Here is a 72,089-nt window from a genome sequence, read left to right on the forward strand (position 1 = left end):
ACAAGGTTGTGGAAAAAATGCAGAAAGAATTGTCAGAAATATGGGAAATTAATGAAAAGGGGGGAACTCCAACATCAATTGTTTGGGATACAATGAAAGCTGTGACTAGAGGGATGTGTATTAGAGAAATGTGTAATTTAAAAAGGCAACAAGATGTAATACAGAAAAAGTTAGAGGAAGAAATAAAGAAGCTGGAGAAAGAGTATTTACAAAGTAGAAATAAACAAAAATTAATAGAATTACAGGCAAAGAAAAATGAATTAGAAAATAAGGATATAGAGGAATCAGAAGAATCTAATTTATATGAAAAGAGAGTTTTTTGAGAACAGTAATAAAAATTCTAAGGTGCTGGCCTGACTCACACAAAAGGAAAAGGCAAAGAATTCAATAGGGATAGTAAAAGATAAATTAGGGAAAATATGTAGTGCAATGAAAGGGAAAATAAAAGTTTTTCAGGAATTTTATCAAGAGCTATATAAAGAAAAGGATACGTTGAAGAGGAGGATGGGAAGCTATATTGATAGGTATATAAAGAAGGGACTGATAAGGGAAGATAAGGAGTTAATGGAAAGAAGTATATCTCAAAGGGAAATTGAGGAAGCTATTGAGAAATTGAAAGGGGGTAAATCTCCTGGGATAGATGGGTTGGGATCGGAGTATTATAAAATATTTTAAAGAATTTTAGTACCAAAATTATTAAAATTATATAATGGAATAATAGAAGGAGAAAATATTCCAAAAGCAGATAAGGATTTAACAAATCCTGATTCTTATAGACCTATCTCATTAATAAATCAAGATGCAAAAATTTTCTCAGCTATTTTAGCAAGATGAATGAATACGTTTATAGCTAAATATATTGGAGAAGATCAATGTGGTTTTATAGCAGGTAGGCAAATGCATAATTTAGTTGGAAGAGCTATAAATATAATGCAGGAGGTAAAAAAGTCAAAGATAAAAGCGGGAATAATAGCTCTTGACATATTTAAGGCGTTTGATTGTGTGAGCTGGCAAGCACTAAAGATGACAATTAAAAGAATGGGTTTTGGAGATAAATTTAGAGGTATAATAAAACAATTATACTCTCAAAACACAGCTTCAGTTGTTATAAATGATGGACTTACTGATAAGATACAACTGGCCAGAGGAACTAGGAAAGGTTGCCCACTCTCGCCGGTCCTATTTGTACTGGTAATGGAATTATTGGCAAATGCAATAAGAGATGAAGGGGAAATAGAGGGAGTAGGAGGTAATAATAATAATAATAAAGTTAAATATGTTTGCAGATGATACATTGTTAACTGTTAAGGATCCACTTCAGAAAATGGAAAGAATTAAGCAACATCTGAAAGATTTTGAAGAAGTTACGGGATTAAGTATAAATTGGTTAAAATCAGAACTAATGATATTTAACTATACTAAAAAGGAAGAGAAAGATTGGGAAGGTAAGGAGAAGGAAATGAGAGTTAAAGATCAGATTAAATATTTGGGAATTAAAATTACAAAAAATTTAGAGAATTTAGAAAAAGAAAACTTAAATAAGCTGAAAAAGGAAATATAAAAGGTTGAATTTATCATGGTTTGGAAGAATAGCATTAGTAAAAATAAAAATATTACCAAAGATTAATTTTATTTTCAGAATGTTACCAATAAGTATATCAGAAACGGAGATAAAAAGTTGGCAAAATATTATAAATAATTATAGTAATGGGGATAGGAAAGCGAGAATAAACAAAAATAGATGGTACTTAGCACAAAAGAAAGGAGGATTGGGACTCCCAAATATAAAATTATATTATGTAGCCAATAGGTTAAGACACGTAGTAGAAGGCATGATAGGAGTAGGAGATTTGAGTTGGATGGAGGATAAAACAAGAATGGAAAAAGATTGGAATTTGGAAAATATATTTTTTAAAGAAGGCAAAAAATGGGGGGAAGAAATAGGAAACCCTCTTTTAAGGTTTCACTGGGAAATATGGCAAATGTATAAAAAGGAGTTACTCTCGAGTATATCTCCATTAACACCTGTGATAATGTTAAGGAATTTCCCAGGAAATTTAAAGGATAGCTTGAGTAAAATTTTAATAGAGGAAAATAGAATGAGATTAAAAAATTGGTTAAGCGAGATGAACACTCGTGAAAAATTAGAAGAGGTGTCAAAGGGGAAGAACTTAACCTGGTTAAATTATTGGCAATTGGAACAATGGATGAAAAAATGGTTAAGAGATAATGGTGAATGTAGAGAATTGACAAAATTTGAGGAGCTGATTGTAAAAAAAGAAACGGAAAAGGGAGAAAATAAAGGGATAAAAGGTTTAACGAGTGGAATATATAGAATATTGGTTGGGAAGGGGGAGATGGAGAATATGGGAAAGATGGTTTGGGAAACAGATTTGATGGTACAGATAGGGCAACAGAGTTGGGAGGGAATATGGAGACAAAGAGTGTTGAGAAACATGTCGGTGAGAATTAAAGAAAATTATTATAAAATTATATGGAGGTGGTATCTAACCCCAGTGAGATTAAATAAAATAAATAAACTGTATTCAGCAAATTGTTGGAGAGGTTGTGGGGAAAAAGGAACATATTTACATATGTGGTGGGAATGCGAATATGTACAAAAATTGTGGAAAATGGTGTTTAATGAGATAAAAGAAATTGTTGGAATGGAGACTGAAGAGACACCTAGTGTGGCATTACTATCAGTATATGGAGATTTAAAGTGTAATAAGGAAATTAAAGAATTGATAACAAACCTGCCCTCAAGCCTTCTCCTATTTTATTTCATCGCTCTCAGCTCTGGGGCATACCACAGAGCCGTATGAGCTCTACTCAGGAGAGGGCACTCAGGAGCAATCGTGTCAACCGCCCAGGTCATTTCTGCATTACACAGATCAACCAGAGTTTTGACAGGAGAGCCAGCCCTATCAGCTGGAAAACTCCCCAGAGCCTTTTGGAAACCATCTGGATCCATTAGTCTCCAGGGGCGGACCATCTTAATAGGTCCCCCACCCTTGCAGAGGGGAAAAGCTGCTGTAAGTCTAAACCTCAGCAGACAGTGATCTGACCATGACAAAGGGACTGATGTAAGGTCCCCCACTTTCAGATCACCATCTCCATGTCCAGTTGTGAAAACCAGGTCTAGAGTATGCCTTGCTACATGCATTAGGCCGATGACATGTTGGAACAGTCCCATGGTTGTCATAGAGACCTTGAAATCCTGAGCTGCCACGGATAAGGTGCCCTCGGCATGAATGTTGACATCCCCCAGAACCAACATTCTGGGGGATCTCAGCAGTGCAGCCAAGACCACCTCCGTCAGCTCACCTAGGGAGTCTGTTGAGCAGCAGAGTGGGCGGTACACCAAAAGAATCCCTAATCTGTCCCACTGACCAGAACAGTAGTCACATGGACAGGGAGCCTGCAGAGGGAGATGGAATTTCTGCAGACCACAGCAACCCCCTCTCCCCAGTCTTCAGGTCTACCCTGATGCTGAACCAAGTACCCTGGTGGGCATAGCTGGGAGAGACTGACTCCTCCCTGCTCACCCACCCAGGTCTTTGGTTATACATGCCAGATCGGCTGCCTCATCCACAATTATGTCATGGATGAGGGAGGTCATAGTATGCACTGATCTGGCATTTAAAAGCAGCATCTGGAGGTCTGAGGGCTGGCTGATAGGGCAACCAACAAACCTGCAGGTGCAAGGAGGACCGGAACATGGCACAGCCATTAACTGTCTGGGCCGCGTTCCCCTTACCTGGCAAGTCCTCACAACACCATATATCTCCTTACCTGTCACTACACTAATTGGGTCCCCCTCAGATCCCCCCTCCCAGCTCTGCATCCTCCCTCCCAGGCACATAGTTTCAGAACCCCAGAAAAAAAAAGCAAAAAAGGCAAAGACAGGTAGGTGCTCGCAGGGTCCAGTAGATGTTGAGCAGAGTCCCTCCTGGCAGCGCCATTGGGCCTCTGCAGCTAAGAAGCCTCTTGCAGGGCCACACCTCTGGGAGCACAGGTGGAGGCAGTCCTGCCTGCAAACAGGCTGACCAGCAGGCAGGCAGAGACGGGTAGGTGCTCACCGGGTGCAGCAGATGTTGTGCAGAGTGGTTTATTAATTTGAATAAATATTGTTAGTTCATTCTCTCTCTGGGCTCATCTACACCAAGCATATAAAAGGCAGGAGCCACACTACTGCTTTATAGCAATATTGAAGTGCACTGACAACTGTTGGGGCCCATGACACATCTTCACCAAGCAGGATATAACACTATGAAAGTGGTATGAAAGCAGTATATTGTATGTGTCATGGCCCCCAACAGTTGTCAGTGCACTTCAATACCTCTATACAGCAGTAGTGTGGCTCCTGCCTTTCAGATACCACTTTCATAGTGGAATATCCTGCTTACTGTAGATGAGCCCCCCGCCTGTGTGTGTGTGTGTGTGTGTGTGTGTGTGTGTGTGTGTAGCAACCACACAGCCATATAAATCAGAGTCTCAGGTTTTACTGAGTTAGGATTTGAGCTAGAAGTCCCCACTCAGAATATAAAAGAGGGAGCATAACCCCCTGACTGAACTGTGGTTCTAACACTTCAGTCGGCTGGAGGTGCTTCCCTCCTCCCTCCTGGCAGCTGTACCCTCATCACCTCCACCCACCTCCATGCATCAGCTTCTCTGCTGGTGCTGCCCTAGCTGCCGTTGACCAGAGGAGCTGCAGCTGCGCAGCCCCATGGTGGGAGGCCTCGGCTCTCTTCCCCCTTCCCCCACCCTTGGGGCTCCCTGGGGTTTTCATACTGACTCTTTTAATTTTAACAAACAAGAAATATGCTTGGAGGAGAAATTTCAAAGGAACAAAGTTTCCCCCCAAGCCAGGGGCTGTGCCATACCATGCATCAGATGGCAAAATGGATGAGTTCCTCTTTATTTGAGATTCAATCAAAGACTTGTTCTTTGTTGACATCCTCCCTCCTGACAGGGCCTTTAATTGTATTTTGAGTGAGTTACTCTATATGTAAATACCAGCTCCTGCTGAAATTGTTTATAGCCACACTGTCTGTATGCAAATTGCCTTCTAAAACCACAGTAATCTTGTTCCAGAAAAAAATATATTTTATTTAATGCCAGCCATCTATCCAAAAGAGAAAGAGGCTAGTGGGCCAATCAGAGGACCTGATGAGGGGCTCTCCATGGCCACCCACCCCAGCAGCCATTGTCAGCAAAGGAGACTGGGGGCGTGTGACGATTTGTACCTTGCACATATTCTCAAGTCAGCATCCCACTGTGCAGCATGTAGCCAGCAGCCAGCAACTCACATGAGGCACTGCTGCTGTCAGTGTTAATCAGCCAGGACAGCCTAGAGGCCTTTTGCCCCCCACCCCCACCCCCATTAAGCCGCATTTTATGGCTTGTCTCTTTAAATTGTTTCTGACCTATAATTTTTTTTGGGGGGGGGCAGTTAAATATCACTAATGTTAACCACTCCCACATGACCTGTGCAGCACACCACTGCTAAAAACCTGATTATGAAATAAGTTGATCTAGAAGAGATTGGCACAGATTTCAAAACAAAAATGGCATGTCTCTTAAGAAAGATAACAGGCAAAAGCAGAATACAAGAAATCCTATGCTGGATCAGACTGAGGGTCCATCAATCCAGCACTCTGTTCACACAGTGGCCAACTAGCTGTCGACAAGAGACCAACAAAGCAGGACATGGTGAAACAACACCCTCCCACCCATGTTCCCCAGCAATTGGTGCACACTGGCTTACTGCCTTGAATACTTGAGGTAGCACATAACCATCAGGGCTAGTAGCCACTGATAGCTTTAGACTTCATGAATTTATCCAACCTCCTTTTAAAGCTTTCCGAATTGGTGGCTATCACTACATGTTTTAGTACTGAGTTCCATAATTTAACTATGCACTGTGTGAAGAAGTACTTCCTTTTATCTATCCTGAATCTCCCACCAATCAGATTCATGGGATATGACCCTGTTGGGTTCTAATATTTCGAGAGAGGGAGAAAAGTGTCTTCCTATCCACATTCTCCACACCATGCATAATTTTGTACACCTCTATCAGTTCTCTCCTTAGGTGTGCTTTTGGTCAATAAAGCACTTTTGGATAACCAAGCATAGCTGTGAACATGATGCATACATGAAGAAGAGGAAGCAGAGGGGCCTGGGGCTCCCCATTTCACAGTTCTCCACAATACAAAATACAAAAAAGTGTCCAGACTACGACATTCACATTTCACCCTGTGGTGAGCAGTGAGTTGGGGAGGGGCCAGTTTGTTTACCTCACTCACCATGCAGGAACAGAGCAGGAACAGAGCTGCATGAGTAGCCCCACCCCCTGATGTCACATCATAGAGTTGCTTTGCCCTGCATGATGGGGTTTCCAAATTGCTGGGAGGTTGCCTATTTTTCTGGCACACACAGGCACCAAAATCAATGAGACTCTGCATCGTAGCAAATCTCATGGCAAAAACTTAATTACTACTAGGGCTGTGCACGGAACCCCCAATCCACTCCGGATCCTGATCCTCAACTTCTGGATCGGGTTCACTCCACCCTGCGTTGATTCGCCTATGGTCCGCTTCGCTGTGGAGCTCTGGATCTGGATCGGAGCTCCGTTTCCCCCCTATAAATTTGCATTGAAATCCGAATGCCTATAACTTTTTTCTGTTAATGTTAGAAACCTCAAAATTGGCACCATGAGAGTTTATCCATGTATCCACATTCATGCCAAGCTTCAAGGAAATCCAAGCATACAGTGATTTTTAGGGAATATTTGAAAATCCCCCACCCCATTTTCAGAAATGAGATTTACTCTGATTTTTTTACAGATACAAACTTGAAAGTGGGCACCCTCATAGATACCACCTAGATCCACATTGATGCCAAGTTTCAAGCCAATCCAAGCATGCTCTGATTTTTAGCAATTTTTTTTAACGTTTTAAGCATCACCCCCTAATCCCAATTCATACCCCTTTCATTATCTCTGTCACTGTAAATGTTAGAAACCTCAAAATTGCCACCATGAGAGCTTATCCATGTATCCACCTTCATGCCCAGTTTGAAGGAAATCCGAGGCTCCAGTGATTTTTGGGAAATATTTGAAAATCCCCCACTCCATTTTCAGAAATCCAAATATCTCAGGGATTTTTAAAGCTGCAGACAGCTAAATGGGCTTGCCTTATTCATGGCCATTTCAAAGGAAATCCTAACATGCCATGAATTGGGGAGTATTTAAAGATAAACCTAAATATGAATCTTCTTCCACACCTCAAAAATTTATTTGGAACTTCAAGAAGTCTAAACAGGGTGAGTGCAGGAAGGACTAATACCTTGAGTCATAGCAAGACACGCACAAACCGTCCCTGTGAGGTGGGCAGAGAGGAGGAGAGGCAGCAGGTGACTATGCTCCTGTAGCACTGGGAGCAAGCATGCCAGAGGCTGGTGGGGTTGACCCACAAAGCCCATCGTCTAGTACCTCTCCTAGGCACCAGGAGGGCAGAGAGGCGGGCATTGGCAGGCAGGCAGAGAGGTGGGCACAGGCAGGCATTGGCAGGCAGGCACAAAGGAGCTGGTACCTTGCACAGGTAAACCATAGATCTCTGGGGAAGTAATTCCCAGCAGATCCAGCTACCCCACAAGGACGGCTCCCAGGCAGAGAGGCGGGCACAGGCAGGCATTGGCAGGCTGGCAGACATTTCTGTGGTCACAAATAAGTGAGCCAAAGATTGTTTCCATTCCAGGCCAGTATTGCAAACCTGCCCTGTTAGGTGGGAACAGCACAGACAGATGTCTTTTGCAACCCATAACTAATAGGGGGCTAGGAGGAGAAGAGTAAACCTTTGTCTTCCTTGCTTCAGAGTTGATTGACTGCACTGTCATCACAGCCATTATACAATTATAATAATAGTAACAAGAATTCTAGCAGTACTACTACTAATATTAATAATAACAATCACAACAACAATATGAAGTTGAACCACATTAAAGCCTGCCTGACTTCACTGAATTGGGAAAATCAGAACAAGAAAGGAGGGGTGGAAAAGCAGCAGTTCTGCTGCTTGCAAGAAATACTCAGTGAATGTAGTGAGAGGAGCTAGTGAAGCCGGACCTGGTTTGGGCTCCATAGTCCCATGATGATGATGCTTTTGTTATTGAAGCAGTTATTTTGAGTGTGGAAGATGATGCATCCATCTACCACGCTGTGGCTTGGAGCATTAACGTTGCTGGATGATCCACCTGTATAGCATTCCAGTAAGCAAAGTGGATGTGTCGGATGACCTGGAGAAATCAATCCTCAACCAGCACCGTCCAAAGGACAACTAGTGGACTGCTGGAGTCTAAGTCCCATTCCAGTTGGAGAACAGCCCAGGCCTACAGCGATGGTGAAGTCAATGACTGCCATGAGTTGATGTGTGAAGTAGCTTCTGAATGCCAGGAGCCTACATAGGAGCAGCCCAAGGATCAAGTGAGAGCTAGCTAAAAGCTTACAAACAAAATCTGGGCTTGGTTGGGGTTCCATAGTGACCTGATGCTGCTTTACTTATTGAAGCAATTTTCTTTGACTGTGGAAGAGGAATGGTGAAGTGAAGGAGTGCCATGAGTTGATGTGTGAGGTAGCTTCTCAAAGCCAGGAACCCAGACAGGAGCACCCAACAGACTTAACTGTGAGAAACTACACTCAGCGAAGTGAACGTGCCATGTGCCTTCTCTCAAGTGAGGTGGAAGAACAACCAAAGAGCAACCAGAGAACTGGTTGCTGAACAAGTGGGCAAACCCAAAGTAATGCTGAAGTGAAGGAGTGCCACGAGTTGAAGTGTCACGAGCACCCAACTGAACTGACTATGAAACTATGCTCAGTGAAGCAACAGCAACAAGGCTTATGTAGGACAGTGGGGGCGTGCCATGTGTCTTCTTCTGTCAAGAGAGGTTACAGAACTTCCAAAGGACAACCAGTGGACTGCTGGAATCTAAGTCTCATTCTCCAGTTGGAGAACAGCCCCAGCCTAAAGCGCTGGTGAAGTGAAGGAATGCTACGAGTTGCAGTATGAGGTAGCTTCTCAAAGCCAGGAGCCCAGACAGGAGCACCCAACAGAGCTGACTGTGAGAAACATTATGTTTGTGTTGGGATGTGAAGGACAACCAGCAGGGAGACACTTCTGGGAAGTCAGTCTACAACTTCTGTTGTAGACTGCAAGCTGAATATGAGCCAACAGTGCGATATGGCTGCAAGAAAGGCAAATGCTATTTTGGGCTGCATTAGTAGAAGTATAGCTTCCAAATCACGGGAGGTACTGGTTCCTCTCTATTCGGCCCTGGTTAGGCCTTATCTAGAGTATTGCGTCCAGTTCTGGGCTCCACAATTCAAGAAGGACGCAGACAAGCTGGAGCGTGTCCAGAGGAGGGCAACCAGGATGATCAGGGGTCTGGAAACAAAGCCCTATGAAGAGAGACTGAAAGAACTGGGCATGTTTAGCCTGGAGAAGAGAAGATTGAGGGGAGACATAGCACTCTTCAAATACTTAAAAGGTTGTCACACAGAGGAGGGCCAGGATCTCTTCTCGATCCTCCCAGAGTGCAGGACACGGAATAACGGGCTCAAGTTAAAGGAAGCCAGATTCCAGCTGGACATCAGGAAAAACTTCCTGACTGTTAGAGCAGTACGACAATGGAATTAGTTACCTAGGGAGGTTGTGGGCTCTCCCACACTAGAGGCCTTCAAGAGGCAGCTGGACAACCATCTGTCAGGGATGCTTTAGGGTGCATTCCTGCATTGAGCAGGGGGTTGGACTTAATGGCCTTGTAGGCCCCTTCCAACTCTGCTATTCTATGATTCTATGATTCATTGTGGCAAGTGAGACAAGGACTAGCCCGTTTGATTTTCACAGTGGGAGAGGCAGCCTGGCTACTGGTGGTGGTGCCAGGCATTTTCTTGCCCCCTCTTCCCCCTTGCACCTCACCCAACCACAGTAGTAGTGTGGTGCTTTAGGGGAAGATTCAGCCTGCCTATGATGACTCTTGCGGTAGGAGTAATGCAGAGCCAGCCTGACTAGGCTGAATTGGATAAATATTATAACAGCCTGCTTGTATGTAAGAGGAAGAAGGGAGGGATGCAAGGCATCGCCTTACTGAAAGAGGAATCGAATGATTCAGAGTTGATTTTGTGAACTGAAATGCAGCCACTAAATAAAATGTTAAGGATAATCATCATCATCATCATCATAATCACAACAACAACAACAACAACAATAGTAATTACTTTTAAAAAGAAAAAGCCTGCCTGCCTGAACTATTGTCTGCCTGCCAACCGAAGGAGGGGTGGAATTAAAGGGAGGGGAGCCTGCCTGTCACTCCCCCGAGGGCTTGAGGGTGGGGTGTCCCAGCAGGGGCAGAAAGACCAGCTGCTCCACCAAGTCCAGGTCCAAGCAAGAGCAGTGAAGGGTCACTATGTCACCCACCATAGAGAACACCCTCTCACTTGGAACACTGGTGGGTGGGCAGCTGAGTTGATCACTGGCCACCCGCGCCAGGTCTGGCCAAATGTGGCGGTGGGATGACCAGTAGGCCAGCGGGTCCATGGAGCAGTCCTGTACGGGCTCTGCCAGGTAAAACTGCATGGTGGTTGCAGTGTCATCCTGACGGGTGGCTGGGGCGGATCTCCACCCAACCACGGCATGCAGAGCCTGTGCCCAATACCCCTGGCCTGTGCTCCTGCAGGGAGGGATGCAGGTGAGGCTGCTAGTGCTGCTGCTGCTGCTGCTGTGAGGAGTGGTGGCCTGTTCCTCTGCCTCACTCTGCCCCACCCTCTTGGCCCGTGCCACCCGCAATTGGCCCACGAGCACTTCCACCCAGCGTGGCCTGGAATTTGGCCCACAAAGCCCATCCTTCAGATGAGGGTCGCACATGGTGGCCAACATGTAGACCCTGTCTTGCTGGATGGGCTCCAGCTTCTGCATCAGGCCATCCCTCAGCCTAGTCACCGCTTCATGCACCTCGGGCTCGAAGCGCTTTGCGGTGACAGGATCCCTGTACTCCAGAAACTCGCCCATCTGTTTCTGGAGATGCCCGCATACAGGGATCACCTGGCTGAGCTTAGGGTCTCGGTGGCCTCAAGGAACGGCTTGAGGACCACCACCAGCTGGGACATGGCCTCCCACTGTTGCCTGCCCAGTGCTGGCTTGACGCTAATGTCCCTGACCCTGAACATCTCGTGGATGGCATGCAGTTGCTCCACCATACACTCGAGCATGAGGTAGGTGGAGTTCCAGCATGTCACCACATCTTGCACTAGCCTGTGCTGTGGGAGATTCAACTCCTCCTGCTTCTCCCACAGCAATCGACTGCTCTTGACACTGTGGTGGAAATACCCTGCCACCTTTCTGCAGCTCTCCAGGAGGTTACGGATACCGGCCAGGGGACTGAGGTTGTCCTTGCTGCCCATTCCAAGGCCATCCCTCACCACCAGTTCAGGCCCCACCCTCACTTGGGTCTCCTCATTCCTCGAAGCCAACGACCCTCTGCTGGGGAACTTTGACGGCTTTGTCCGAGCTCTCAAGGGCATGTTTGGAGACTAAAACTGGGCCCATACTGCTGAGCTGGCCCTGCATACCCTGAGGCAAGGGACACGGTCCATCGCCGAATATGTCGTCGAGTTCCGGTGCCTTGCAACGGACACCCGGTGGAACAAGGCAGACCAGAGGGTCCATTTCCACTTCAGTCTTCATCCCCGCATCAAGGACGAGCTGGCCCAGGTGGACCCGCCTGCTGCCCTACCCGCCTTCATAACTCTCTGCTCTAACATTGACACACCCCTGGGGAGCACAGAAAGCAGCACCCGGCACCTGAGCTGGAGCTGATGCAGGTCGATGGCACCCAGCGGCCCCTCTCAGATGCCAAGAAACAGCAATGGTGTACCTTGGGTCTCTGCCTTTACTGCGGTCAGAAAGGCCACTACGTGTCTGGCTGCCTGGCCAAGTTGTCGCTCCCGGGAAATGGTCAGCCTCGGCCTCATCCGACTTCATGGACCTGAACTTTGCAAAGGAGTACCAGGTGCCCTGCCGATCAAAGCCAGCTCTGATTCCTGTAGAAGGTCTCGATGGGACTCCACTCATTTCTGAACCGGTGATACATGAGACATGCCCCTTGGCCATGCTTATCATGCCCCGGCATCAAGAATTGCTTACCTTTGATCTTGTCCAGACCCCCCATTATCCGGTCATCCTGGGGATCTCATGGTTGTCCCAGCATGATTCCACCATCTCCTGGAGCCAGAGGACCCTCCAGTTTATGTCCCCGCACTGCCAGGATGTCTGTTCCCAGCCTCTGGTGTTGCCTCCAGTGGCCGTTGCCCCCTCAGAACCTGACCTGCCCAAGACCCCCTGTGTGGCACCACCATGGAGGAACTCTTAGCCCCAGACCCAGGGGCTCTTCCCGACCAGTATCACAACCTGGCCAACATCTTTGAAAAGGAAGGGGCTGAGACCCTGCCCCTGCATCGGCCATATGACTGCCCTATCGATCTACAACCAGGGGCAGAGATCCCCTTTGGGTGCATCTATGCCCCCGCTGCTCCCAAGTTGGTGGCGCTCCGCGACTACCTTCAAGACAATCTGGCAAGAGGCTTCATCCATTCTCTACTTCCCCAGCAGGGCCCCCCATTTTCTTCGTGAAAAAGAAAGATGGGGGGCTATGGCCTGGCAACGACTATAGAAAGTTGAACCAGGTCACGATCAAGAATCGGTTTCCCCTACCCCTCATCCCTGAGCTCTTTGAGAGGCTGCAGGGGGGCAAGATCTTCACAAAACTGGACCTGTGGGGGGGGGGGGGATACAATCCAGGAAGGGGACGAATGGAAGATGGTGTTTTGCACCCGGTACAGCCATTTTGAGTATCAGGTGATACTGTTCAGGCTCTGTAATGCCTCTACCACCTTCCAGCACTTTGTGAATGATGTATTGAGTGATATGCTGGATCGCTTTGTCATGGCATCCTTGGACGACATTTTGATTTTCTCAGAGAGGCTGGAAGAGCATTACCAACATGTCTGCCTCAGCCTGCAGCACCTCCGGGAGCACCAGCTGTATGCCAAGTTAGAGAAATGCGCTTTTCACCAAGGGACCATGGAGTTCCTTGGCTACATTATCTCTCCCAAGCAGTCCAAGCAGTCATGGACTGGGATCCCCCCAGGGACGTGAAAGGGGTTCAGTGGTTTGTCGGGTTTGCCAATTTTTATAAACGCTTTATCCTGGGGTTCTCTCGCATCATAACACTCATCACCGCCCTGGTCTGAAAGGATGCCAAGTTTTGGTGGACCGCTGCAGTGCAAGAGGCTTTCGACCAGCTGAAAGCAGTCTTCATGTCTGCCCCCATCCTAGTGCACCCGGACCCACGTTGCCCCTTAATGCTCAAAGCCGATGCCTCCAGCCAGGCCGTCGGGTTGATCCTCTCCCAGCGCCAAGGGCCACAGCAGCTCCTGCACCCCTGTGCATTGTACTTGCCAACTCATGCCCGCGGAGAGGAACTACAACATCTGGGACAGGGAGCTCCTGGCAATTAAGGCGGCGTTCGAGGAGTGGCAGCATCTTCTGGAGGGAGCCCCACATCCTATACAGGTCTTTACCAACTACTGGAATCTCGACCACGTCCAGGTCATGAAGTGCCTCAAGCCGCGCCAGGCGCACTGGACCTTATTCTTCATCCAATTCAACTTCCAGGTAACCTATCGGCCCGGCTCTAGGAATGGGAACGCCAACGGGCTCTCCCACAAGGAAGAAGATTCATCAAGAGAGGACCCTGACCCAGTGCCCTTGCTGACCTGGGCCAATTTCCTCTTAGGAACATGGGATCAGGACTTTCTTTCCCAGGTCCGCAAGGCATTGCCCCTGGACCCTTACGCCAAAACCCAACTGGACCACAGGACATCGCCAGCCAGGTGGGTACATCCTCCGCAGGATGTACGGGCCAGCTGCCTCTACCACAAGGACTGGCTCTATATTCTGGAAGGGGGCCTGCGAATCCAGGTCCTACACCAGTGCCATGATGTGTGTACTGCAGGGCATTGGGGATACGCAAAGACCCTGCGGCTTCTCTCCTGGGCCTTCTGGTGGCCGAGCCTCTGGTTGGATGTCAAGAGATACGTTCGGTCATGTGAGACCTGTGCCAGAGCCAAGGTACCCCGGCAGAAACTCCAAGGGTTCCTGCAGCCCCTACCAACCCCAGCCAAGCCTTAGTCCACCCTCTCCCTCAATTTCATTGTTTTCATTGCCCTTCCAAGGGGCACTCAATCATCGTGGTAGTGGTAAACTCTCTCACCAAGATGGCCCACTTTGCCCCAACCATGGTGTTCCCAGCCCTCAGACAGCCCACCTATTCCTCTACCATGTGTTCCAGCTTCATGGTCTCCCCGAAGCCATGATCTCGGATCAAGATTCACAATTCACATCGTGGTTCTGGGCAGCCTTCCTCGAGCTCCTTGGCATAGAGAGAAGACTGTCATCTGCCTACCACCCGCAGACGGACGGGCAGACGGAGCGGGTAAACGAGATCCTGGAACAGTAACTTCATTGCTTCCTCAGCTATCACCAGGATGTGGTGGCCAAATTCGCATACAACAGTGCTCACCACGCCTCCACAGAACAGAGTCCCTTTTATGCTAACTTGGGTTATCGTCGACGTGATAACCCCTGCATGCCTGTGGCCTCCCTCGTTCCTTCTGCCTACGACTGGGTCTCCCACATACGAGAGACACAAGCTGAACTTGTTCGACACCTGGAGACACCTGGCCAAGGCGGCCCATAAGGAGCAGGCAGATAGACGGTGCCAAGCAGGGCCCTCGCTTCAGATCGGAGATAGGGTCTGGCTCTCGATGGAGAACCAACAACAGTATAATAAGAGTGGTAACACTCAAACCACAAAGACATCAAAACAACTTACACTGAGAGCATGACTTGTCGGCTTGAAGAAACGAGAATGATATGGTGATAAACGCTGGTGGGTTTCTTTCTAATTGTGTAGCCATGGCTCCTTCTGTAAACTTAGTGGCGTCATACTGAGGAAGAATCCTTGAAACAGCAATTCGTACCGGACTACTGTTTATATAAAAGATGCTTCATGTGAATAGTTCACCATATGTATATTAGATTGTTGATATTGCAGGCTTTGTTGTGAATGTTAGTGTGAATTATAAATATTGAATTATAAACTAATTATAAATATTGTTGATGTGCCTGTTCTTTATACATTTGTAAAATTTCTGAATTATTCATCTATGTAAGTTGTTTTGATGTCTTTGTGGTTTGAGTGTTACCACTCTTATTATACTGTTGTTGTTTCCAAACCACAGCCTTCTATTTTCCTTATCTCGATGGAGAACCGCCAGTCTGGCCGCCCTTCTGCCAAGCCGGATTTCAGGTACCAGGGGCCCTTCTCTGTTCTCCATCAGGTTAATCCGGTCGTTTATTTATTTATTTATTTATTTATTTATTTATTTATTTATTTGTTTGTTTATTTATTACACTTATATACTGCTCCCATAGCCAGGGCTCTCTCGCTTACAAGTTGGATCTTCCCCACACCCTGAAAATCCACCCTGTGTTCCATGTATCCCAACTCAAGCCATACCATGAAACCCGTTTCCGGGACGCACCCCTCGACCACCTCCTTCCATCCAAATCGATGACCAGAAAGAATGTCAGGTATCCTGGATTTTTGATGGCGCCATGGCAAGCTTTACTATCTGGTCGACTGGGAGGGTTATGGTCCAGTAGAACAGACCTGGGAACCAGCTGACCACATCCACACACCCGTCAAGCTTTGGGCTTTCCATCAGGGACACCCAGTCAAGCCTGGGCCTTGAACGGGGGATGGAACCCCCATCCCTAGGGGAGGGGGGTACTGTCAGGATCTGTCCTGTCCTGCAGCACCATCTGATGGCAGCTTTCCATATAACCAGCCACAGAGCTTCGCAGGATGTGAGCCTGGCTAATAAAGCCATGCAGGGTTCAGGCCCAGACCAGCAGGCACTCCTAGGTAGGCTCATATGGAACAGCCGGGAGCTGCCAGGAAAGGCCTATATAAGAGCTGCAGTTCACCTTCAGCCTTTGCCACAGCAACACGGTCTCTTGTGCTAGCTGCAGCCGGTTCCTTACCATTTGCTACCACAGATCTCACCTCGCCTTGCTGGACCTCTTCTTCATCTTGACCATGCCTCTGCCTCTGGCCCCTTTGCTACCTGGTACTTGCCTGAACCTTGCTTTGCCTTTGAGCATTGACTTTTGCCTCTGGCCCTTGTTTGGACTTTGTTCCTCCTGGGCTCTGCCTCTTGCCTTGATCCCTGCGCAGACCTTGCCTGCTTGCTGACTGGACTTCTCTTCTGCCTCTGGTCCCTGCTTGGATTCTGAACCTGACCTTGTGCCTGTTTCCTGGATCTGCCTCCTGCTTCTCGCTCTCCTGCCTCACTCCCAGCTTGCTCCATCAGTATTCCATCTGCTCAAGCCGGTTCCGTCTCCGTCTGTCCTGGCCCTGGTGTTCCTGCCTAGGGACCTTGCCGCCCACACCTCAGATCGTGACACCCAATCCACCTCGGGGATGCCTCGGGGGTTGCCTGACCCACCTCAATTCCTAAACCAAGGTGAGATTTGGGCCCTCCAAGGTGACTTAGACTTTTCTGGGTGCTGGCTGCACAGCCAGCACCCAGAAAAGGCTCCCCCACCACCCCCACCAGTCTCCTGTCATCACCACTGCCATCTTTCTTCTGGCGGCTTCCAGTGCCACCACCAGAAATGAAAGGGAGTAGACCGTGTGATTTTAAGATATTGCACAGCCTCTGCTGTGATTAGTACCTCTATGGCCACCGCAGTTTGTGACCATAGAGGTGCTAAACTGTTTAGTACCTCTATGGCCACAAACTATGGTGGCCGTAGAGGTACTAATCACAGCAGAGGCTGTGCGATACCTTAAAATCACATGGCCTACTCCCTTTCATTTCTGGTGGCAGCACCGGAAGCCACCAGAACCAAGATGGCGTCAGCAACAGAGGCAGCAGGTAAGGAGACTGGTGGGGTGGGTGGGTCTGGCTCCAAGGTGCTGAGGCAACCCGAAGCTTCAGAGCCAATTGGCTTTGGCTTCGGGCCACCTCAGCCTTTGCCCAAACCACCTTGGATCAGTGATTCTGAGGTCCGGATCACCCCGATCTGCTTCGGTTTCGGGTTTTGGATCCGACGCGGTGCACAGCCCTAATAAAATACAATATAAAAGCACAACAGGTTAAAATCAGCAGCAGTGCAGAAATACAAATGTAAAATACAAATTTAAAACAGCAAAGTTAAAATTAAATTTATAGACTGTTAAAATGCTGGGAGAATAAAAAGGTCTTCACCTGGCATCTGAAAGAATATAGTGTAGGTGTCAGTTGAACCTCCTTAGGGAGCTCATTCCATAGCCGGGGTGTCACAGCAGAGAAGGCCCTCCTCCTGGTAGCCACCTGCCTCACTTCCTTTGGCAGGGGCTCATGGAGAAGGACCCCTGAGGATGATCTTAGGGTCTGGGCAGGTACATATGGGAGGAGGCATTCCTTCACATAGCCCTGCCCCAAGCCATTTAGGGCTTTAAATGTTAATACCAGCACTTTGAATCAGGCCCAGACTTGTACTGACAGCCATTGAAGCTGGAAAAGGACTGGCTTGATGTGATCTCATTGGCTAGTCCCTGTTAGTAAATATGCTGCCCTACTTTGTATTAGTTGAAGTTTCTAGACCATTTTCAAAGGCAGCCCTTTGATAACGCATTGCAGTAATCCAAACGAGAAGTTATCAGAAGTTATCAGAGCAGGAATAACTGTAGCTAGGCTATCTCTGTCCAGATAAGGGTGCAGTTGGTATATCAGCCTAAGCTGATAGATGGTTCTCTTTATCACTGAGTTCATCTGTACCTCGAGTGACAGTTCTGGATACTCCCAAACTGTGAACCCAATCCTTTAGGGGGAGTGCAATCCTGACCCCAATGTTGGAGCATCTCCCAGCATCGCTCTTGGTGCACCCAGTCTTTCACCAGTTGCTGTTGGTCCTGGCATACCCGCCATACCCCCTATGTACTTGGTCTCAGCAACCACCACCCATCATGGTCAATGGGGAAGAAGAGTATGAGGTCGGTCAGATCTTTGACTCCTGGAGGTGCCGGAGCCATCTACGGTACCTGATTGACTGGAAGGGATATGGAACAGAAGAATGTTCCTGGGAGAACACCTCCCAAGTCCACACTCCACAGCTGGTGCACCACTTCCATGTGCAGTACCCCACCAAGCCAGCACCAGCAAATTCACTCAGATAGAGGGCTGAGGAATTCACGGAGGAGTCCTTAGGGGAGAAGGATGACTCAGGGCAGCCTGACCCATCCACCTCAAGGGGGCCTCTACCTGGACCAGACCGAGTGGATCCTGCCTGGGCCATGGACATGCCTGCCTCACTGGCAATACCCCCATCTCCAGACACCATCCAGGTTGGACCATCTACTGCAAGTGGATCCCTGCCTTTTCCTGATCAAATGGATCCTGCCCTGCCAGGGGACATGTTTGCCTCACCAGCAACAAATCTAGATCCCATAGCCCCTGAGCAGTCCTGCAAAGCACCCTGACCCTGAATCAGACCCTGAACCTCCTCTACCCCCGCAAGAATGGTGGTGGGCAAAATGGAGACTGCAGAAAGGGGCTGCTAGGAGGAGCTTGCGACTTCAGCAGAGAACTGTACAGGTGGGGCCAGGAAGACCTTAGAAATTCAAGCATTGATGGTCCATTTTGGTCCCCTTCTCCAATGCTCTTGTCAGGAGGGACAGTGGGGAGAGACCGTCTTGGAACTGGGGGTAGTGTGGTGCTTCAGTTTGAGGGATTAAAAAGAAAGGAGGAACAGCTGAGCCTGGGCAGAAACTAGCTGAAGGCTCATACAGCTGACAGCAATTCCCAATCCCCACAATCCCCATAAAAGACTTGCCAGAACTCAGAAGCGATGCTGGAAGTAACTATTTTTCTTGGTGCCACCATGGCATGTTTTGATTTATTATGTATTTATTATTGTATATATATCTCGCCCTTTCTTCCTCCAAGGAACCCAAGGCGGCATACGTAATCCTCCTCCTCCTCTCCATTTTATCCTCACAACAACAACCCTGTGAGGTGGTTTGGGCTGAGAGTGTGTGACTGGCCCAAAGTCACCCAGTGAGTTTCCATGGCCGAGTGGGGACTAGAATTTGGAGCTCCCAACTCCCAGTCCAACACCTTAGCCACTACTCCACACTAGCTCTCATGCCCATGTGAACTGGGTCACTACCTTGGTTTGCACATAAAAAGAAGCCACCATGGACTGTTTTAGAGTTGTGGGTGGCTTGTCAGCCTCCCTACAACCCACCCTTGCCAGGTTCACAAATAACAAGAAGCTACGGACCCCTGCCTCTCCCTGCATATTCAAAATGGCATCCGCCACTGCAACAAGAAACCCAGTGGGGAAATTCACCCATGGTGGCTTCTCACTATGTGTGAACTGGGCCACTGAATAATTATACCATAGCTCCAGCTGCCCTAGCATGGTTGTTGTTTTCTGAATGGTGACAGCTTTCCAAGGTTTCAGATAGAGAGCAGTCTCTCACAACTCTGCTTTCTGAGATCCTCCTAAGGGGAAAAGTGGAGTTTGAACCTGGGAATGACTGTCTGAAAAAGTCCATACTCTTCTGTTGAACATTTCCCCAGCCACTTTGCATATTTCCTGTTCAAAGTCCTATAGCCTCTTTTGTACAGCCCAGAGAGGTAGGTAGGCAGGACAAGGAAAGAGGTGACAAGGACCCCAAATGGGTTAATCCCTCTTTACGGTGCTTCTGTTTCTTTGAGCTGAGGGAGCCCAGCTGCGCAGCAAAGGGCTTGTCATTTCTAAAGGGGTTAGGAGCATTTCCTGGCAGAGAAGAAGCTGGGGATATTCACATTGTGCTATTTATTCAATTCTTTCTCTCCATTGATTTTAATTAAGTTCAGTTTCTGCTGCAAAACCTGAAGAGACAATGAGCTAAAATGAAGCTGCCCGTGTCTTCTCAGCATGAAAGAAAAGGAAGCCAGACTACTGTCCAAGCAGATCTTTGCCTTGGCTAGTCTCCAAATAATAAACATAAAATTAAAACCCTGTTCAAGCAAACCACAAAGTCATTATGAAATGCTGTACCAATTGTGGCTTTGATCCAATCTTTCATGCAATTTCATGGTGTTTGGAAGGAATTGACTGTGCATGCACTGATCATGTTAGCTCTGGTTTGATTTTCTTCTCCCACATAAACAAAGTAGCAGAACGGCAGAAAAAGCAATCTCATCTTGCGCTTTGGGCTTCTGTCACATTTTTAAAGTCAGCTGCAGAATGATGTCACATCTGTCCCAAGAGTGTTACAAGTCTCATCAGCAATTGGTTACACTCACAATCCCCTTCCTGCTTAACATACAGTCTCATCCAACGTGGCTCTTTAGCTAAGGTGCTTAAGAAGACCCAAGATGGAGGCATCAGTTGGGAGTCAAAAAAAGATCACAGAATGGTAGAAGTGTGTCCATTGAGATCAGCCTTTTGACAGCAGCAGGAAGGAGTCATCCATAAAGAATCATTGTCAAAAGCAAGCATGCAAACCTGCCCACTCTGATCGCCTATGACAACCCCTCCCAAGCCCCACTGACACAAGAATAAATATGAATGGAAATGTTCATTTGACTGTTCTCCCTGCATGGATGACATTTATGTAACCCTGAAAGCAATAAAAAAGCTTTCTTTTTTCATTCTTTTTAAAATTATTATTATTATTTTATAGTGCTGGTTACATGGGTCAAATAATACATCACATATGTACATTCAGAGGCAATACTTATTCATGCCTGGGTTTAAGATGTTTAACATTAATTTAATTTTATTCAATTCAGTTTAGGGAACTCCCAGAACTAAATCTCTTTACCCATCCATCTATGCTTTCCATAGCTCTATATATGTTGATAGGGGTGTTCTCCTTTCTTCTTTATTCACGTAGTCAATGAATTTCCTCCATACCCCCTCAAATATATCTTCACTTTGTTGTCCTCATTCTTCCCTCAATTTTTGCATCAACTTTTCTAAGAGGGCAATCTGCCAAACCCTTTGATACCAATTATCAATATGAAGCCCTTTGCCATCCTTCCAATCTTTAAATTGCTATCAACCATCTAGATGCCAATAATATGTGGCTTATTAATTCCTTATTTAAGAGCTTGATATCTGATATATAATCCTATATATATTTAACAGCGCTAAATGAGAAGATGGGTGGACCCATCTATCTGATCTCCTGAAACACTTTTTCCCAATAAACCCTTGCCTTAGGGCAAGACCACCACATATGTATGTAATTCCCTATTCCAGAACATACTCTCTAACACACTGGGATGACCCTGGGCTCATCACTGATATTCTTCTGGGCGTCAGGTACCATCTATGGGTCAGTTTTAGTATTAATTCAATATTTTTATTTGATGTTGTTTTAAATGAACCTCTGTCCAACAAAACATTCCAATCTTTTTCTTCAATTTGGATTCCTAAATCTGTTCCCCAGGCATCCTAAGTGAATCATTTGTACAGGCTTCCTAAGTTATTGTCCACTTATATAGATCGGAGGTGAAACCTTTGGTTACTCAATTATATCTCACTACCTTGCATTCATACTCCATTAAATTCCTAGTGGCTACTGATTTTATTTCTGACTTAGAGAGAAAGGCATGTACTTATGGGACTTTTTAAACTATTGTCCCTTCTCCTGACCTATTTTTTCTGCCACTTGTTCCAATTTAACCAATTGCCCATTTTTAAAGAAATCCATGAAGTGGTATAATCCTTTGGATTTCCATCTAACCATTTCCCTTGCTGTTAATCTACCTTCAAATGCTGGATGATGAACCACTGAGAGACCTGGTAATAATGTTTCCATCCTCGCTTTCCAAATTTTCAGTGTAGTTAATGTGAATGGATTCTGCATCAATTCTATTCTTTTAAACTTGTGTTTCAAATATGGCCAAATACTAATATGAACCATTTCACAGCTTATTCTTTTTATCTTCACCCACTACTTAGAGGTGGGAATAAAAAGGCTTTCTTCAGATATGTGAATAGTAAAAGACAGAGGAAAGAAATGGTGGTTCAACTGCTTCATGAGGATGGCAAATTGATAACAGAGGACAAAGAAAAGGCCAAAGTGCTCCATTCCTACTTTGGCTCAATCTTCTCCCAGAAGCAGGTCTATGACCCCCCTGGAAAAAATGAAGCACAAGTTGAGGGGGCAGGATTGCAGTTTGGGATTGATAAACAAATGGTCAAGGAACACCCACTTTCTTTGAATGAATTCAAATCTCTAGGGCCCAGTGTACCACAGACCAATCACACTGACATCCATCCCAGGGAAATTTTTGGAGCAGATTATAAAGAAGTCAATCTGCAAAATTGGCTGCAAAAAAGCAAATGTTATTTTGGGCTGCATTAATAGAAGTATAGCTTCCAAACTGAGCGAGTTCTGGGCAACACACTTCAAGAAGATGGTTTGCAGTAGAAGAATTACAGGAAACACCATGCAACAGTGAACAAGAGGCAGAAGGTCAGTCGATCAAGAAGAAGAGAAGAGTAGTCATTGTGGGAAACTCCCTGCTGCGTGGGATTGAAACCCAAGTATGTTCTGAAGACCCATGGACTCGCCAGGTGTGCTGTCTCCCTGGAGCACAGATTAGAGATGTGACTGAAGGGTTACCGAAGCTCATAAAGCCCATGGACACATACCCTTTTCTATTAATCCATGTGGGAACAAATGATGTCGCCAAGCAGAGCTACGAAGAAATCATATCAGACTTTGAAGCTCTGGGAAGGAAACTGAAGAACTTTGGGGCCCAGGTAGTTTTCTCATCCATCCTCCCAGTTCTTGGAAGAGGATTAGAAAGGGAAAGAAAAATACTCTGGGTGAACAACTGGCTATGAAGGTGGTGCCGACATGAGAGTTTTAGATTCTGGGACCATGGCTATGCTACTTGGAAGATGGACTGCTGGCAAGGGATGGGTTGCACCTCACAAGGGCTGGAAAGAATGTGTTCGGCCACGGCATGAAGAACTTGATCAGGAGGGCTTTATTATTATTATTATTATTATTTATATAGCACCATCAATGTACATGCTTTAAACTGATGCTTTAAACTTAATCTTATGGGGGCAGGAGACGTAAACTTTGAGACAACAATGGATGAAAGTCCATGCACCACAGTACAGAGAACAGCTCCAATAGTGCCCCAAAATAGTGTCCACAACAATGTAGGAACAAAGCCAGACTATAAAATGCACGGTCTTCGATGTCTATATACTAATGCCCAGGGTATGGGAAACAAACAGAAAGAACTTGAACTTTTATTACATGAAGGCAAATACGACTTGATAGGTATAACTGAAACTTGGTGGGATGACTCCCATGACTGGAACATAGCAATTGAAGGATATAACTTGTTCAAAAAGAACAGAGGAAATAGAAAGGGAGGTGGAGTTGTACTATATGTAAAAAAATACCTATCCCTGCACAGAAATACAGGCGGATGAGACTGGGAGCCCCATCGAGAGCATCTGGATTAAAATAAATGGGGCAAGGAATAAAAAAGTGTTAAGTATATGAAAAGAAATACTTGCTTAGTCATTAAAATTGTGTGTGTATGGCTATCTCAGGGTTAAACAGAGAAAGTCTATCTGTGGGCAATTACCTTGAGATAGAGGCTGTTCTGGGAACCTTGCCAAGATTCTAAGTTAGCCTCATCACAGCTGTATGTAATGTAGATAAGAATTGTGTAGATGTGTATATAGTTTCTCACTTGTGTAAAATGGAACCGATCACTGCTCTCTGATCACTGCTCTCCGATCACTGCTCTCTGTGTATGCCTCAGTGTGCTGATCTGAACTGATCTGAATTGGACTGCACAGAAGCCTGAAGGAAATAAACCAGCTCTGCTGTGTAAGACCTGCATTATGTGTGTTTGTTTTCTGAGCACAAACAGAGTTCCAGAAGGAGAAAAGTTCTGGCAATAACCCAACAAAGGTTATGGGCCCAGTCTAGCCCAGTCCAGCCTACGCCAGCCTAACCCAGGCAGAAGAACCAGAACTTGGTGGGAATGGTGCAGTATCAGAACCAGGAGTCTGCTAAAACAGAAAACTGTTGATGAAGGAAGACATCAAGCTAAAGCCAGTGCTGCAAAGTGAGGAAAAATCTCAGTCGGCTGACTCTGAGGAGGACTCTGAGCAGGAGGACGGTGAGATACCAATTCCTAAAGCAGAGGGAATGGCAGGAGCTAATATGTCTGGTTTGCATCAATTGTTAGAAAAGCTGAATGACTCTAACTATGCATTATGGTCTTACAAAATGCAAATGTATCTGATTCAGGCTGAACTGTGGTATGTAGTCACAGAGGATCCACCAGATAGAGCAGATCCACAGAATGCTAAATGGTTTAAGGACGATGCAAAAGCAATGGCAGTTATTGCATTACTCTCAAATTTCCTTCATTCAGTTTTTGAATACATCAAAAGAGTGCTGGAATGCGCTACAAGCTGTATATCAAAGAGAAACAGCGGGCAGTAAAATAATTCTAACCCGGAAGCTGTATGGAATGAAGCTGAAACCAGGGAGGTCTATGTCAAACCATTTGAAAAGCATGAGAGAAATCTTCAATCAACTCAGGCACGAGGGATGGTGTTTACAACTATACACCAAGTCTATGTGATTTTGTCAAGTCTTGATTCATCGTACGACGCGGTTGTCACCATGATGGAAAGTCAAGAGGAGAAAAATTTAACCCTCGAGTATGTAGCTGGAAAACTACTGGAAACCTATGAAAGAAGACAAGCTTCAAAACAACAGAGCCTTAAACATCCTGTGGCTGATTTTCAACAAAGCCATAAATCTTCTGATGTGGTGGCTGCATTAAAGGCAAGGAAATGCTTTAATTGTGGTTCCACGGAACATTTACGGCGGGATTGCAACAACAACAAGAAGAAAAAGCAGTCGACAGCAAAGTGGAGAGAAGAAAACAACATGAATGAAGCTGAATCAACAAAGAAGTGTCTTCTAGCAAGAGTCAAAGAGACAATGAATCCTTGGTTTTTGGACTCTGGGGCTTCAATAAGTATGGCAAAAGACAAACTTTCATTTGTAACCTTGGAAACTTCTACTTCAAAGCAAAAGTGTGTTACCCTTGCAAATGGAACAAAAATCCAGATTTGTGGTGTGGGTAATGTATATTTTGATTGTCTGGGAGTTGAACTACAAAGTGTTTTATATGTACCAGAATTGGAAACAAACCTTCTAAGTGTGTTTCAGTTAACAGAAATGGGGTATGAGGTTTGTTTTACTGAAGAAAATTGTACTATAAAACAGGGAAACAAGGTGTGTGTGCAGGGAATAATGAAAGAATCTTTGTATGTAATTAATACTTGTAAAGAAAATGAAGTTGTAGCCAGCAAAGTCACAACAAAAACAATAGCCAATTGCAAACCACACCAAGAGTGCATCCATTTGACTCATAAAAGGTTTGGTCACGCTAACTATAAAATAATTTCTAAGATTCCAGAATTGTGTGAAGGGGTGAAAATTAAACCATGTTCTAACTATGTAGAATGTAATGTATGCAGTGAAACCAAGTGTCATAAGTCAAACATTCCAAAACATAGTGAGAGAACAACAAAAAGAATTTTTGAATTAATTCATGCAGATCTTGCAGGTCCTTTTGAGACAAGTCAAGGAGGAAACAGATTTTTCTTGTCTATTGTTGATGATTACAGTAGATTTGGATTTGTGTATGTGTTAAAACAGAAGAGTGAAACTTTTGGAAAGTTTAAAGCGTTTGTTAAGTGGAGTAAAAATAGATTTAAAGAACCTATAGCTAATCTAAGAACGGACCGGGGAGGTGAATTTCTTAGCAACCAATTAAAAAAATTCCTCAGTGATGAGGGTATACAACATGACCTTACTGCTCCATATTCACCATTTCAAAATGGAGTTGCAGAAAGGAAAAACAGAACCTTGCAGAACATGTTAAGAGCTCTATTGAAAGAGTCAGGATTGTCTAACCTGTTCTGGGCAGAAGCTTTGTCCACCTCAAATTATTTGTTAAACAGGCTTTACCACTCTGTACATGAAAAAACCCCATATGAAATGTTTTACAAAAGAAAACCTAGAGTGTCACATATACGGGTTTTTGGAAGTAAATGTTTTGCTCATGTTCAGAAAGAAAACAGACCAGGAAAGCTAGCTCAAAGAGGTTTGGAATGTAAACTGTTGGGATATGATACACAAACAAAAGGCTGTCGTTTGTGGTCTCCATATCACAAAAGTGTAATTGTGAGCAGAGATGTAGTTTTTCATGAACAAATGCAGGAAACAAAACAGTATGTAAGTTTGCCTGTAGAACAGAAAGCTGTAGAAACAGAAGAAATTCCTGAACAATCTCAGCAAGAGAGGGAGGGGGAAGAAACTGTAAAGGAGGAAACTATGCCTGTAACTATGCCAAAGCGACCAGAAAGGGAACGCAATACCAAAGCAAACAGGTTTCTCATAGAGCTTTCCTAATAGCCTATGAACCTACTTCATTTGAGGAAATTCAGGAAATGGAACCTACAGAAGCTCAGGGCTGGCATGAAGCAATGTCAGAGGAAATCAGAGCAATGGAAAAAAATGAAACGTGGGAGCTAGTACCTTTACCTGAAGGTCGTAAAACCATTACCTGTAAATGGGTATTCAAAGTAAAACAAAATGAGAAAGGACAGGTGGAACGTTACAAGAAAACAAAATTGTGTAGCAACCTCTAGTGCAGAAGCAGAATATATCAGCTTATCACTGGCTTGTAATGAGATTGAGTGGTATAAACAATTATTTGCTGATCTAAGGTTGGAAATTGAGACACCAGTAACCATATTTGAGGATAATCAGGCATGTATTAGTATGGCTACATCTGAAAAGTGTAAACCAAGAACTAAACATGTGGATGTTCGTTATTCTCATGTGAAAGATATAATACAGAAGGGCTGGATTAAGCTTGAATATTGTCCATCTGAAATGATGTTGGCTGATTTATTCACAAAACCAGTATCAATGGTAAAACACAAAGAGATGCTTTTAAAGCTGGGTCTCAGATTGTAACACAATTTAAACAACATGCGCAAGAGGAGGACTGTTAAGTATATGAAAAGAAATACTTGCTTAGTCATTAAAATTGTGTGTGTATGGCTATCTCAGGGTTAAACAGAGAAAGTCTATCTGCGGGCAATTACCTTGAGATAGAGGCTGTTCTGGGAACCTTGCCAAGATTCTAAGTTAGCCTCATCACAGCTGTATGTAATGTAGATAAGAATTGTGTAGATGTGTATATAGTTTCTCACTTGTGTAAAATGGATCCGATCACTGCTCACTGATCACTGCTCTATGATCACTGCTCTCCGATCACTGCTCTCTGTGTATGCCTCAGTGTGCTGATCTGAATTGGACTGCACAGAAGCCTGAAGGAAATAAACCAGCTCTGCTGTGTAAGACCTGCGTGATGTGTGTTTGTTTTCTGAGCACAAACAGAGTTCCAGAAGGAGAAAAGTTCTGGCAATAACCCAACAAAAAGAACATGATAATTGGAGTCTATTACTGACCACCCAATCAAGGAGAAGACGAGGATGAAACTTTTGAGAAACAAATTGCCAGTGTTTCAAGGAAGTCTGATGTAGTAGTAATGGGGGACTTCAAGTACCCCGATATCTGTTGGGAGAAGTGGTGACAAGTGTGTGGAAGGAAGGACCAAAAGTCTTCAGTTCTGTTGAAGAAAAGTAAGCTTCATATAACTTCAGAGGACCAACATAGCAGGAATCAATGAACAATATGTTTGTCCTCAGACTACTAGTTCCCAAGACGGCATACGCTTACATCAGGAGCAAGAAACTATTTATTTATTTATTTATTTTTTTATTACATTTTTATACTGCCCAATAGCCGAAGCTCTCTGGGCGGTTCACAAAAATTAAAACCATCATAAAACAACCAACAGGTTAAAACACAAATACAAAATACAATATAAAAAGCACAACCAGGATAAAACTAGATAACAGAGTGAAAGGAGTACTGAAGGAGGACAAAGGGATTGCAGAGAAGCTGAATGAATTCTTCTCATTTAACTTCATTACAGAAGATATAGGATAGACACCTGTGTTTGAACTGATGTTTTCAGGAAGGGAGTCTCAGGAACTGAGGCAGATAGTGGTGACAAAAGATGAAGTTCTCAACCTTATGGACATATTGAAAGTTAATAAATTACCAGACCGAGATGATATCCATGCTAGAGTTCATAAAGTTAATAAGATGTGGAATTGCAGATCTACTAAGGAAAGAAGATTGCCTAGAGAAAAGAAGAGTAAGGGTATTGCTGTCTGAATGGGATGCCTGGTTATTTGACTATGAATAGATGCATGTGAATGTTTGCAGTGTGTGTGGTGGAGGGTTGTAGTTCTCTGTGTGTGAGTTGGGGGGATGATTTGGAGGCGATATTCCTTTAATAATGTATTTTGACCCGTAGACCTTCCTCTCCAATTTGTTTGATATAATTGCCATGACTTATATTTTTAACAATGGTTGATAATTGTTCATCCTTCTTAAAAATATTTTTAGAAATTAACAGGGTTGCCATTCTCATCATCATCATCATTATTTATCTCTCTTTTCTTGCTTGTTGTGGTTTTTCTAGTTGAACATGATGGGCTTTGCCAAGTCATGCTCTCTTTTACTGATACAGAAATTTCCTGACTATTGAACATGTTTTAAGTATGACTGCTTTCTGGATGTTTGTGTGCATGTATTTGGTAGGCCTAATTTCTGAAGGTTTTCTATAAAAAATAATGATGATGTGATGCTGGTGACTGATGTAACTAATGGAATATTTGTAATTTTTTTCCTGTTGCCATAGTTCTTTAACTTCCATAGCCAATGGTGTATATTTTCCTCTCTTGTCCTCTTCCTTTTCTGCAACATTTTTGTCATTAGGTATTGCTATGTCAATGAGGTAGGTGTGTTTTTCTTGGGTGTTTTTGACTGTTATGTCTGGTTGAAGCTGAAAAGCCAAGAGGTGCTAGCGGTTAGTCCATTTTGTTCCACGGCTAATGTTTGCAGAGTAATAGTAGTTTATACTCTTTTTGAATGTTTGTTTGCTTGTTTGTTGTACTAGATTTTTCTCTACTTGTCAACTGCTTCATTTGTTCAGTGATAGCAGTATGCTGAATCTGTGAGTATGAATATGAGAAAGGTGATGGGGAAAGAGTATTAAAAGTTAAGAAAGGTTAGACTATGGTCATCCAGTGAAGGACTTGCAGTCAGAAAAGATATTTGAGGGAAGGGGAGACTGTATCACACAGAGTATAGCAAAGCTTCAAAGTACAGCAAAAGCTACAAAAGTAGGAATGAGGGAAGTTAATTTCAGATCCATTGAATGTCTCACTTGTTTTTTATTCCAGTGATTTTAACATTATTGAATAAACAACAAACAAACCGCTCCCATAGCCAGGGCTCTCTGTGCGGTTTACAGAAATTCTAAAATTGAGATAAAAACAAGTATACAAAATTTAAAATTCTAAAACACATAACATACACATATAAAGCATTAAAAACTGTTAAAAAACTAAACATGTGAGTGATTATGATGCACCACCATATGCCTGGGCAAAGAGGAAAGTCTTAGCCTGGTGCTGGAAAGATAGCAGCGTTGGTGCCAGGTGAGCCTCGTCAGGAAGATCATTCCATAGTCTGGGGGCCACCACTGAAAAGGCCCTATCCCTTGTTGCCACACTCCGAGCCTCTCTCAGAGGAGAGAGGACCTTAGATGTTGAATGTAGTGACCGCCGTGTATATTCACGTCGGGAGAGGCGTTCCGTCAGGTATTGTGGTCCCAAGCCGTGTAAGGTTTTATAGGTCAAAACCAGCACCTTGAATTGGGCTCGGAAACATATAGGCAGCCAGTGCAAGCGGACCAGAGCAGGTGTTATATGGTCAAACCTTCTGGTTCCTGAAATCAATCTGGCTGCTGCATTTTGCACGAGCTGCAGCTTCCGAACCGTCTTCAAAGGCAGCCCTACGTAGAGCGCATTGCAGTAATCTAACTTGGAGGTTACCAGAGCATGGACAACTGAAGCCAGGTTATCCCTGTCTAGATAGGGGCGTAGCTGGGCCACCAACCGGAGTTTGTAGAAGGCACTCCGTGCCACTGAGGTCACCTGAGCCTCAAGTGACAATGATGGATCTAAAAGAACCCCCAAGCTACGAACCTGCTCCTTCGGGGTGAGTGCAATCCCATCCAGAACCGGTAGAACACCCACCCATCCTGTCAGCGGAATCACCTACTAACAGCATCTCAGTCTTGTCTGGATTGAGTCTCAGTTTATTAGCCCTCATCCAGTCCATTGTCGCAGCCAGGCACCGGTTCAACACATCCACAGCCTCTCCTGCTGAAGATGAAAAGGAGAAATAGAGCTGCGTGATGCATACTGCGTGATGCATACTGCGTGATGCATACTGCGTGATGCAATAGAGCATACTGATGACAGCACACTCTAAAGCTCTGGATGACCGCACCCAGTGGCTTCATGTAAATGTTAAACAACATGGGGGACAAAACCGACCCCTGTGGGACCCCATACTTGAGAGTCCACGGGGCCGAGTAATGTTCCCCAAGCACCATCTTCTGTATCCGACCCACCAAATAAGAGTGGAACCACTGCAGAGCAGTACCTCCCACTCCCAGCTCAGCGAGTCGTCCCAGAAGGATACCATGGTCAATGGTATCGAAAGCCACTGAGAGGTTGAGGAGAATCAACAGAGTCACACTCCCTCTCCTGTCTTTCTCCCGACAGAGGTCATCATACAGGGCGACCAAGGCTGTTTCCATGCCAAAACCAGGCCTGAAGCCCGACTGAAATGGATCCAGATAATCAGTCTCATCCAAGAGTGTCTGGAGCTGGCACGCAACCACCCGCTCAAGGACCTTGCCCAGGAATGGAACATTTGCTACCGGCCTGTAGTTACTAAGATTTTCCGGGTCCAAGGAAGTTTTCTTCAGGAGTGGTCTCACTACTGCCTCTTTCAGACGGTCTGGGACCACTCCCTCTCGTAGAGAGGCATTAATCACCTCCTTGGCCCAGCCGGCTGTTCCATCCCTGCTAACTTTTATTAGCCAAGAGGGGCAAGGATTCAGTACAGAGGTGGTCGCGCGGACCTGTCCAAGCACCTTGTCCACATCCTCGAGCTGTACCAACTGAAACTCATCCATGAATACAGGACAAGCCTGAGCTCTGGACACCTCACTAGATTCAACTGCTATAACACTGGAGTCTAAGTCCTGACGGATGTCAGAGATTTTGTCCTGGAAGTGCCTGGCAAATTCATTGCAGCGGTCCTCAGAGAGTTCTACAATGTCCTTGGGGCCAACATTAGGATGTTATGTAGAACAGGTTTGTCTTAATTGTGTGCTGTGAAATCAGACCTGTGACCAAGGCCATGTTTGGGTGGGCACGACACCTTGGGGGCTGAGCATGTTGGTGGTCATGCCCCTTTGGGGGCTGGACATGTTGCCCTCCTTTTTGGTTTCCAAAATATGGTCACCCTAAGCTCCCCTGCTCAGCTTGCACATATGATGTAGGAGCTTCTCAGCTAGGGTTCCTGCCCAGGAAAAGACGAGGGTGCAAAGCGGGTAAGCAGCCAAGATGAACCAGAAAAAATGGGAGAAATATCTCAGGATGCTGTAGGCAATTTCATTGTGAACAAGCCCAGCACGTTTCTGCCTCTGTCTTTCTGTTAGGCATTCTTCAGGGGGTTGCAATGCCATTCGCCAAAATTATTTACCAGAATGCCTCATGTCATTACAGAAGCGACAGAAAGGCAGAGGCCAAAATGCATTGGCCTTGTTCACAATGAAATTGGATGTGCCTCCCCTTTTCCTGACTCCTGCCAGGAAAGTCGCCCCCTGGCTGGGATACCTCTTTCCTCTTAGCAGCCACAGAGCAACCCAGGCTTGCAAAGGCATTCTGCCAAAGGAGGCGAATGATGTATTCGAAGGGCTGCTGGGAAATGTAATTCCATTGACCGCCCCTGCAGATCCTTGTGCTCTCTGCTCTTGCCCTTCTCCTCTGTTACCAAGCTCTGCTTCTGTGGCCCACAGGACGCAGGCGCAGCCAGCCGGAGGCGATTGGCCAGGTGTCCCTGCTGCTCTTCTCCCACTCGGGGCGGCACTTCTGCTCCCTCATCTCACGCCCCTCCTTCCCTTGCTCTCGGCAGGAGGCGAAATAAAGCCTGTTAGTACAACGTCCGCAGCATCACAGCTGCATGGCTGCACTGTGAGTGGGAGCAGAGCAAAGCCCTTGATGTAACCCGGCCCTCGAGCACAGAAGACAAGGCGAAGGTGGAGCTCAGCTCTGGCTGGCGCAAGCCCCCACCGGCCTGCTGCCTGTTGCACACCGAGAGTGAGGCGGCTTCTTTGGCTCAGCTCGGGGTGTGCTAGGGGGACATTTGGAATGACACCTTTGGAACCCAGGGCTGCCCCACACCGGCGCCCTTTCTTTGCGTGCGATGCGCCTCCATGGGGCTGAGTGTCACGTTCCATGATATTTGGAGTGGGAGAAAGGAAGTCCTCAGTAGTGGGAGCCTGGCAGCGCTCGTGCCCAAGAGTGTTCCTGTTACATTTCAGGCTTCAGGCATTGTGAGGTGCCTGGAAAAAGCACAGGAAAGGTGGCTTGCAGAGCTCCTTCGACATCCTCCTTTGAACAGATCCTGGAACAACCAGAAGCAGCACAACGTTTGCTGTGTATTCCATACACTACAATGAGAAGGAAGGAGCAGTGGGTGGGTGGGTGGAGGGACAGCCTCCTTGAAGCTTTTTAAAGATTCTGCCACATGCAATAAGACAAACTGGATAAAACGATTGAGGCTTGATAAGAGAGACATCTTCTGTCTAGGTTTTCCAGCATAATGAGATCAGCCACATGTTGACCTCAGAGGCACTTGGGAAATATGAATGCTTCACTCTCCACAATCACTTTAGATGGGATCGTGCTCTCTGTGCCCTCACAAAAGACGAGCCAGAAAGCTGTTCCTTCCCAGAGCCCTTGGGCAATCACTCTCCCAGAGGTGCCCTCCTACTACCCTAGAAGGCTCTGCTGTGCCTCTCCAAGCAAGAGGAGGGGCTTTCTGCTTTCAGGAGGAAAAGCCTTTTAGGCTGAATTCTCAGGGACAGTTGTTTGTGACCTTAAAGCAGCAGTGAGCAAAACTGTCCACAAGGTTAAGGTACCAACTGCTGCTGTGTAACGATACACTCTGCCCCAATGTTTCATGTCACTTTGCCCTGTAAGAATGGCATATTGGATCTTTTCTCGCAACGCGCAGCCCCTCTCATGATAACAGCGGCAGCTGGTGCCTCCTGAGGTTGTTGGGGTGGAGCACAGAGGGCTGGCAGAGGTGGAGCAGCCTGTGAATCCCCAATAGTCAGCAACTCACAGAAATAGAAACTGAGGCACATGGATGTTAAGACTGTATATGCGAAGAAGCGGGGGGGAGCCCATCCACAAAAAGCAATCCTGTGAGACCCACATTCTCCTGTTCAAGCCATTCAGGCTGAGCCCCCTACTCTGCTCCTAATACAGAACTCAATAGCATTAGTGCATGTACAAGACACAGAGTAAACCATGCACAGAAATAACACCAAAACATTATTACATGTTTTAGTGGAAATCATCTTCCATGCTTTCCTGAAAGCAAAATACTAATATCTCTTCCATGATGAACTCAAATACAAACATCAACTTATCCTTTTACAGACAGACAGACAGACATGCACATATACTCACTCAAGAAAGAGACATACGCTGACTCAGTCAGACACAATAGCCAAGCAGGACACACAGGGCATGTTGTTGCCTGAGGAGGACCTGCAAATGCGTCCCATCACCCACTTGATGATCTGGGCCAGACACTACCTCTCAGGACTGTTGTGAGAGCAAAAATGGGGAGATCTTCAATTCCTGAAGTAAGAATCATAGAATCATAGAATCATAGAATCATAGAATAGCAGAGTTGGAAGGGGCCTACAAGGCCATCGAGTCCAACCCCCTGCTCAATGCAGGAATCCACCCTAAAGCATCCCTGACAGATGGTTGTCCAGCTGCCTCTTGAATGCCTCTAGTGCGGGAGAGCCCACAACCTCCCTAGGTAGCTGATTCCACCGTCGCACTGCTCTAACAGTCAGGAAGTTTTTCCTGATGTCCAGCCAGAATCTGGCTTCCTTTAACTTGAGCCCGTTATTCCGTGTCCTGCACTCTGGGAGGATCGAGAAGAGATCCTGGCCCTCCTCTGTGTGACAACCTTTGAAGTATTTGAAGAGTGCTATCATGTCTCCCCTCAATCTTCTCTTCTCCAGGCTAAACATGCCCAGTTCTTTCAGTCTCTCTTCGTAGGCCTTTGTTTCTAGACCTCTGATCATCCTGGTTGCCCTCTTCTGAACACGCTCCAGCTTGTCTGCGTCCTTCTTGAATTGTGGAGCCCAGAACTGGACGCAATACTCTAGAACCTACCCAAAAGGTAGGACCGGAACCACTGTGCCCTGTGGGCAAAGAGTCCCTGATTCCCAAACCCCTCAGGTGGTCCAGAAGGATACCATAGTCAATGGTATCGAAAGCCACTAAGAGGTCCAAAAGTACCAGTAGGGACACACTCCCCCTGTCTATACTCATGGAAAGATAATCCACTAGGGATGTGCTCCGCTTCTAATCGGACCGGCGAATTAGAAGCGGAGCGGGGTGCTTCACCTCCCCTTAATGCGGAGGCAAAGAGGATTGGGGGGCCGGCGGAGCGTGGCGAAGAGGATCGAGGTGAAGGCGGATCCTTCACCTCGATCCGGAGCTCTGCCGGAAAGGTAAGTGGGGTTTACCGGGCCCTGCCGCTGTTGCTGTCGCCCATGCAGCAACAGCGGCAGGGCCCGGTAAACCCCCCCTCCTCTCCCTTACCTGCCTCCGTCCACGGTCCCTCGGCTTCTTCAATTGAGCCCGCGGTTCAACCAGGAAGTCTAGGCCGCACTTGTGGCCCAGACTTCCTAGCTGAACCGCGGGCTCAATTGAAGAAGCCGACGGACCGCGGACGGAGGCAGGTAAGGCCCCCCTCCCCCTTGGTCCCTTACCAGGCTCTGCCGCCGTCGCCGCACGGGTGGTGACGGCGGCAGGGCCCGGTAACCCCCCCGCCCTCCTCTCCCTTATCTGCCTCCCTTACCTGTACTGGCGGCCCAGACTTCCTGGTTGAACCGCGGGCTCAATTGAAGAAGCCGACGGACCGCGGACAGAGGCAGGTAAGGCCCCCCTCCCCCTTGGTCCCTTACCGGGCTCTGCTGCCGTCGCCGCATGGGCGGCGACGGTGGCAGGGCCCAGTAACCCCCCCGCCCTCCTCTCCCGGCCTTACCTGGCACCACTCCCCTCCACTGCGGAGCTCCGATTCGGAGCCGGAGCTCCGCAGCGAAGAGGAGCGGAGTATGGGCGGAGTGGCACGGAGCGGAGCGGGCCGATCCGAAATTTTCGGATCGGCCCGCGGGGTGGAGTGGGGGGTCCGTGCACACCCCTATAATCCACTAAGGTGACCATAGTGGTCTCATCTCCGTAGCCTGCTCTGAAGTCAGTTTGAAATTGGTCTAGAAATTCTGTATCATCCAAGACTGGAAGGCAACTGCCCCCTTGATCACCTTGCTCCAAAATGGAAGATTTGATACCTGTCAGTAATTATTAAAGACCATGGGGTCCAGGGAGGGCTTTTTTTAGAAGTGGGCGTACCACCGCTTCTTTTAAATGCGTTGGGAAACTCCCCTCCCTGAAAGATGCATTAATAATATATTGTAGTTGTAGTCTAACTTCATCTCTTCTATGGGCGACCAGCCAAGAAGGACAGGAATCAAGAGGACAAGTCTTCCTTACTCATCCAAGCAGCTTGTCCACATCCTCGGTACTCACCAACTGAAACTGATCCAGCGTAATCCTATTCACGGAGTTCCTGAATACTTCATTGTCAGCTTCTGTTATAACAACGGTGTCTAAACTTTCTCTTATTTGAGCAATTAAAATTCGGTTCGGGGGAAAGATGTCTGAATTAGATCATGAGTGGGAAGGGGAATCCACACATCCACACAGCACCATAAATAATAATAATAATAATAATAATAATAATAATAATCTATATAAATAAAAATGAAAAAGAACGTTCGTTACTGTCGTTACATCTCCGAAAGTTCTTCACTGATTGCTTTGAAATTTTGACACAGCGTTGCGTTCGAATACGCGAGCGTTGTTATGTAACTATGTTCTCTATGGGGTCAAAGGTTTGTCTTAAAATCGAAGAAATAGGCCTCCTCAAAACCAGTCCTGCTGATCATTGTGACATCACCAACCAGTAGGCCAATCCGCTCCCTCTGCCTCCTCTCCTATTTGCATGTACTCTCGCAATTGGCTGAGTGAATATAGATGTCACACCTGTGACAGTTACACGTTCAGAAGAAAGGTAACTGCCAGGAGTTTCCGCTAACCTCCTCAACGTAAAAAAAAAACTTTTTAAAAAACCAAACAAACTGCTTTACTTCATCCAAATAATGCCTCGCAGAAGATCACACTTAGGTCGTCGTACTCGCGGAGCAGAAGCACTGCGACGAGAAATTGCAAATCAGACTCAGGAAGAACGGGCTTCAGCAAATGAGAAAAAAAGAAAAAAAATGGCTCAAATACGTGCCAAGGAATCAACCAAGCAACGTTCAGCCAGACTTGAGGATGTACGGTTGCGAGTACGGCAATCGCATACTACAGCTACAGATCTGCTTTGTTCTCAACATAATGAACGCGAAAGGCTGAGAGGGGCTGAAAGACGTCAACGAGAAACAGCACATCAGCGTCAAACACGACTCCATGGTAAACAATCACACGATTACAATCGTCTTGCATTCCGGTACAACCCAGCTGATGATTATAGTTTGAGGCGCCATGTTCTCATTGGCACTATGACTGAAATGTGTCCTTATTGCAAGGCTCTTAAATTTAATGGAGAAACAAAAGGAATGTGTTGTGCTGCTGGAAAAATTAAACTGCCTCAACTTGGAGAACCACCAGAGCCATTACAAACTTTGCTTGCCGGATATACCGCAGAATCAAAGCATTTCCTATCTAACATCAGGAAATACAACTCATGCTTCCAAATGACGTCGTTCGGCGCAGAAATCATCACAGCTCCATTTATGCCAACTTTCAAAGTCAAAGGACAAATTTATCATAAAGCCGGCTCCTTCCTTCCGTTTCAAGATAGTCAACATAAATTCCTACAAATGTATTTCATTGGTGATGGCAATGATGAATTGAATGCACGCTGCGGAATTTATACCGGCATAAAAAGGTCCATCGTTTCAAAACTGCAACAGCTACTTCACGAAAAAAACTATTTAGTACATTTGTTCAAAACAGCAATTGACATGATGCCATCTGATACACACAAGATTGTTATTCATGCTGACAAAACGCCTGCTGGAGAACATGTGCGAAGATTCAATGCTCCAACTATAGACGAAGTGGCAATTGTTATAGTCGGAGATCAATCTTGACAGGACCTTTCAAAGGTGAAGATGTCCTCATTCCTCGCATTCCAATGATTCCAACAGATATGCCATTTCAATTTAAGAGATTGCAATTCCCAATTCGATTGGCGTTTGCAATCACCATCAACAAAGCTCAGGGCCAATCTTTAGAATTGTGTGGTTTAGATCTAGACACAGATTGCTTCTCACATGGACAATTATATGTTGTGTGTTCTAGAGATGGCAAACCAGACAATCTCTATATCTACACAGACAATGGAACAACTAAAAATATTGTATATCCACAAGCATTGTGAAATTAAACATATTAGAAACATCCGCTTTGTCTTTTCTTTCTTTTCAATTTAACCAGACTGAGCCACAACAACGCGTAGCAGGGTACAGCTAATAATAATAATAATAATAATAATAATAATAATAATAATAATAATAATAATAAAAATTACATTTTTATTAGGGGTGTGCACTGACCCCCCGATCCGCTTCTCTTCCAGATCCACAACTTCTGGATCGGGTCCGCTCCGCTCCGCTCCGCCTATAGTCCGCTCCAGTTTGCTGCGAAGCTCCAGATCCGGATCAGAGCTCCACTCCCCCCCCATAGGCGTGCATTGAAATCCAAAAAAGCTTACAACTTTTTTTCTGTTAATGTTAGAAGCCTCAAATTCAGCACCATGACACCTCATGCACGTATACACATACATGCCAAGCCTAAAGCCAATCCAAGCCTCCCCTTATTTTTTGGGAATTTTTGAAAATTGGACACCCCATTTTCAGACATGGACTTTTCTTCGACATTTTATTTATTTATTTATTTATTTTATTTTATTACATTTATATACCACCCCACAGCCGAAGCTCTCTGGGCGGTTTACAACATTAAAAATAGTAAACATTAAAAGTATACAATTTTTTTTAAAAAAAAACATAAAAACAGTACAAAAACAGTATCCATTTAAAAACAACAATTTTGGAGTCCATTAAAACCAAACTTGACATTGTTAAATGCTGTTAAAATGCCTGGGAGATTTTGACAGATAAAAACTTGGAAGCAGGCACATCCACATTCATGGCAAGTTTCAAGCAAATTCCATCATCCCCTGATTTTGGGGGGGCTTTAACCTCTAACGCAGCACCCCTAACCCCAATTCACACACCCCTTTCTATATCTCCGTCAATTTTCACGTTAGAAACCTCAAGTTAGGCACCATGACACCTCATGCACATATACACATGCACGCCAAGCCTCAAGCCAATCCAAGCCTCCCCTGATTTTGGGGGAATTTTTGAAAATTGGACACCCCATTTTCAGACATGGGCTTTTCTCCGACATTTTGACAGATAAAAACTTGGAAGCAGGCACATCCACATTCATGGCAAGTTTCAAGCAAATTCCATCATCCCCTGATTTTTGGGGGGGCTTTAACCTCTAATGCAGCACCCCTAACTCCAATTCACACCCCTTTTTATATTTCTGTCAATTTTCATGCTAGAAACCTCAAGTTAGGCACCATGACACCTCATGCACATATACACATGCATGCCAAGACTCAAGCCAATCTAAGCCTCCCCTGATTTTGGGGGAAATTTTGAAAATCGGACACCCCAGTATCTCAGGGATTTAAAGCTGCAGACAACTCAATGGGGCCATTTCAAAGGAAATCCCAACATGCCACGAATTGGGGAGTAGATAAACCCAAATATGAATCTTCTTCCACACTTGAAAAATTTATTTGGAACTTCAAAAAGTCTAAGTGAGCGCAGGAAGGACTTATCACCTGAGTCAAAGCAAGACACACACAAACCATCCCTGCAATGCAGGCAGGGAAGGAGGGAGAAAGGCAGGCAGGCAGCAGACATTTCTGGGGGCACAAGGAAGTGCAGCAAGGATGGCTTGTTTCTTTCTAAGCCAGCAGTAACGCATTGCAAACCAACCCTGCGAGGCAGTCACAGAGGAGGAGGACAGGCGGGCAGAGAACCAGGCAGAGATATGCCATAAATCTAGTATGGGGGAGTCAGTCCCGGCAGATGCCCCACCACAGCAGCACCCCGGGGGGGAAGGCAGGCAGGCAGCAGACATTTCTGGGGGCACAAGGAAGTGAGCCAAGGATAGTTTCAAAGCCAGTAATGCAAACCATCCCTGTGAGGCGGGAGCAGCACAGAGAGATGCCTTTTCTTTTGCATCCCATAACTACTAGGAGGCTAGGAGGATAAGAGTAAAGCTTTGTGATCCTTGCTTCAGAGTTGATTGACTGCACTGTGATCACAGCCATTATTAAACAACAACAACAACAACAACAATAGTAACATTAATAATAGCAGTACTAATTAATATTAATAGCAATAATAATAACAACAACAACAACAATAAGGAGTTGAAGCACAATGAAAGCCTGCCTGACTTCACTGAAGAGGAAAAACCAGGAGAGCTTGGGCTATGGAGTGTATATATATATTAGGGGTGTGCACAGACCCCCCGCTCCGCTTCACTTGCAGATCCGCCATTTTCCGGATCGGGCCGCTCCGCCCCGCCCCCGCTCCGCCCACTTCCGCTCCGCTCCGCCCGGAGCTCCGGATCCGGATCCGGAGCTCCGTTTCCCCCCCCCCATAGGCTTGCATTGAAAGCTAAAAAATTATACAACTTTTTTTCTGTTCAAGTTAGAAACCTCATGTTTGGCACCATGACACCTCATGGGGATATACACACGCACGCCAAGTTTCAAAGCAATCCCATCATCCCCTGATTTTTGGCGAATTTTTGAAAATCGGGCACCCCACACACAACATCCCTGCGAGGTGGGCAGGGGAGGAGGGAGGGAAGGCAGGCAGGCATGCAGCTGGCATTTCTGGGGGCATAAGGAAGTGAGCCAAGGATAAGCCAGTAATGCATATAAAATGGAATAAATCAATCAATAAACAAAGGAGGGGTGGAATTAAAAGCAGCAGTGTTGCTCAATAAACAACAGGAAGAACTTTTTTTAAAAGGCTATATCTGTCTTTTACCAGCAATAGGGGGACGTGCCCGGGGGAGGGGGAAGTAGCTGCCAGTTCAAGACACTGACAGCCACAGCTCTGAGAAGAAGTAAAACGCTCACTTCGACTCAGAACAGGCATTGCTCCACCACTGAAAAGTGACCATTCACTTCAACTCATGATAGGCATTGCTCCACCGTTTTACTCTCTTTGGAAGGCTCTAATGGCCTTCCAGTGCAGGAGAGAGTGGGGGCACGTCCACGATGAGATGCTCTAGGGGAGCTCATCCCCTTGCACCACATCGATTCAGTTGTTCCCCAAGGTTAGGGTGGGGAGCAGTGCTGTGTTTCTATCTCTTATTCTTGGCTTAGTATATGATTTCAGGTTGTGTTTGTGCATTTGGTGGGGCTACTGTGTTAAAAAACACGGGGAAAAGCCCGTTCAGATGAAGAAAGAGAAGTTTCCCAGAATCCCAAGTTACCTGTTTTGCCTATGCCCTCCTCCAACTTTGGGATCATCATGACCGGGAGCTGACTCTGCCCCTCAGCCCTTTGAAAAAGGTATTTTTCCCGCCGATTTTTTAAAAACATCTAGCCCGCGACCCGTACGATGCAGGAAGTTGAGAGTGGTCTCAAAATGACCCCCATCCACGACTCTCTGTGCACAAGAATTTTCAGAACGATAGCTTAAACCCCCCCCAGTTATCCCCAATTCTTTCCCTCAATGCAATCCTATGGGCGAAAAGCCGAAAACGCAGTTTGAGCCGCGCGGTTGACCCGATTTTCACAAAAATATAGCCCGCGACCCGTACGATGCAGAAAGTTGAGAGTGGTCTCAAAATGACCCCCATCCACGACTCTCTGTGCACAAGAATTTCCAGAATGATAGCTTAAACCCCCCCCCAGTTATCCCCGATTCTTTCCCTCAATGCAATCCTATGGGCGAAAAGCCGAAAACGCAGTTTGAGCCGCGCGGTTGACCCGATTTTCACAAAAATATAGCCCGCGACCCAGACAACGCAGAAAGTTGAGAGTGGTCTCAAAATGACCCCCATCCACGACTCTCTGTGCACAAGAATTTCCAGAATGATAGCTTCAAAAACAACGTAGTTATGCGCGATTATTTGCCGCAATGCAATCCTATGGCGAAATGTTTTCAAGATGGCGACCGGAGCGCTCCGCCTGAACTCGGAGCTCCGAAAAATGGTCGCTTCTCTTCGCCTTGCTTCTAGGGGGTCCGCGGTCCGCTCCTACTCCGCCTCTGGGTAAGGCGGAGCAGGCCAATCCGCTACTGCTTCTACGCTCCTAATCGGAGCGGAGCACATCCCTAATATATATAATGGAATAAATAAAAAAACAAACAAAGGAGGGGTGGAATTAAAAGCAGCAGTGTTGCAGAATAAACAACAAGAATAATTTTTTTTAAAAGGCTATGTCTGTCTTTTACCAGTAAGAGGAAAGTGGATGTGCCCAGGGGGAGGGGGATATGCCAATTTTTGACTGGCCCTAAGTAAGTACCAGTGTTTAAGAAGCTACCTGTCACTTCAACTCATGACAGGCATTAGTCTCCACTGGTTACTCTTTGGAGGGCTCTGATTACCCTCCAAAGGCAGGAGTGCACTGGGCACGTCCACATGCCCTAGGGGACCTTATCCCCTTGCACCACATCTATTCAGTTGTTCACCAAGGTTAGGGTGGGTAGCAGTGCTGTGTTTCCTATCTGTTATTTATTTGCTTAGTATATGATTTCAGGTTGTGTTTGTGCATTTGGTGGTGCTACTGTTTTAAAAAAACACTGGGAAAAGTCCGTTCAGACTAAGAAAGAGAAGTTTCCCAGTATCCCAAGTTACTAAGTATCCTGTTTTGCCTATCCCCTCCTCCAACTTTGGGATTGGAGGATGCTTCATCAGGTGATCATGACTGGGAGTTGAATCTGCCTCTCAGCACTTCAAAAAGGTACCTCTCCCGCTTTTTTTACCCTATTTTTCCAAACATTATAGCAATTAAACCGCACCACGCAGAGTGCTGAGAGTAGGCTCAAAATGACCCCCAACCACGACTCTCTAAGCACACGAAATTTCAGAAATATAGCTTTAAAAGCAACACAGTTATCCCCTAATTTTTTCCGCAATGCAATCCTATGGGCAAAATTATCCAAAATGGCGGGCGGATTGCTCTGTGAAAAGAGAAGCGCTCCACCTATGGCCGCTTCTCTTCACCATGCTTCTCCAGGACCCTGGTTCGCTTCTACTCCGCCTCTGGGCAAGGCGGATCAGGCCAATTCGCTCCAGATTCTCCGCTCCGAGGAGAAGCGGAGCACATTCCTAATTTTTATACTGCCTATTAGCCAAGGCTCTCTGGGCAGTGCACAATTAAAACTATAAAATCCAACAGTATAAGATAAATTTTAAAAATTTAAATTTAAAAAAAGAAATACAAAACCAGCTAAGTTAAAATCCAAGAAAAGCCTGTGTGAAAAGATGTGTTTTCAGGAGGCATTTAAAAAATGTAATGTTTTTGCCTTCCGAACTGCACAAGCGAAGGTTTTCCATAGGTGAGTGCCACTACAGAGAAGGTCTACTGTTCATCATGGCAGCATTCCATTCATTTTGGAATGGCCAGCAGGACCTCCTCTGAAGATTGTAGCTGTCATCCAGATGTGATTCCTGGACCTGCGAACCACCAACCCACAAGGTCTCTATCTTATTGGGATTCAGCTTCAGTTTATTGGCCCTCATCCAAGCCATACCTGTATCCAGGCACTGCTTCACAATGTGCACAGCTTTTCCTGATTCAGATGTCACAGAGAAATAGAACTGGGTGTCATCATCATACTGGCGACACCTTGCCTCAAATCTCCTGATTGCCATTCCCAATGGCTTCATATAGATATTAAATAGCATTGGGGAAAGGATGGTGCCCTCTGTCACCCCACAGTTCAATTGCCATGGGGCAGAAGTACAGTCCCCCAATGCTATTCTCTGGAAACAACTGTGCAAGTATGAGCTGAACTACTGTAGAACAGGGCCTCCAACTCCTAACTCATGGAGGTGGTCCAGGAGGATACCGTGATCAATGGTATCAAAAGCCACTGAGAGATCAAGGAGTAGTAACAGGGTTCCACTCCCCCTGTCCCTCTCCCAAAGAAGGTCATCAATCAATTAACAAATAACAACAGCAGCAGCAGCAGCAGCAACAAGCACTCTTCAAGTCCTTGAAAGGTTGTCATACAGAGGAGGGCCAGGATCTCTTCTCGATCATCCCAGAGTGCAGGACATGGAATAATGGACTCAAGTTACAGGAAGCCAGATTCTAGATGGACATCAGAAAAACTTCCTGACTGTTAGAGCAGTATGACAATGGAATCAATTACCTAGGAAGGTCATGAGCTGTCAAGAGGCAGCTGGACAACCATCTGTCAGGGATGCTTTAAGTAGGGGGTTGGACTTGATGGCCCTATAGGCCCCTTCCAACTGTACTATTCTATGACAGCATGATGAAAAAGAATAGCCTCACAGAAAAGCAGCACTTGGGACAGAGCAGCAAGTTCTCAGAACATCCATCATTTTGCATGTTGGAACAACTACTATAAAAATCTTACATTTCAAATAGGAGTCAGGAAGATACTAAAATATGACAAAGCAACCAAGACAGAGCTAAGGAAATAGTGGCAGGAAGAAGAAGAAGAAGAAGAAGAAGAAGAAGAAGAAGAAGAAGAAGAAGAAGAAGAAGAAGAAGAAGAAGAAGAAGAAGAAGAGAATCCGATAAAAGAGATATACAGATTTGAAGTGGAAAGAAAGTAAGACAGACAAATCTGGACTCTGACTTTGAAAAAGGGGAGTGGGGTGGATTTTCGCTCTTGGTGCGGAAGGGTATTCTGGAATACAGGTGGATGGGCTGTAGAATAGAAGCAAGATAGAAATAAGAATCAAAGGGTGGGGAAGGGAGGCAAAGAATTTAAAAAATGAAGAGTTTCAGACTCAAAGCTGCATCCCACCCACACTTTTGTTCTGGTTCTCCCTTGAATTATCCCACTTCAGTTATATAGCATTTATATAGTGTATGAAAGCTTGCAAACTTACATCTCTGTTGTTTTCGCTGTCGCCTCCACCCATTGATCTCCATTGTACCTCCTGCTACAGTTCATTGGTTGGTGGTAGTAGGACACTGCACCCTCTCTACTTACATTTTTAATACCTGTTGCCTACGCTACAACTGTTCCCCTAACCTTGCCTGGAGGCTCCCTCCCTCCATCCATGGCTCCTCCTAGGAAGGCATGGAAAGAGGGGAAATCTTTCCAGGCCCCCCTCACCATTTCTCTCCCCTCCAAGCACAGACCAAGGGGCAGCATGTCATGTTAGCAGTTGAAATCAATGGGATTTACTTTTGAGTAAAGTAAATCCCATTGAAGATGCACAGCTTTGCATGTTCAAAGGAATGGAAGTGTGATCCTACGTTCCTTCGCACTAGCAGACAATAAGCTCCAAAGGATTTGAGGGAAGAAATTTTAAAAATCATAAAAAATCAATGGATGACCCAATCTGATTCAAATTCAGCATGCTGAAAGCCCTCCTTAAGACCTACCACTGTTCCAATTTGGATCTCTTTATCTTTAAAAATGAGGGTGCTGCTGGCAAGGAGGGTGCATTTTGCTTCTTTTAAAATATATTTTAAAGTGTTTTATTCTGTTTTTATTTTTTTTATCTCATACACCTCTCCAGAATTTTCAGTGGGGAATGGTATATAAATATTGTAAATAAATAAATAAATAAATAAATAAATAAATAAATAAATTCCCCATTAATTCATAAATAAATTCACCTTAAATTCTTTTAAGGTGAAAATGGACAAGTTAAGATGGACGAAGCAGGAGGAGGAGGGATTTGAATTGGCAATTAAAAATACCCGCTAGAGACAAGACACACCCCTTTCTTTCATCAGCAATTCTGTCCCTTGAAAACATGCCCACAGAACACCAGATTCAAAACGAGGGATGAAAGTACATGTTGCAGTTTGAGCGGTGTGCTTTCACACTACCAGAAGAACAGGACTTTCCATGCACCAAAATATGTCTCTACGGCCATAGCTAGACCTGAGGTTTATCCCTGGATCATCCAGGGGTCAAACCTGTTCATCTAGGTGACACACAGGGGATCCAGTGCTCAGGCAGGGGCGAACCCTGGATGATCCCAGGATAAACCTTAGGTCTAGCTGTGGCCTAAGACATGTTTTGCAACTGCAATCACAGCAGGATATGGACTGTGGCATCAGAGTACTTTGCTGTGACAACAGGTTATAAGGTAGACAACACCAGAGTCGTTTGCATGCAATTTGCAGCGACGGCAGAGTATAACACTGGTGTGATAAAGATCTCAGAGGGAGAGGGAAGGACACAAAAGGAACATGAGGTGAGCATAAGGATAAGATTAAATAAAAAGGACTTCATGGTGGTAAGAACCACAATCAGATATTGAGGGTTTCACCACACGAGGATAAAACCCCACATCCTTACCAGGGCTTCTGCTTCCAGATTCTTTGTGGGATTAAGATTGACTCCTTTACATAGGCTGATACCTACTCTTTTATTTTGCAAGAAATTCTATATGTTTCATTTTACAGCCACTAGAAAGTTCTGCTACCATCATGGAAGTATACCCAGCATATACAGTGCTTCATTAGTGTTTTCTAGTCCTCGTCTATATGACTTTGGTAATTCTGCGCCTGCAGTGCGAGCCGGGGCGCAGCCACATTGATGCTCCTTCCCAGCATCTACATGGGAAGGAGTGCAGCACTGCTGCCGCCACTGTAGGCCCCTTCCAACTCTGCTATTCTATGATTCTATGCTTTAGGGTGGATTCCTGCACTGAGCAGGGGGTTGGACTCGATGGCCTTGTAGGCCCCTTCCAACTCTGCTATTCTATGATTCTATGATTCTATGACTGTGCCCACCCACCCGAGCACCCACAAGGCCAGTCCAAGGGCACCTGGAGCATCTGTGCCCCCTCTTTTCTTGTTAGTGGGGTTTTTAATTTATTTTATTTATTTATTGCATTTCTATACCACCCAATAGCTGAAGCTCTCTGGGCAGTTTACAAATTTAAGACAATTCAAAATATAAGGGGAAAATGGGGCTGATGTGTTTTTGTTTGTTTCTTTCTTTCCAACCCCCCCTTTAAATTTTATGTATTTATTCTAAACAAGGCTCCGCAGAGGTGCTCCAATCTAAAAAAGTCAGGGTAAGTTCCCGACTTCTTTAGTGCAGAGCTTTGGGACTTCGTGCCTGGATTGCTTCAGAGTGGTGGCTGCATCATGTAGATCACCTGCCGCCAATCCAAAGCAATCCAAGGGCAAAGCGCCCATGTGGATGAGCCCCTACAGAAAAATCAGGCTTTCCCAATGCTTTCGTAATGACTAAGAGCTCCATCACACCAGTGTTATAGTCTGCTGTCACGGTGAATTGCATGCAAAGGACTCAGATGATGCCGACCATGTCCTGCTGTGATTGCGTTCTCCCCCGCCCCCCTTAGCGACATATTTTGGCATGCAGAAAGTCCAGTTCTTCCGGTAATGCAAAAGTGCACCACTCAAACGTAAATGTGTATTTTCATCCATTGTTTTCAATCCGATGTTCTGGGGGCGTGTTTTCAAGGGGCGGTATTGCTGAAGAAAGAGACGGGTGTGCCTTTTCTCCAGCGGGTGTTTTTAAATACCAATTCAAATCCTTTCTTCCTCCTGCTTCCTGGCTGCTGGGTAGAATGAAAGAAGTCTATTGTACTTTATTTATATAAAGTCTATTGTACTTTATTTCCTCCACCTTTGCTTCATGACTTTCTTTGGGGTGAGGAAAGCGAGAGGGGGATGCATTGGTAACATTGTAGAGGGGGGGAGTGTGGGAGGGTGTTCAGCCCATTGAAATGAACAGGATGCAACTGTGAATAAGTACACCCAGGCAGCTGCAGTCTTTCGTGCGATTGGAAGTGTGTGACAAGGGGAACGCTATGCAAACTCCATTGGCAGCTGTTTTAGTTGATGTGTGGATTAATCAATTAATCTCTGGCCAGTTAGCTTGACATCAGTTCCAGGTAAATTGGTTGAAAGCATTATTAAAGACAAAATTAGTAAGCATATAGAAGGGCAGGTCCTGCTGAAGAAGAATCAACACAACTTCCACAAAGGCAAGTCCTGTCTCACTAATCTACTAGAATTCTTTGAGAGTGTCAACAAACATGTAGACAGGGGTGATCCAGTGGATATTGTTTACTTGGATTTCCAAAAGGCTTTTGATAAAGTCCCCCACCAAAGACTCCTGAATAAACTTAGCAGACATGGAATAAGAGGAGAGGTCCTCTTATGGATCAATAAGTGGTTAGAGAACTGGAAGCAGAGAGTAGAAATAAATGGTCAATTCTCCCGATGGAAGGAAGTAAATAGTGGAGTCCCTCAGGGATTGGTATTAGGACCAATTCTTTTCAGCTTGTTCATAAATGATCTGGAATTATGAGTGAGCAGTGAAGTGACCAAGTTTGCTGACGACACCAAATTATTTAAGGTTATTAAAAAAACAAAGGGATTGTGAAGAGCTCCAAAGGGATCTCTCTAAGCTGAGAGAGTGGGAATCCAAATGGCAGGTGTGGTTCAATGTAAGCAAGTGTAAGGTGATGCACACTGGGGCAAAAAAACCCAACTTCAAGTATAACCTAATGGTATCTGAGCTTGTGGTGACTGAACAAGAAAGAGATCTTGGGATCGTGGTGGACAGCTCGATGAAAATGTCCACCCAGTGTGTGGCCTCTGTACAGAAGGCAAACTCCATGTTAGGCATTATAAGAAAAAGAATTGAGAATAAAACAGCCAGTATCATACTGCCTTTATACAAATTTATGGTGCTGCAACACATAGAAGACTATGTACAGTTCTGGTCACCATACCTAAAAAAAGATATTATAGAGCTGGAAAAAATGCAGAAAGAGGCAATTAAAATAAAGGGGCTAGAGCATATCCCCTATGAGGGAAGGCTGCAACAGCTGGGATTGTTTAGCTTGGAGAAAAGGAGGCTAAGGGGATAGCGGTGTACAAATTATGTATGGTATGGAGAATGTGGATAGGGAGACATTTCTCTCCCTCTCTCAAAATACTATAACCCAGGGTCATCCCATGAAGCTGATTGGTGGGAGATTCAGGACAAATAAAAGGAAGTGCTTCTTCACACAGCACATTATGGAACTCACTACCACAAGTTGTAGTGATGGCCACCAATTTGGATGGCTTTAAAAAGGGGGTTGGATAAATTCCTGGAGGCAAAGGCTATCAATGGCTACTAGCCCTGATGGTTGTGTGCTATCTCCAGTATTCAAGGCAGTAAGCCTGTGTGCAGCAGTTGCTGGGGAACATGGGTGGGAGGGTGCTGCACCATGTCCTATCTTGTTGAATCCTGGCTGATGGCTGTGTGAACAGAGAGCTGGACTAGATGGATCCTTGGTCTGATCCATATAGTCCAGTGACCACATCATACTTGAATTCTGGATTATGAAGGAGACAAAAGTTGAGTGTAGCCATACACGTACTCTGGATTTTAGGAAAGCTGATTTTAATAAACTCAGAACTATGATAAGTAAGGTCCCATGGCAAATGAGCCTGATGAGAAAAGGAGTGCAGGATTGGTGGGCGTATTTAAAAAGGAAATTTTAAAGGCACAGTTACAAACAATTCCAACAAGGAGAAAAGATAGAAGACAACAGAGGAAACCAATGTGGCTCCACAAAAAACTTAGAGATGACCTGAAAATAAAAAAGGATACATATAGGAAGTGGAAGGAAGGCCAGGCTACAAAAGAAGAGTACAGACAAGTGGCGCAGAAGTGCCGAAATGGCGTCAGGAAGGCTAAAGCTGTGAATGAGCTGAGATTAGCGAGGGATGCTAAAAGCAATAAAAAGGCTTTCTTCAGATACATGAGTAGTAAAAGACAGAGGAAAGAAGTGGTGGTTCAACTGCTTAATGAGGATGGCAAATTGATAACAGATGACAAAGAAAAGGCTGAAGTGCTCAATTCCTACTTTGCCTCAGTCTTCTCCCAAAAGCGGGTCTATGACCCCCCATTGGAAAAAGTGAAGCACGAGTTGAGGGGACAAGATTGCAGTTTAAAATTATAAACAAATGGTCAAAGAACACCTAATTTCCTTGAATGAGTTCAAATCTCCAGGGCCTGATGAACTGCATCCTAGAGTAATGAAGGAGCTAGCAGAAGAACTCTCAGAACCTTTGACTATTATCTTTGCAAAATCATGGAAGACGGGTGAGGTGCCGGATGACTGGAGGAGGGCTAACGTTGTCCCTATCTTCAAAAAGGGCAAAAAGGAGGAATCTGGGAACTGGGAATCTGGGAATCAGTCTGACATCCATCCTTGGGAAAATTCTGGAGCAGATTATAAAGAAGTCAATCTGTAAACGCCTTGAAATCAATGCGTTGATCACTAGAAGACAACATGGATTTGTCAGGACACGGACAATAACGGGCTCAAGTTAAAGGAAGCCAGATTCCAGCTGGACATCAGGAAAATCTTCTTGACTGTTAGAGCAGTATGACAATGGAATCAGTTGCGTGGTGAAGTTGTGGCCTCTCCCACACTAGAGGCCTTCAAGAGGCAGCTAGACAACCATCTGTCAGGGATGCTTTAGGGTGGATTCCTGCATTGAGCAGGGGGTTGGACTCGATGGCCTTGTAGGCCCCTTCCAACTCTGCTATTCTATGAGTCTATGATTCTAAGTCCTGTCAGACTAATTTGATCTCATTTTTTGATCGGGTAACCTCCCTTGTGGACTGTGGGAATTAGGGGTGTGCACGGACCCCCCCCCTCCGCCCCGCGGGCCGATCCGAAAATTTTGGATCGGCCCGCTCCGCTCCGCGCAGCTCCGCCCATACTCCGCTCCTCTTCGCTGCAGAGCTCCTGCTCCGAATCGGAGCTCCGCAGTGGAGGGGAGTGGTGCCAGGTAAGGCCGGGAGTGGAGGGCGCGGAGCTCCAGCTCCAAATCGGAGCTCAGCAGTGGAGGGGAGTGGTGCCAGGTAAGGCCGGGAGAGGAGGGTGGCGACGGCAGCAGAACCCGATAAGGGATCAAGGGGGAGGGGGGCCTTACCTGCCTCCATCCGCGGTCCGTTGGCTTCTTCAATTGAGCCTGCGGTTCAGCCAGGAAGTCTGGGCCGCAAGTGTGGGCTAGACTTCCTGGTTGAACCGCGGGCTTAATTGAAGAAGCCGAGGGACCACGGATGGAGGCAGGTAAGGGAGAGGAGGGGGGTTTACCGGGCCCTGCCGCTGTCGCCGCATGGGCGACAGCAACAGCGGCAGGGCCCGTTAAACCCCACTTACCTTTCCGGCGGAGCTCTGGATGGAGGCGAAGGATCCGCCTTCACCTCGATCCTCTTCACCACGCTCTGCCGGCCCCCCAATCCTCTTCGCCTCCGCCTTAAGAAGAGGCGAAGTACCCCGCTCCGCTTCTAATTCGCCGGTCCGATTAGTAGCGGAGCACATCCCTGCGACGGTGGAATCAGTTACCTAGGGAGGCTGTGGGCTCTCCCACACTAGAGGCCTTCAAGAGGCAGCTGGACAACCATCTGTCAGGGATGCTTTAGGGTGGAGTCCTGCATTGAGCAGGGGGTTGGACTCGATGGCCTTGTAGGCCCCTTCCAACTCTACTATTCTATGAATACCAAGTCTGTCACTGCCTCCACAGTACGACAATGGAATCAGTTGCCTGGTGAGGTTGTGGCTGTCGGGGTCATCACTGAAATTAAGCGTGCTGTAAAATACAGACTCACAGTGATAGCAGAGTATATAGCGGCTCTTAGCTATGAACACAGCAAAGACTAAAAAAATATAAGGCAGAGATTTTTGTTTGTAGGGTACAAAAATAAATACTTTACTGACAGTTGTAGCAAAACAATGTACAATTCAATACTCACGCATGGTCACATGATATACAGCTTACAACAGGGTTCACAGCATAGAGAGTGATGATTTTGTCTGGTTACAGTGGTTCCAAACACTCTTTATATACACTTTACAGTACAAATGATGCAATCAATAATTGGCACTAATTGAAAAATTAACACTATGTCATAGTCCAATTATTCAATCAAGCCCATCTGCAAAGTTGACCTTTCAGTGATTGTGTTTTGCTGACTCCACACTTTATCTAGGATTTGCAGAATCGTCCAGAAATATGGAAAAGGAAAAACAGAGTCCAGTCCAGGACTCAACACCCCTTCTTTTTACTTTTGCAATATTTCATAACAATAACAATACAACATTTGTACAATCATTTACATTTCAGCCCTGCCTGAAACCTAATGTTTCACAAATCTCCCGGTGTTTCATGGCTCCTAACGGTTTTGTAAAGACGTCAGCCAAATTGTTCTGTGACTCACAATAAGCTAATTTCAATGTTCCACTACCTATGTGTTCTTTCACATTCTGGAATTTAATAGCTATGTGCTTGGACTTTGTTTTTAACATTTCTGCATTCACCAAGGCTATTGCAGCTTGTGAATCACAGAAAACAGTTACTGGCTTTGCAACATGGATTTTGAGGTCCTTTAATAATTGCAACAGCCACGTAAGCTCACCACACACATCAGATAGTGCACCATACTCAGCCTCGCATGAAGAGATTGCCACTGATGCTTGCTTCCTGGATTTCCATGATATTGGGGCATTTCCAAACATCAAAATGTATCCAGACGTGGATTTTCTATCTTTAGTACAGCCAGCCCAATCTGAGTCAACATAGCACAATAAATTTTTATCTGACTCGGCTGATAAATTTAACCCGTGCTCCAAGGTGCCTTTGAGGTACCTTAAGACTCTCTTTAGGGCATTCTAGGCTGGTATTGTGGGATTTGCAACAAACCTGCTTAAAACAGCGACAGAAGCTGACAAATCTGGCCTAGACCAGTTAACCAAGTACAACAACATTCAAATCTGGGTTGCTGAAAGATTCACCTTGTAGAGTACTTTGCACATTCAGCTCCATGGGGCTTTTCACCGGTTTACAATCTTGCATCCCACATTGCTTGAGTAGCTTTACAATTTTCTGCCTTTGGCTCAGCAGAAAACTTACATCATCTGTTTGTTTAACCTCAACCCCTAGATAATTCCTCACCGGCCCTAGGGATTTCAAGCTATACTTACTAGCAAGTTGCTGTGCTACTTTCTGGACCTCAGCGTCACTATAACAAGAAATCAGCATGTCATCAACAAAAACAATAATAGCTTTGTAATCCTTACCACTTCCCTTCGTGTAAAGACAAGGGTCTGCAATGCTTCTAGAAAAACCCATATCATTTACCAGGGTGTTGTTCAAAGTAGAGTTCCAGCACCTAGCACTCTGTTTCAATCCATAAATTGCCTTCCTTAGCAACCAAACTTGATTGTTGCTATCAAACCCTTCAGGTTTCCTTAAGTACAATTTCTCCTGGATTGGGGCGTTGAGATAGGCTGTAGTAAAGTCGTACTGACTTATTTTCAACTTTTCTTTTGCTGCAAGTGTTAGAAATAAATGCAAAGTCTCCGATTTTACCATGGGGGAAAATGTGACGTCATAATCGACCTCCTTAACCTGATTAAATCCCCTAGCTACAAGACGAGCCTTGTACCTAGAATCCCCGTTTTCAAGTTGCTTGCGCTTAAAGACCCATTGGCAAGTCAAAGACTTCTGCCCAGGAGGCAAAACAACTTCTTCAAAAACTTCGTTCTCCTTCAGACTCTGCAACTCGCTTTCCATGGCACACTCCCATTGTTTCCTTTCAAAAGAACCTAAGCTTCTAACTTCCGCATATGAATTAGGCTCGAAGCTCACATTACAAGCCTATCGGGAGGTTTGCCTTTGTTAACTCTTTGAGACCTGCGGGGGATTTCCTCCTCCCCCCTCTGCTCTGCCTGCTTGCTTTCTTGCTCCGTTTCAGCTGACTCAGATGCTTGTCTGTTACTCAAATCTAACAAAATTTCAGGATTACCGTGGACAGATTCCCAATTTTGTTCTGCAAAAACTGCTGATTTGGTCACAAAAACTCTTCCTCCTTTCAGCAAAAACCTCCAACTCCCATTTTCATATCCAATGAATCTCAATCTAATTCCCTTTGGACTCAATTGTCTCCTTTGAGCTAAAGGAATATTAACAGTTGCAAAAGATCCCCAGATTCTGATATGCTTCAAACTAGGAGTTTTTCCAAAAATTAAGGAGAAAGGAATATTATTAATTGATGAAGTCCAAGTCCTGTTGCAAAGATAATTTGCAGCAACAAACGCTTCTCCCCAAAGTTGGAGTTCTGCCTTGGCATCCTTCATGAGGCATTCCATCTTAGATTTAAGACACCAATCCTCCTTTCCACGTTTCCGTTCTGCCAGGCTGACTTTGCATCTGAAAATTTATGAGAAATTCCAGACTTCCTGCAAAATTCATCAAACTCCCAGCTTTTAAACTCGCCACCACGGTCCGTGAAAAAAGCCTGTACTTGCTTTTGCAAGGATCTTTCCACCTTTTTAACCCATTCCTTCACCGTGGCTATACACTGAGATTTTTGTTTCAACTAATATACCCAAGAGTAACACGTTTTGTCATCTAATATGACCAGGGCATATTTAGCCTTCCCATAACTTTCTGGAAAAGGCCCAGTGAGATCCAAATGAATCAGTCCAAGAACATCATCATGTCTCCAGTCTCTCACTTTAGGAATATTGGCAACACGAGATTTTGCTATCTTGCAAACCGCACAGTCCAGGTATTTCTGGCAGCTCTTCACTTTCACTCCTCCAGATAAACTGAGAGTTTTGCTAAGAGACTTAAAATTAATGTGTCCCAATCTCCTGTGAAACAAATGTATACAACTTTCATGTGGGGATAAATTTAGATTAGCCATACAACCTGAAGAAATTTCTTCTTTCGTTTGACTTTCATCTAAGAAAAATAAGCCATTTTTTAGACTAGCCGTCCCCTTCAGCTCTCCGTGCTTAGAAATAGAGCATTTCCCCTTCTCAAAAAATACAGAGAAACTTTTTTCCATTAGGTTAGAGACTCCTAAAAGAGAATAACTCAAATTGGGGACATAAAGAGCATTAGCAGTTTTCATTCAAAGACGCAATGTGGCAAGTTCCCTCTCCACTTGATTCCAGAGATGAGCCGTCAGCCAGAGCAATACTTTTCTTTGAAGATACTCGGAAGTCTAGGAAACTGTCCCTTCTTGTAGATATCACTGCCGAACACGCAGAATCTACGAGCCAGACATTACTTCCTGTCTTCCTCTCCCTCGAAAACCCGCCCACACCGGCTGTAACCAACTGGACCAACTCCTTATGGTAAGAAGCGTTCTTCCACTGTGGCTCCTTAACTTGCTCAGATTGTAATTTGACTCTACAATCCTTCTTTGAATGTCCCTTCAAACCGCATCACCAGCAAATAATTGTTTTATGCTTTTTAGAGGTTGAATACGCAGATTCAGTTTCCTCTCTTTTCACAGTCACAGGCCGTAGCTAGACCTAAGGTTTATCCCAGGATTGCCCTGGGGTCAAACCTGTTCATCTAAGTGCCACACAGGGCATCCAGCGCTCAGGCAGGGATGAACCCGGGATGATCCTGGGATAAACTTTAGGTCTAGCTATGGCCACAGTCTCAGTCTTAACCCCTTCATTCCCAGACCATTGCACTAATGAGTCTGCCTTGCCGCTTGAGCTCGCAGCTTGAATTCTTATGCATCTCATTTGTTGCTCTTCCAGCAACTTTCCACACGCATAATTCAGGGTTAATTCATTGACTTGCATACCTTCTAAGGTAGTCACCAACACGTCCCAGGATGGTGGCAAACTGGACAAAACAATGTACACCTTCATCTCTTCTGAGAAAGGTAAACCGGCCGATGCCAAACTTTCAAAACATTCTCGCAGCTCTTGTAAATGTTTTCCCACATCGCCATTTTCTTTTAACATTGTCCTGTACATCCTGCATGTTAGGCTAATATGAGAACCTGCTGTTTCTCTTACATATACCTGGCGCAGTTTAGTCCAGATTTCATGAACAGCGTCTTCTCTATTTACATAGAAGAGCTGGTCATTTCTCATACAAAGAATTATATGAGCCTTTGCCCGCTCAGAAAGTCGAGCCCACTCTCTTTGTTCTGCTGTGTTTAAGCCTTCATTGGGAGGATTAATTACTACTTCCCAAAGCCCTTGATTTCTTAAGCTCATTTCAATCTTGAAAGACCATGTAAGATAATTTACATCAGTGAGTAGTTCCATTGATACATTACTTCCCAATGGAATTGCCATAACTTCAACTTGGTTGGTTTTTCAACCCCTTTTAGTTGTTTGAATTTCCTTTTAGGGACTGACCGGCTTAGAATCCTCAGAACCCTTTTCAAATTCAAAAACAACTCCTGCCAGATTCCGTATGACTCTTTTGCAAGATAATTGACTATCCAAAATAGCCTTTTCCTTGTCTAAATCCCAAACGTTCTTTCAAAAAGTAACGCTCCAGGGCACTTAGTCAATGCACAGTTCTTACTCTCCTTATCCAGTCCTACTGATCCTTTGTTAAGAGTTAGAGTTATGTGCAGTCTGGGATACTGGGCCCATAACCTGTCAGGGTAATCACTGAAATTAAGCGTGCTGTAAAATAAAGACTCACAGTGATAGCAGAGTATACAGCGGCTCTTAACTATGAACACAGCAAAGACTAAAAAATATAAGGCAGAGATTTTTGTTTGTAGGGTACAGAAATAAACACTAACAGAAAATAATTAGTTATGGCAAAACAATGTACAATTCAATACTCACACATGGTCACATGATATACAGCTTACAACAGGGTTCACAGCATAGAGAGTGGTGATTTAATCTCATTACAGTGGTTCCAAACACTCTTTATATACATTTTACAGTACAAATGATGCAATCAATAATTGGCACTAATTGAAAAATTAACACTATGTCATAGTCCAATTATTCAATCAAGCCCATCTGCAAAGTTGACCTTTCAGTGATTGTCTTTTGCTGACTCCACACTTTATCCAGGATTTGCAGAATCATCCAGAAATATGGAAAAGGAAAAACAGAGTCCAGTCCAGGACTCAACAGTGGCCTCTCCCACACTAGAGGCCTTCAAGAGGCAGCTGGACAACCATCTGTCAGGGATGCTTTAGGGTGGATTCCTGCATTGAGCAGGGGGTTGGACTCGATGGCCTTGTAGGCCCCTTCCAACTCTGCTATTCTATGATTCTATAAGTATGTCCAGTAGGGTGTCCACCTTTAGCATTGGATAAGCATCTAAAATTGTTACTTTATTTTTCTGTAAACAATGCAAAATCTGATAGTCCTATCTGGTTTAGGTACAAGAACAATTGGCGAAGACCAGGGGCTAATTGATTCCTTGATAACCCCCAGTGCTAACATCTCTTTAATTTTCTTTCTGTTTTCAAGCACTGGCCCATTTACCCTATAAGCATTAGATCTTATGGGCGTATGGTGTCCAGTATTTATTAGGGGTGTGCATGGACCCCCCACTCCGCTTCACTTGCAGATCTGTGATTTTCGGAGCGGGCCGCTTCGCCCCACCCCCGCCCCACCCACTTCTGCTCCACTCTGCTCGGAGCTCCGGATCCAGATCGGAGCTCCGTTTCCCCCCCCCATAGGGTTGCATTGAAAGCTAAAAAATTATACAACTTTTTTTCTGTTCAAGTTAGAAACCTCACGTTTAGCAACATGACACCTCATGGGGGTATACACATGCACACCAAGTTTCAAGGCAATCCCATCATCCCCTGATTTTTTGGGAATTTTTGAAAATCGGGCACCCCATTCAGACCCATTCAGAAAATCGGGCACCCCATTCAGATAGCTCCGTCAATTTGCATGTTAGAAACCTCAAACTCGGCACCATGAAAGCTTATCCATGTGTCCACATGGATGCCCAGACTCAAGGCAATCCCATTATCCCCTGATTTTTGGCGCAGCTCTAACCTCTAACGCACCACCCATAACCCCCTTCGATAGCTCCGTCAATTTGCAAGTTAGAAACCTCAAACTTGGCACCATGATAGCTTATCCATGTGTCCACATGGATGCCAAGTTTCAAGGCAATCCCATCATCCCCTGATTTTGGGGAAATTTATGAAAATCGGGCACCCCATTCAGACCCCTTGGGATAGCTCCGTCAATTTGCATGTTAGAAACCTCAAACTCGGCAGCATGATAGCTTATCCTTGTGTCCACATGGACGCCCAGACTCAAGGCAATCCCATCATCCCCTGATTTTTGGCACGGCTTAAACTTTTTAACTCACCCCAAATCAAGTCCCATTCTACAACTACGTCAATTTGCATGTTAGAAACCTATCCTTTGGTCCCATGACAGCTTACCCATGTGTCCCCATGGACACCAAGTTTCAAGGCAATCCCATCATCCCCTGATGTTAGGGGAAGTTTTGAAAATCGGGCACTCCAGTATGTCAGGGATTTAAAGTTGCAATGCAGACAGCTCAATGGGGCCAGTTCCAAGGAAATCCCAACATGCCACGAGATAACCCTAAATCTTCTTGCACATTTGAAAAAGGGATTATTGAACTTGATAAAGTCTAAGTGAGTGCAGGAAGGACTTCTCCCCTGAGTCAAAGCAAGACACATACACCATCCCTGCAATGGTGAGGGAGAAGGGAGAGAAGGCGAGAAAGGAGGGAAGGCAGGCAGGCAGGCAGGCAGGCAGGCAGGCAGCACTAACGCATAGCAAACCAACCCGTAAGCGGGTGCAAGGAGCAAGTGAGGCAAAGATGGCTGGTTGTTTCTTTCTAAGCCAGCAGTTACGCATTGAGGGGCACAGAGGAGGACGACTGGGAGCAAGTGTGCCGGAGGGTGCTGGGCACGAACCGCAAAGCCCATCTCCCAGGCACCAGGCGGGCAGAGAGGTAGGCAGAGCAGGCGAGGAGTCAGTCCTGGCAGAAGCCCCACCACAGCAGCACCCCAGGGGAGGCGGGCAGACAGGCAGGCAGGCAGGCAGGCAGGCAGGCAGGCTGCAGGCATTTCTGGGGGCACAAGGAAGTGAGGCAAGGATGGCTGGTTTCTTAGCCAGCACTGCAGTTAGTCACGCATTGCAAACGCAAACCATCCCAGCGAGTCGGTCACCGAGGAGGACAGGCTAGCAGAGGGGCAGGCAGAGTGACATGTCATCAATCTAGTATTGGGGAGGAGTCAGTCCCGGCAGATGCCCCACCACAGTAGCACCCTGGGTGGGCGTTGGAAAACGCCATCTTGTGGGTCCATACTTCCCCCACCCCATTTCCAGCAGGGTTGCCTGCCTAACCCTTGTGGGGATGGGAGATGGAGAGCTTAGAGTGGCAGTGCCAGCAGCAGCCTTCGGCTTTCCCCTGGAACCAGTCGCCTTGCCCGCCTCTTTCCCCAGCAAGACCGACTGGTGCTGCCTCTGAAGATGCATCTTCATGCTGCTGGTTCCATAATGCCCTGTAGATGAACCCCTGCTTAGGGTGAGTTTGCAGTGGCGACAGACAGCAAAGCGGGGATCCGCTCCCACCTCAAAGTGGTCCCACACGATGCTTGTCTTTCGCTTCTGTGGTGACACCACCAATTGCCTGCCTGAGCTCTCTGGTGTTGCCACAGAAACAGGGGTGGCAGCGGAAGAGGGGTGGGATGAGACTGGGGAGAGAGCCTCGGCCTGCTGCTCCTCCTTCTCAGCCCCCACATCCTGGAGGACCACCTCCTCCTCCTCCTCCCCCTCCACTGTGCTGAGGACCTCGTCTAGGTCCATCAGCGGGCTCGTGGGCTCAAAGGATAATGAAGGAGTTGGGGATACTCCTCCTCCTCCTCTAATGGCACTGCGGCCACGTGCCTCTTGCAAAGGGGCACTTTTCCCATTCCCACCCTCAAAAAGAGAACGCCGGGCACAAGTTGCAGAAGAGAGTGGCTCTGCCTGCTGCTTGTCCTGCTTCTGTTGTGGAGCAGCCAGCCAAGGAGTTGCCCGTTTGATTTTCACAGCAGGAGAGGCAGCCTGCTTACTGGTGCCAGCCTGAGCCTTGCTGATTTCAGCACGCCTGCTCCCTCTTCTCATGATGACTAATAAAATATTAATACTACTACTAATATGTATAAGAAGAATAAAATATTAATACTACTAATAATATGTATAAGAATATACTATATACTACTAAGAATATGTATAAGAATATAATAATATGTTTAAATGTAGGGAAATGGGACAAGAAGTGTGTGTATGCTTTCCCCAAAATGCTCAATCTGTGGCTGCCTGTTGCACTTCACAAAAACAGTGCACACACAGCACACTCACAGTCCAAGTTACACAGAGAAGAAAAAGAGAATAACATTTTTTTGGTATTTTTTTGTATATAGATAGAAGGAAACACAATCAGGATTTAAGAGAGGGGAGGGGGGGAAAGAACCAACCAAACACTACTACTAATATGTATAAGAAGAATAAAATATTAATACTAATAATAATATGTATGAGAATATACTAATATATATATACTACTAAGAACATGTACATCGATGGTGCTATATAAATAAATAATAATAAATAATAATAAGAATATGTAAAAGAATATAATAATATGTTTAAGAATATTACTAATAAATGTAGGGAAATGGGACAAGAAGAAGTGTGTGTATGCTTTCAAAAGAAAGCTTTCACAAAAGCAGAAGGAAGATGAAACACCTTCAGGCTTTAAGAGAGGGAAGGGGGGGGGACAACCAACCAACCAACCAAACACACACTCCAAAATTTAAAAATAGAGTTCATATTAAATCAAAGTAAGGGAAAAACACAGGGCAAACTAAGCTAAAAGTCAGAAAGAAGCAAACAAACACACACGCCAAGCTAAAATCCTAATCTATCTCCAAAGTACACAGCAGCAGCTCGCTAAGTAGACCCTCTCCCAACGAACGCTAAACCCACAAGAGGCTGAGAGCTCTCTGACTGTGAGGGTGACTATGGCTTAGTACCCGCCTCAAACGCTGGGATTGGAGGATGATGCTTCATGAGGTGATCAGTTCTCATCAGGATTGGGAGTTGAATGTGCCTGTCATCGCTTCAATAAACCCCGCCGCGCCGCAGCCGGTTTACCCTATCGTTTGTATGTAAATGTACCCGATTTTTTAAAATAATATTGCACATGAACCACAGGACGCAGAAAGTTGAGAGTAGTCTCAAAATGACCCCCATCCACGACTCTCTGTGCACAAGAATTTTCAGAACGATAGCTTAAAAATCAACCCAGTTATCCCCAATTCTTTTCCTCAATGTAATCCTATGGGCGAAAACCGCCGTTTGACCCGCGCTGTCCGTTTGTTTACCCGATTTTTAAAAAATTCTAGCACGCGACCCGCACGACGCAGAGAGCTGAGAGTAGTCTCAAAATGACCCCCATCCACGACTCTCTGAGCACAAGAATTTTCAGAACAATAGCTTCAAAAACAACCCAGTTATCCGTGATTATTTCCCGCAATGCAATCCTATGGGCGAAATGTTTTCAAGATGGCGATCGGAGCAGTCCGCCTGAAAGAGGAGCTCCAAAAATTGGCCGCTTCTCTTCGTCTTGCTTCTAGGGGTCCGCGGTCCGCTTCTACTCCGCCTCTGGGTAAGGTGGAGCAGGCCAATTCGCTACTGCTTCTCCGCTCCTAATCGGAGTGGAGCACATGCCTAGTATTTATAGAGTGGCTTATCAGTTCATGACTTTGAACTGAAAAGATGTTCATATTATTGCAAAAGGTGTAATATTGCACTTTTGCTCAGGAGTGTTTTGATCCCAATTTAAGGTTTGTAATCCCTCAATTGTTTTGCTTTCTTGTAACAGATCCTTGTCTCCTAATCCCTCAGTAGTAGTGTGTAGGGATAGGTGATAAATTGGGAGCTATTTACATAAGTAAGGTTTTAACATAGTTACATGAATGGTTTTGCTGAGACCTACATGCTCTCTCTCTACTATGTAGGTACAGGAATCAGATTTGTCCTTAATATTTATTTATTTATTTATTTATTTATTTATTTATTACACTTATAAACTGCTCCTTAATTATAAATGGACCTTCCCAAGCTGCCTGCTGTTTATTTGCCTTCCTAGGCAAGAAAACCATAACCTTTCCCCGTATTTCAAAGGTTTTATTTCTGGCCTTTTAATCATACCAGGTCTTCTGCTTATTTTGTTCTGAGGTCAAATGTTTGTGTGCAAACTCTATCATTGATTTGAGTTTTTGTTGGAAGTCTAACACATACTGCACAACTGAAGATTTATTTTCTTACAAAGCTCCCTCCCAACTCTCTTTCATGAGATCTAAGTGGCCTCGCACCTTTCTTCCAAACATTAACTTCAGTGGTGAAAATCCTGGGGAACCTCTCTGTATGCAAACAATAAACAGGGCAATTCCTTGTCCCAGTCATTAGGGTGATCAGTACATAATTTTTGATAATCCCTTTTAGGGCCCCATTAAAACATTCCACTAATCCATTTGTCTGGGGATGATAAATTGTTGAGGTCAGGTCAGGTATTTAACCCCACAATATTTCAGAGACACTGGATAACCTCTGACATAAAGTCAGTACCTTGATCCAAAATCAATTCACGGGGCAATCCCAGCCTCATGATTACATTTAACAATGCTTCTGCAACTGAATTAGAATCTACAGAACACAAGGCTTCTGCATCTGGATAACGTGTTGTGAAGTCCACAATTGCTAACAGGTACTTCTTACCCCCTTGAGTTGGCTTAGATAGGGTGACCATATGAAAAGGAGGACAGGGCTCCTGTATCTTTAATAGTTGCATAGAAAAGGGACGTTCAACAGGTATCATTTGTATATATGGAGAACCTGGTGAAATTCCCTCTTCATCACACCAGTTTAAGCTGCAGGAGCTATACTAGAGTGACCAGATTTAAAAGCGGGCAGGGCATCTGCAGCTTTAACTGTTGTGATGAAGAGGAAATTTCACCAGGTTCTCCATATATACAAATGACACCTGCTGACATTCCCTTTTCAATACAACTGTTAAAGATACAGGAGCCCTGTCCTCCTTTTCATATGGTCACCCTAGCTTAGAGAATGGGCAAACTAAATCCATAGCTACCCTGAAAAATGCCTGGCCTATTAATGACATTGGGTTTAAAGGAGCAACAGTTTTGTCTCCACTTTCCCCCACTGTTTGACAAACTTTAGAAGATTTGCAATAATCTCTTACTCCTTTAGAGATATTTGGCCAATAAAAGTTAGCCAACAATCTCCTTCATGTTCTCCCAATTCCTAGGTGTCCTGGACATGGAATATCATGTGATAATTTAAACAACTACACTCTGTAATTTTGGGGAACTATCAGTTGTTTCTCTGTTTCACATGAGGAGTCTCTATTGGATGGCAACCAGTGGCGATACAATAGTTTATTATCGCAAGCAACTTGCTCTCTCTGTGTGTTTGTAAATGGCAAGAGCTGCTCTCGGGCTTGTCTTATTTCAGTTAAAGAAGTATCCTCTGCCACTGCCTTTGAAAAACCTGACTTCCCTTGCAACTGTATCTGAGCTCCTGACAACACAAGTGTATTTTGCCCTGCACTTCCCATCTCCTCCTCTAGGGCAATGTCTTCTTCAGCTGCCATAGCAACAGAGTTATTCCCCCCTCCTCAGTTTCTACTGACTGAGAGAGTTCAGGCCTGTTAATATTGTCATTATTAGCCCTTTTCTGTCTGGTGACTAGACCATTACATCTCTTCCCAAAATAACTGACTGTGTCTGGGAAAGATAAATACCAGCAGAAAAAAACACATCCTCATTTCCTCTCCACTTAATTTTCACTTCCATAAGAGGAATTTCAGTAATTTTCCCTCTCACAAGATAGTTTCTTTAGATATGGTGACCATGTGAAAAGGAGGACAGGGCACCAGTATCTTTAAAAGTTGTATTGAAAAGGAAATTTCAGCAGGGAACCTGGTGAAATGTCCTCTTCCTCACAATAGTTAAAGCTGCAGGTGCCCTGGTCACTCTAGTATAGCTCCTGCAGCTTTAACTGTTGTGATGAAGAGGGAATTTCACCAGGTTCTCCATATATACAAATGACACCTGCTGAAATTCTCTTTTCTATGCAACTGTTAAAGATACAGGAGTCCTGTCTTCATTTTCATATGGTCACCCTACTTTAGAGACCATGGTTTCTTTATTAATGAAATCTCCACATAGGAGAAAAATGTCTGTTTATACACATATAAACAATAACATATAATACCATTTTGTCACTAGGCCCTGATGAAGTTCTATCAGAACTTCAGTTAACATCCACCCTACCATCAACCTGCACCTAGATCACTCCACACAAGTGTTTCACTTTCTGCTGCAACTGTGTAAGTACATAATGGACATGTCAGCACTGTAAAGGAAGCTCGCCCCAGCAAAGCTGGCCTTTCCACTGGATTTTGCACAGATCCTCGGAACAAACGCACACAGCTCCCAGTTTGGAGGGTTAAGCCCAATTTTATTCAGGATAAGGGTAGGATATACAGGATTAGCATTCAAACTGATAAAACATGCAGATACAAATAAGAACCCAAACCAAGCAAACTAAAACTAAGTTGTAAACCATACATGATGTCACCCAGCTCAGGACAAAAACCCCTTTTCCAAAGCATACTCTTTATAGATACTTTTCTCGTTCCTTCCCCCTCCCTTCAAAGATCTTTCACACCTTCCCCTGAGATGTTAATTTTTGCTCAAGGCCAGTCGGCCTTGCCCCAAGCGGTTCCAGGATGTACCAGAATGCCCCCATGCAGCTGGCGCTTATCTGTTCCGCTCCTAAAAACCATAACAATAAAATAATTTAACGTATTAAAACCAGCCATTCCCAGTATGATTTTACCCCTTCCTTACACCTCCCCCCTTAAGATGGCATTTCTAGAAAATGCCATCTCAATTGTACTCTTTTATTTGGTTACACATTGACCCCTTTTGTGACTCTTTCTTTTGTGCCCACGCAGGGGCAGGGGTTCGTTCCCCCCTCCCAATCCTTCCTCCCCTTCCCGGCTGAAGCTTCGGGATAGCCCATCTGCTACTACGTTCTCTTTGCCCTTAATGTGGGAGATGGTAAAATCAAAATCCTGAAGAGCCAAGCTCCAACTCAACAACTTCTGGTTAGTGTTCTTTACCCGCGCCAGCCAGCAAAGCGGGGAGTGATCCGTCTGAATTTGGAAGGGCCGCCCCCACAAGTATGGCCGCAATTTCCCCACCGCCTATACTATAGCCAAGCACTCTTTCTCAATTGTCACCAAGACCCGCTCTCGGGGCAAAAGCTTTTTGCTAACAAACGCCACAGGCTGCAGCAGCCCCTCCTCTCCTTTCTGTAACAGCACCGCGCCTAAACCCGCCTCGGAGGCGTCCGTTTGTACCACGAAGGGGCGGTCAAAATCAGGCACCCGGAGTACCGGGGCCCATTTAAGTTTTTCTTTTAAGTCGTTAAACGCTCGCTGACACGCCCCTGTCCACTGTACCTTTATCGGCTGCCTCTTTCGGCACAACTCGGTTAGAGGGGCCACCAACTGACTAAAATTCAGGACAAACCTCCGGTAATATCCCGCCAGCCCCAAAAAGGACTGGACCTGCCTCTTGGTCCGTGGGACGGGCCACTGCTGGATTGCCTCTACCTTGGCCTCCATAGGTTTCAATGCTCCCTGTCCCACTCTATGGCCCAGATAGGTTACTTCCCCCCTTCCGAACTGGCACTTTGAGGCCTTCACAGTTAACCCAGCCTCCCCCAGCCGGCTCAATACTTGCGCCAAATGCAATAGGTACTGTTCCCACGTGTCACTAAACACTGCCACATCATCCAGGTAAACGCACGAAAAAGCTCCCAAACCGTCCAGAACCCGGTCCATAAGTTTCTGGAAGCCCCCCGGTACATTCAAGAGCCCAAACGGAAGAACCGTAAACTGGTAGTGGCCCCGGGGGGTGGAGAAAGCCGATTTCAACGCAGCATCCTCATCTAACGGCACCTGCCAATATCCCTTGGTCAAATCTAGGGTGGAAATGAACTTGGCTTTCCCTAGCGTCTCTATCAGGTCGTCCATCCGGGGCATGGGGTAGGCCGCCACCGTGGACACGCTGTTCAACTTTCTAAAGTCCACACAGAAACGGACCGATCCGTCTTTTTTGGCCACGAGCACCAACGGGGAAGACCATGGACTCTGGTTCTTTTTAATCACGCCCATGGCTAGCATCTCCTCAATTTCCTTATTGACAACCTCCAACTGCTTTCCGTTTAACCGATGGGGAGGGGACTGAATAGGGGGATGATTCCCCGTATCGATCGAACGTCCGCCCTGGCAAACCCGAGAACAGCTCTTGGAACTCCTGCAAACACCGCTTCAACTGCTCCTGCTGCAAAGCGCTCAATTCTTTGGGGACCTGAATGTCCGCCAGCCCCTCCTTCCCCTGGTAGGTAGCCAAGACATCCAGCCCCGCTCCTTCGCCCAGCGGCTCTCCCCGCCCCACCTGGTGGACCCACACTTCCCGCTCCCAGAATGGCTTCATCATATTCACATTATAAACCTTGGCACGGCGTTGACTCTCGGGAACTCTCAGCAAATAATTCACCTCATTCAATTTTTTCTCTACCACAAGGGGCCCTTCCCACTTGACCGCCATCTTCTCCGGCTTCAGCGGCTTCAACACCAACACTCTATCTCCTTCCTGAAACACCCGTTGCCTAGCTTGCCGATCATACCACCTCTTTTGGGTCTGCTGCGCTTGAGCCAAATTCTCCTCCGCGGCCTCCCCCACCTCCTTCAAGAAATTCTGTAGGTTCTGCATATATTCCACTACCGACACCGGGGTGGGGGTGGTCCGTCCCTCCCAGCCTTCTCGCAACAACTTCAGCGGGCCCCGTAGCTCTCGTCCAAAAACCAACTCATTAGCTGAAAACCCCAAACTATCGCTTTTAGCATCTCGGGCTGCAAAGAGAAGGTAGGGCAGGGCTTGATCCCAATCTGCCGTATGCTTGGCCGCATAGGCTTTCAACATCTTCCCCAGGGTCTGATTAAACCATTCCACCAACCCATTCCCTTCATGATGATACGCTGCGGCTATACACTGGTGCACCCCCGCCAACCTCCACAACACTTTTAGCAGTGCAGACATAAAATTCCCTGCGGCGCAGAGATGACCGAAAGCGGCACTGCCTCTACGTAGCGGGTGGCGTAGTCCACCAGGGTTAGAATATACTTTTTCCCCACTCGGGTGGCTGGGCTAAAGGGTCCCAAGATATCCACCCCCATCTTTTCGAATGGCACCTCTATGATAGGGGAAGGGCACAGCGGGGCTTTGGGGTGGTCCCGGGGAAATCCAACCCGTTGGCACGTCTCACAGGAACTGCAAAAATCTCGCACCTCCTGGGCGACTCCAGGCCAATAAAAATCCCGACTCACCCACTCCAGCGTTCGGCGTATTCCCAAATGTCCCCTTCCAGCATCGCCGCTGGGAACGACATCCCCGGCTCAACTTTGAACCACGCTCTTTCCCGCTCCTCCTCTGGCCTCCAGAGTCATGCCGCATGATGCCTCCGGGCCCCTCCTTCGGAGCCGGGCGTCTCTTGCATCCCCCACTCGAAAGTAGACAGATTGGACTCCCCTTCCGGTCCTTCTTGAGGGTTTGCCCACAAAAACTCTACTCCTGGAGCTTCCGCTCCCTGACTCTGAGACAAAAACTCTGCTCCCGGAGCCACCGCTCCATGATTCTGAGCCTATTCAACTTTGCTTAGCCTGGGTTCAAACCTCTGCTCTCCCTTTCCTACCAGCGTTCCGTTCCTCCAGATTTGTGTCGAATCCCAGCGCTGCCCACCATGTAAAGGAAGCTCGCCCCAGCAAAGCTGGCCTTTCCACTGGATTTTGCACAGATCCCCGGAACAAACGCACACAGCTCCCAGTTTGGAGGGTTAAGCCCAATTTTATTCAGGATAAAGGTAGGGTATACAGGATTAGCATTCAAACTGATGAAACATGCAGATACAAATAAGAACCCAAACCAAGCAAACTAAAACTAAGTTGCAAACCATACATCACCCAGCCATGATGTCACCCAGCTCAGGACAAAAACCCCTTTTCCAAAGCATACTCTTTATAGATACTTTTCTCGTTCCTTCCCCCTCCCTTCGAAGATCTTTCACACCTTCCCCTGAGATGTTAATTTTTGCTCAAGGCCGGTCGGCCTTGCCCCAAGTGGTTCCAGGATGTACCAGAACGCCCACATGCAGCTGGCGCTTATCTGTTCCACTCCTAAAAACCATAACAATAAAATAATTTAACATATTAAAACCAGCCATTCCCAGTATGATTTTACCCCTTCCTTACAAGCACCATCTTATATCAGAATCCTATTGACATACTTGCATGCTTCCAGCTGCTACCTAGGACACACACAAGATCCATTGTCTACAGCCAAGCAATACAACCTCATCTGTTCATATTTGTGAGACAGAAACTCACAGCTTACAGATCTAAATCAGGCATTTCTTAGGCTATAATACCCACTCAATGAAGTGAAAAACAGATTGACAAGACCAGACTGGTAACCAGGAACAGACCTGGAAGGAATATCAATATAACACCACTGGCTGTCACCTATAGTTCCCAGCTAAAACCACCCATATGTATCATCAAGGATCCACAGGCATAATACTTCCTTCTCACAGGCCTTTGATGATAGGTTTCCACCTGCTTATAAACACCTCCCCCCAATCCAAAATATCTACTCACTAGCAATAACAGACTGTGTAACAGGGATACAAACTCAGGGACCAAACACTGCAACAAACTCAGATGTCAGCTCTGTCTCCATATCTACTCCAGCAACACTATTATGGAACCTACTAATGTCACCCACAACATCAGCGGTTCATTGACTTGCTCATTTTCCAATCTGAAATATGCGTTCTTCTGTCAAGCAATTCCCTTCTACATTCTACACAGGGCAAACAAATCAGTCTCTATGGAAAAGAATAAATGGATACAAATCTGACATAAGAAATCACAACATTTTTTAAAAAGTAGGTGAACAGTTCAGCTTCCTAAAGTACTTTTTTGCCAACCTTAATGTGCCCATTGTGGAACAAAGAAACTTCAAAATGAGATTAGAGACTTCTGAGTTAGTATTCATCAGCAGGTTCAATTCTATTGCTAGAAGGTTAAATAAGGATAAAGGATTAAGAACAAACAAACCCACCACTCATACTACATGTACTAATTTGTGAATGGCCACTGTTAATCATGTGATTGTCACCTTCTGAATTTGATGTCCTTCTGGCCTCACTGATTACACTCCCCCTCCCCCCTGTAATACATTAGTGCTGTGTGCATATGGGCCTCTCAAAAATTACCCACCCGCCACAGCATCATCTCAAAGGTGCCTGCCAGGACCATGAGCATTTAGTCAGGATTGGAAGGGCATATGTGGGAGAGAGTGAGTGTGGGTGTGTGGAGGACTATTGTACAGTTTGATGAACTGGAATCATAGGGCTGAGAAGGCCCCAAATACCTTCTAATAAACAAGCACCTGAAGGCATCTCTCCTTCCTACCCATCCCTGCCCACATTTTGTCCCTGCATATTAAACATTATCACCCAGATTAGGGAGAGTTGCAAGGTGGAAAAAGGAGCTGTGAAGGCATTCTGTAACCGAGATCATCTCTGTACCCGGCCAGGCCTGTTTTAGGGGGAACAGAATTCAGAATTCCAAGAATCTGACAGGACAACCCTATTGCTAAGTCACAATGCTCTGAAGTCAGAGAGCTCTGACATTTCCAAAGCCCTAGTGGCTCCTGGCAGCAGGCTGCAAGGCTAGGAGAGGTTGTTTTTATTGCTCCTTTCCTCCCCCTTTTAAATAAACTTATTTTCTGGCTGGTCTCAACACTAGCTCATGTTGGTGGCAGGGCAGAGGGCTGGGAGGGCTTTGGATACTACAGATCTGGGGCCTCTCCTGCTCTGCCCCTCATCTATCCACTTTTTTAAAACCTCTCTCCAATGTCAGTATTCTAGCATGAGGGAGGAAAGAGCTTCAGGTCTTTCCATGTGGGCAGGGAGGTAGGTTCTGAGACCAGTCCTCCCCTTCTGTGATTGGAGCTCTGTCTCTGCTCTCAGAAGGAGAGAGGCAATCTATCCTGTAGCCCCTGGGACACTGTCCAGAGGGTTGCAGCCTAAATTGTGCAAATCAAGACAAGGGGTTGCAACAAAGAAAGGAAAGAGCAAAGATGAGATCATTGGAGTCAGGGTATCAACTTGACAGGAATAACCATGCCCCTTATGGCTTCATCTGACCTCTCTCTGGGGACTCTGGCCAAGTGTGTGTGTGTGTGTGTATGTGTGTGTGACAGAGACAGAGAGACAGAGAAGGAGGGAGAGAGTTGTAAAAGAAAATATCGTGACTTGAAAATAAATGGCACTATTAGCATAAAGGGAGTCCCTAATTAACCAGCAATCATCCATTACTGTAGCTTTCATTTCATTAAATTGCATAATTACATAAAAGCACTGTTGATGTGCTCTTCAGTGTATCTGGTATTGTCTTCTCAATAATTAGTTCCAGAATTGTCAGTTTGACAGGGCAATTAAAAATGTTTAAAGACGCTGCCTCTCTCCCTCCTTTGCTTAGCTCTGCAGGGCATTTTTAGGGATGGTTCTTCTTAAGACTCAACCAGATGGTTGAGGCTTTTGTTTTATAACAATTTACGGTATGAGACTGCCCAGGTAGGTTGATTCTCTGGGAGACATTTCTGCTACATTGATTGTTTGTTTAATTGTAAACATAAAATAAACTTGAGCACCATTTCCACAATACTTTGTGTGTAAAGGCCTATTGGGGGTATTTCGCAAAAGCAGTGGGATTGGGGCCATTAGAACAATCTCAAGGCCTGTCACATGTTCTCACACTCAGCCAATGCCATCCCAGATCTCTTCTAAGGGAACTCAAGGGGAAAGCCAGGCTGGGTGTCTGGCTAGTTAGGCCGAGGCAGCAATTGAGACCTTGGCAGGCTCTACCCGGGGGAAGCCAGGCTGGGTGTCTGGCTAGTTCGGCCGAGGCAGCAATTGAGACCTTGGCAGGCTGTACCCTACTGCTTTAAAATGGCTTATAACAGTCATGACAACTGTTGGGGACCAGGACATGTTCCACAGGCAGTTTTCAAAATGCTTTCAAAGTGTCATTACTTGCTTGTTGTAGAACTGAGTAAAGTCAGGGTGAACAAGGCAACCAAATAATAAGGAACTACATCAGATCAGCAAATGGGTTAGTCTATCTGCCTCAGACTGGAGCTTGGCTGCTTTAATATCAAATACTAGCAGATAAAGGAAAAGGAAGCTAGAGTAAGATGAGGCAGCAGCAGCAATTACCAGGCTAAAACCCTTACTTAATCTACAAACACTATATTTTTTGAGGCACGAAGATGCTGTACTGAATGGAGACATGTCAAGGAACAATGAGGTTCTGTTCTATCCTGAGGGCACACATGGTGGCACCCCTCCCGCCTGACCTGGTGGAGGCCCAGCCCTTCACCTCAGCAGGGGGGCACCCAAATGCCAGCATGAGCATTGCTGCATGACTCTTCCCAATCAGCAGCAGTGAGTACATACTCACTCATCCATTGAGGCAAGTGGCTGAGAATGTTTCTGCCCTGGAATCCAAGGTTGTTGACCTAGGAAAACCGAGAGAAGAAGAGAGATTGGTGGATAAGACCTTCGGGGACCTAGCAGAGGTATTCCAATCTCTGGGTGACAGGCTCTGCTGTCATGGAGAATGGGTGTCTCAGGGAAGGAGCGGATCAGTCTGACGAACAAATATCCTCTTGCTCCAAGGATGTTCCTTCCAGGGGATTTGTGATAGTGGGAGATTCTTCCCTTGGACAGCAGTGTAGAAAGGAGGGGTTTATAGATTTGTTAAGCCTTGAGTAGAGAAGATTGAGGGGAGACATGATGGCACTCTACAAGTGAAGTGGTTGTAAAAAAAGCAAATGCAGTTTTGGGCTGCATTAATAGAAATATAGCTTCCAAATTGTGTAAGGTACTGGTTCCCATCTACTCAGCACTGGTTAGGCCTCATCTTGAGTATTGCATCCAGTTCTGGGCACCACACTTTAAGAAGGATGTAGACAGACAAGCTGGAGCATGTTCACAGGAGGGCAACCAGGATGATCAGGGGTCTGGAAACAAAGCCCTATGAGGAGAGACTGAAGGAACTGGGCATATTTAGCCTGGTGAAGAGAAGACCGAGGGAAGACATAACAGTACTCTTTAAATACTTGAAAGGGTGTCATAAGAGGAGGACCAGGTTCTCTTCTCGATCATCCCAGAGTGCAGGACACAGAATAATTGTCTCAAGTTACAGGAAGCCAGATTCCGGCTGGA

The sequence above is a fragment of the Elgaria multicarinata genome, chromosome 17 (genome assembly GCF_023053635.1).
Source record: "Elgaria multicarinata webbii isolate HBS135686 ecotype San Diego chromosome 17, rElgMul1.1.pri, whole genome shotgun sequence".
NCBI lineage: Eukaryota > Metazoa > Chordata > Lepidosauria > Squamata > Anguidae > Elgaria > Elgaria multicarinata.